This window comes from Xenopus laevis, chromosome 9_10S (assembly GCF_017654675.1).
Source record: "Xenopus laevis strain J_2021 chromosome 9_10S, Xenopus_laevis_v10.1, whole genome shotgun sequence".
Classification (NCBI taxonomy): Eukaryota; Metazoa; Chordata; class Amphibia; order Anura; family Pipidae; genus Xenopus; species Xenopus laevis.
The window spans coordinates 1,102,142-1,174,230 of record NC_054388.1 but is presented as its reverse complement, the minus strand read 5'-3'; the positions used below and the strand labels follow the sequence as shown (position 1 = coordinate 1,174,230).

Sequence of the window (72,089 nt, the reverse complement as noted above, 5' to 3'; positions counted from 1 at the left end):
CTATGCAAGGAATACCGAGGGTCTATTAACAGACCCATATATATTGGCTAAGCAACAAGTCCTCCCAGGCTTTAATGGTTCCAAGAATGGGCCCTTTTGTCTCCAGAGCAAGTGAATACAAGTACTGATGGCTGAGTTAAAATAAGTTTTCTGTTTGTACAACACTATTTACACTGAGCAAGTGCTTCTTTTCTGGGCACTTCATATAACGTACATGTAGGATGACATACGTTTGACCTCCTCCTAAAGCAAGCAAAGGTTTAAAGGTATCACTGTATTTGGTTTCTATATTTTTTCTTAAAAACATTGAATAGCTCAGAGGTTTGTCTTTGTCAGACAAAAAGCCAATTTTTCTAGCTCACTTTTAAAATACCCAACAGCATCAGGTTCTATATTTGACAGTAACAGGGAAACGGTAATGTTTAAAGGGATTCTGTCATGGGAAAAAATCTTTTTTTCAAAACACATCAGTTAATAGTGTTGCTCCAGCAGACTTCTGCACTGAACTACATTTTCTAAAAGAGCAAACAGATTTTGTTATATTTAATTTTGAAATTTGACATGGGGCTAGACATATTGTCAGTTTCCCAGGTGCCCCCAGTCATGTGACTTGTGCTCCAACAAACTTCAGTCACTCTTTACTGCTGTACTGCAAGTTGGAGTAATATCACCCCCTCCCTCCCCCAGCAGCCTAACAACAGAACAATGGGAAGGTAACCAGATAACAGCTCCCTAACACAAGATAACAATTGCCTGGTAGATCTAAGAACAACACTCAACAGTAAAATCCAGGTCCCACTGAGACACATTCAGTTACATTGAGAAGGAAAAACAGCAGCCTGCCAGAAAGCATTTCTCTCCTAAAGTGCTGGCTCTTTCTGAAATCACATGACCAGGCAAAATGAGCTGAGATGCACCTACACACCAATATTACAACTAAATACACTTGCTGCTTCAGGAAACCAAAATTCCATGACTGTCCCCTACCTACCAATGATGTTCCCTACCTAAAAGGCAGGTGGATGTTACAACACAAGTGCAGTTTGGATGCAAAGTACCACGTTCATTCAATTTACTTGGTAAAAATCTTGTGTGTCTATTGATGCCACTTGCTGCAGGAACCTTGAAGCGACTGTCAGTACCTCTTCTGATTAAACTGCCCATTGACATTGAAGAACCCTGGAGCTGCTGCCATCCTGAAACTGGCAGTAGCACTAAGGTTCCTGCAGCAGGTGCAATCAATAGACAGATATGATTTGCACCCAATAAATCAAATGAACATGGCAATTTGCATTCAAAATTGCACCGACTTGTGTTGTAAACCCCTCCTGTCCTCTAGGTGGTTGTTGGGTCTGGCTCAGTAGTCTATGCCCCGGGGAGGATCACTGGATTCTCATTGGGGAATCTTGGTTTTCCCACCAGAGTAAGCTCCTTCAAGCCTTTGCTTATGTAGATAGTAGCCATAGAGAAGCAGTGCCCTACAGAGTTTTGCTATAAACATGTATTTCTGGGTGTACAGGCCTTTGAATGAGAGAAGAAGGAATCAGATTGCAAGCCTTTATCACATTATTCTATAATTTGCCCCAGGGCACTGACAAGCATTCCTATGAGCACCTGCTACCTGCAGGCTTTGGAGCCGTCAGTAAGTAGCAACCAAACAAGATTTATGAGATTTGTATCATGATTTTGTTCTTTATTCCGTAATCCAGTGGTCAATCTGGTTTTTAGGTATGCCGTGTGTGTGGCACCTATTCATCCACCTGACAGTTAGCATTCTTGTAAACCTCCTCTCTTTACTCTCTCCACCAACTTATTCTTTGCTGGAATTAGTGTTTTGTGAACCTGCAAAGCATTGTCCAGCAGTGGGAACAAATCTGAGTTTGTGTCAATGCGACAGAGTTAAATTGTTGGTGCAAAGTCCACCTGCAATACAGTTGTTTTACCCAAAATGACAGCATCGTAGCATGCACCTCTTGGGTCATATACAGTATATATAGTTCTCACAATTCTTCATCTTGGATAAATCTGCATATATATATTTGAGGATTTTGCATCATTTAATTTTTGCATAACTTTTCAATATTGCTGTTTCTTTCACCTCCAGGGTCCATGCGGGTGGCAAATGCAGATGCGTTTCTTGTATAAGGTTGTGCCTCAATGGTGTAAGCCACAAGCATCATGTCTGCAGAGAGGAGGCTCCATGAGGAAGTACAGGAGTTTGTTTGGACACAAGTACTTTAATGAATTTGTCAATAGACCACAAGTGTGGGTGCATTTGTACACAACCCCTATTGTCTCACCTGCTGGTCAGAACTCTTCTTGTCACATTCCATAAGCCCCTATAACTTTGCAAGATCCCACCATAGAGTATGAATTTGGGGATAACTCAGAAATGGGCCAGAATGGAAAAGATTGGGGGGGACAGTGGCCTGTGCCAAGCAAAATCACTCTCCTCAGGTTAACATCCATTTGAAAGATAGTAAGATACCCTTCCCAATAGCTTTTCTAAGCCCCCCAATCATTCTCTGTTCCCCATGTCAGTCATTTCTTCTCTTGTGCACTTCTGTACTTATTCCTAGTCAGTCACTGATACCCCAATATCATTGCTTCCCCATGTGCATCCAGGTTCTCTCCCCATTACTTCCCCAATGTCTCTGCACTTTCTTCAACTCTTCATTGGTCACTTGTTGCCAGTCTGAAAATAAGCAGGTACCTATATTATTTCCATGTAGAAAACACCTCTCCCTTTTTTGTGTTGAAGAATCTGATTTTAAAGTGGAATTTTCCCATGTATTGTGTCTATAGGTGTATTCATTATCCAATACTCAGGTTGGAGGGAAAAGCGTTGAAAGGACTAAGGGCTCAGCTATTAATAAAAATAAGTTGTTTTAACATTTACCAAGTCTAATGTTCCTGAGCCCAGCGAGAAGGAGGGATTCAAAGCCTGAGGGGTTTCAAATGTCAAAAGAGATTGTTCCTGTAAATTTTTCAAAGGAAGGGTGGGGAACGCTGTCTCCTTGCTGTAGGGAAGAAGGGAGCAGAAATGCTTTGTAGCAAAAATAACCCATAATAATCTGTTAGAGACTCTTAAATCCTGCCGAGGTCTTATTTTATCATGTGAATGCACTAAATACTGACGCTTAATCCACTAAGTGCTTCTACTCTATAGCCCTGGAGATGCCGGGGAAGTGATCATCTTACTGGGGCCTCAAATGGAACCTTCCAAAGGTTGAGCCTTGTGTTCTATTAATGATCATTTTGGAGCACATAGACCTTGTCTTGTGAGGGCTAAATGACTTCTTCTGTATTTTCCAACACCTGTAACCTACACCACTGTAAGTATTGCCCTATATTAGGCAACATTCTACAGGAAAATAACAAATAAGAGAGGAGAGAACTCATCCCAGAACTTCTCTTCCCTCTCTGCCCCCTTCAGAGAAGAACATACAGCTCAGTGCATTAGTAGGGTGTGGGCCCTTCTCTACAGAGCTTACAATCTAAAATGCATTACAATTGCTTGCATAAATATAGAAATACAAGACTCCGAATAAAGAAGATTATTGTCCACAAGGAAGAAGGACGCTCCCTGTTCTAAACTAAAGGTGGTGACAGTTGGGTTAGTTTGTGGGCGGATGTGTCATTGTAAATAAAAGTAAAGGTAAATATTGGTACATGAAATATTCTTGGGTTTAATTGTATTTACACATAACACACGCAGCAATGTCAAAGCACCGCCATGAGCTCATGCCTGAAGGCAAAACTAGTCTTTATCTTTACATCTGTTTACTCTGGGTTTTCCTTTAAGGACAATAAAATGCCTTACAAACGGTGCCAGTATATAAGATTAGTTAGTAACAATCGCCAGCACGTATGGCTGTACGCCAGCGGGTATTTTTATTAAGTGCCAGGGAGGCGGGTCATATCATTTGGCCATTAATAAATATATTCAAAGGTCATCGACTGAAAAATGTGTCACCTGCTCTGACTTTTCAAAAATATCTTGCAGAAAAATAATCTCCATACGGTGACAGCATCTGACCGGCACTCCGGGCCCCACCATGGCTGCCGCCTCAGGGGTCCACACCCACTAAGAGGAACCATATTAAACAGCAGCGCAGGGGGGTTCATTGCAGGTTCCCTTTGCTTCATTGGGCCACGTTCTTTACAGCTTCCAGTCAACTGCACAAAGATCTCAGGGTGGGGACATTTTTTGTAACTCTGTTTGATAACTCCTATTACACATACTACCTCCTAGTGGTGTGAAGTAGCATGAAGTGTCTTTGCAGAAAAGTGTTACAATTAAAACATAAATAAGAATATTTACTATGTGCCGATCTGAAGCGCAAGCACATGTTGGATTATGAATGTGATTAATCCATAGAGCTCACAGTCTCATCTCCTTAGAACAATCAAACACACACATTAGGGTGAGCAGACCCAGCAGCTGTCAGGAGCAGGGACTATAGAGGCCCAAAAAGGTTTGACTTTGGGGCCCAGTAAGTTCTAGTTCCACCACTGTAATTAAAGGGTGAATATAATAATATGAATGACTTTTACAGGTTGCGCAACTGACTATATAGTTCGTGCTGCAGAATGTGAGTCGCAGCCTCAGGGGAGGGCGTGGGGACACCTTCACAACGACCAGCCCTGAAAACAGCTTATTTACAGTCAAAAACTCACTCAGGGGGGCACTGTTGCTTTGCATAACATACAGCTTGTAAATGCACCCAAAGACCTCCACGGCCACTTTTCTACTGCATGCTATGAAAGCAATGCTCATTAGGATAAGATCACTTGTTTTATTTAAAAGTTTTATTATAAAATAACACTGGTTGAATCAGGGACACTTGGGGGAATTGGGGGACACTTGGTTGAATCGGGGACACTTGGGGGAATTGGGGGCACTTGGTTGAATCGGGGACACTTATGGGAATCGTGGACACTTGGGGGTATCGGGGAAACTTGCTTGAATCGGGGACACTTGGTTGAATCGGGGACACTTGGGGGAATCGGGGACACTTGGGTAGCTTAGCATCAGAGCACTAGCACACAAAGCAATAATTGAATTACTGTGGATGAAAGTGCCTAATTGCTGTCATGACCAAAGGGCCCCAGTAAAGTCTCAGAAGCCCCTGGTCGTAGAGTTTGGAGTAGGACCTAGGAGGAGACTGGGTGGGAAAGCGGCAGGGGGAGGTTAAAGAAGAACACTTTATTGTGGCACAGGTAGGGTTAACAAAAGGTAGAGAGAGAGAAGGAGCAGCTACACTAGGGATAGTAATACCCCTCCCTGGGAACTGATTATTTGCCAGACAGGAGCAATTTCACATAATATTACAGAGAGTTTAGTGTCGGAGCTGCTGGGGAGGGGGGTCCCCACTTACTTGGCAGTTTCTTCAGAGCCTCCCTTTCCTTCCACACCCTAAACAGAGTGCGCTTTTCACACACAGTAACTTATCCACCCCTTTCTCTCACTCCCCTTTGCTTGCTTTATAAAAGTTGGGCCATAATGAGAGGTTCAGGTACCCAGGCCCCGCATTGCCCACCATGTCGCTGCCTCTGCTGCCAGACACAAACCCAAAACCATTTACACCTGGGTCCTTTCCCCCTGTCTCCACTGCTCTTGCTACTCGCCCAACCCAACCATTTCTTTGCACCCCTAGAGACCCCTAGATACTTAGTGCCAGAAGTGAATAATATAATAGACAAAATGGACCAATCTATAACCCAATAAGATTGACAGGCCCACTTTCTTCTGACAAGTACCTCAAAACCTCAATCACTTACTTGATCCTCAACTGGATCACAGATACTTACACCAAAATATCAGTTACTGTTCCATATAATATGTAATAGAACTTGTGTGATGTCACTGATCACATGATGCCCAGTGTTCCTCACTAGAAATAAAATGTATAATCCCCACAGACCCAAGATGTTACCCTTGAGTTCTACGACAAATGAAACACATAACTATGGCCTTGCTGGACCTCTTACTGGATCTCTTGGTGCCTGCGGGTGTCTGTTATGAGAGTGCGTTGAATTGGGAGATGACTTTGCTGATTTATGTCTCTCACTGGGGAGAGAACGAATTGCATTGCACTTTGGGCTGAATAGTTGCCAGAAGGTGGGTCTGGAAGACACGGGTAGGATTTACTACACATCACACTGGATCAGCACTAACAAATTCCTATTTCAGAATGTAGTGGAATATTCCCCTGGACCCATTGAAGAAATAAACACAGTAGTCTATGCACTGCCTCTTAAAGACACACATACACCACCAACCTCAGGATTAGTCCTTTACAGGCCATATAGTCCACCTTAGACACCCCCAGTTCAAACCAACTCCCAAACATTAGCACCCTTCTTTTATATATATATATATATATATATCTCAAACAAGGGAAAGTTGTGCTCACCACTAACCCACTAAACCTCTGCACTCAACCCATTATCAATATATTTAAGACAGAGACATTTTGTGCTACTGCTACTGAAAAATGCCTTACCCTTTAAACAAAACAGGGATTGTTTGTCCATATATTACAATATATTTAAGCTGGCCAACTACGTCAAAGTCATCCCATATCTGGCCATATCTTGTTTGTTATAGTTTATACAGGAGTAGTGACCAGCTCCATGTTGTAGCTCCCACCCTTCCCAGCTATAGTCACCCTCATCTTGGAATATTTTACATTTGTGTTGTGGCTAAATCTGGCCAAAGTCCATTCCCATAGTGTGGACAACTCCATCATATTATACACATTTAAACTGTTTGTGATGCACAGAAATGTTAATCTCTGAAAAACACCCTATTGTGTGAGGTATGAGGTTTTCTGGCAGAAATGTTAAGGCTTTCTAGGTTCTATCACACCTGTAGCAAGGTGATAAATTACCTGCCTCTAGCCACGCCTACAGTGATGCACCTACAGTTTGGGAACCTCTTTTTCCAAAGAGCAAACTGCAAAATTACAGTCAGTCACTGTTACCCTTAATTTTACCCTTAATACTTAAATCATTAAACAAACAGACAATATTATAGCGTTAAGATCTTTTATTGCTTTATAAGAAATTGTCATCATCATTTCTGCGTTGGCCTTGGGCAGCTTTTCAGGATCATAGAGAAAATTTCTGTTCATTTTTTTCATTTATTTCTCATCATGTTGGATTTACTGAATGGTTGACGAAACGACCTTCCCATCGACCACTTCCTCGACAATGGTCTTCACCATTCTGGTTCTAGTTGTTGTTGATGATGATGATTCTGGAATGAAATGTGAGTTTATAAGTAAAGTTGAAGAGGTTCATCTACCAACACCAGTGTTGATAACTGGAAACATTGAGTATTGAGTTCTACAAAAGCTATGAGGGTTCTAAGTAGATAGACATGTCATAGCATGGTCTGAAAGTAGACAATAGTTATCAGAGTACCAAAAGTGAAACAAAGTAACAGTGCACCCGCAAGTTAATTATAACAATTGTAGCAAACATATATATCTATTTGAGGAAATGCGAGGTACGATACATAATTACTTATGCCTCCCCCCTGCAAACCTCCAGTTAACTAGTTCAGGTGCTAAAGTGAAATAGTAAATTAAAACACAACTTTTATTAAACTCATTTAAAAGATCACGCTACAAAGACTCATCATTAGGGGATCCTCCCCAATGAAGCTGGACCATGTCCATAAAAATACATATAACTTAAAAACACATAGGATGGATCAGTGGGGAAATAGTGCACTGATATCCAATCAGCCGCTATCACTATAAATATAGTCAAAAAGATAAATATATAGTCAGTAATGGGGTATATAAGTTGTTCCCCTGCTCTTATCTGTATACATAAACAGGTAATGAGACACCCAGTGTTGATTCTGGTAATTAGTAATTCATTCAAATAAACCACGAAAAGATGGCACTTCCTTCTAATCATAGAACAATTGTATATTTAAGTAGCCAAAAAAAAAAAAAAAAAAAAAAAGTTTTGCTCCAAAAGCTGGTCAGAAGTCTAGCCAGCCCTCCCAGACCACCCTTCCATTTGTTACCCAGAGTGATTCTACCTAGCTACGTAGGGAGCAAATGGGAGCTGGTCCCCCACTGTCCACCTATGCCACCCAACGCGTTTCACCGATAAATCGGCTTCTTCAGGGGCATAAGTCTGAAAGTACTAAGAGAATACTGAAACCCTCTAGGGATGCCAATCATTTTACAAGAAAACTAAAAATGAAATAGGGATGGGGTTTTGGAGGTGTGAAAAGCATCCCTACTGGGCAGTTTCAGAGCTTCCATATTATACAGAGAAATGTGGAGGCAAATACATCTTGGGCCTATTTTCAGAACCTGAAGAACAAGTAGCATAACTGTTATTGATATTATATCAGTGTGATAGCATTTTCACCCCTGCCACTGTAAAAGCTGGTTGGAGAGAGAAATACTAAGGTTAGAAAGGAGCAAAGCTCAAAATGTGCATGACCAACTCCATATAGGAGGTTCCACTGGTCATTGAGCCACAAGTAGAGTTGGGTTGTTTTGTAAATTAGTTATGGTTTTCTTTTTTCATTTTATTGATTTAACAGTGTTCTCTTAAGGAATTATCAATAAGTGAAGTTTTCACAATTACCTGTTTTGGCCTCCACTGAACTTGCCTTTGACACTGTGGTCACCTGTCTGTAGAAACAAGACAAACAGAATAAATTTATTAGGACATAAATGGGGAGAACGTTCTTCTGTTTTTCTAAAAGACAAGTTTCTTGAAAAGTGAGGGTTACTGTTTAACAAAGAGCATGGATAGACCCATAAAATGCTCTATCGTAAAATGTTTTTTTTGACTACTGCTGTTGAGAATCCATCTCAAATTGAGAACCATACAATGGGGTCGTGTGCTTATTAACGTATGGATATCAAAGTGATCCAAGTGAATTTATACTTTTTTTTTTTTTATGAACTTACCCCAGTTCTCCATCCAGCAGGCGCCTGTATGTCTCAATCTCCATTTCCAGCCGGGTCTTAATGTCAAGGAGGAGCTTGTACTCAGTGTTCTGATGTTCCATGTCAGACCTAATCTGGAGAAGCTGTTCCTCCAGGCTGCTGATGGCGTTCTGAATCTGTTGAAGTTGTGCTGAATAGAAGCCTTGTAGCTCATTCAGGTTTCCTTCAACTGATTGTTTCTGGGGAGGAGAGGAAGAAAAATGGTTGTTTATTGACTGATTCTTAAATGACTCACACAATCTATATTTTAATTTTGAAATGTTAATATTTTGACTTACCATTGCCATCTGGGATTGCAGCTCAATTTCCAAGCTCTGAAGGGACCGTCTTAGCTCAGTGATTTCGCTCTTGCTGGCCTGCACTTGTTCAACGCCAACAGAAATCTCTTTCTTCAGCTCACCACTCTGCAATGATAGACCTTATTAGAGCTAAAAGGAATCCACTGAAGCATTCTCCAAAATAAATAATACTCTTATGCATACTCACTGCATCTGTACATAAAGACCAGTATCTATATGAAGATACCAGAAAGTGAATAATGGGACCCTGCTGTATAAGGATACTTGATCATCAGTGGTATGTGCAGAAAGACTATACTTGAATACCTGGACCTTATGTTGGTCTAAATTATTAAGAGACTACAAACTCCATGATGTACTGTAATTCCCTCACTCACAGGCGCATGGCAGTAGTAACTAGAACAGATCCTGTACTCCCTACATATAGTCTACAATAAAATGTTAATTTCTTTAATTCATTCCTTTAATTGCTTGATTTATAATAAATACCTTCTGGTTGAACCACAACTCTGCATCCCTGCGGTTCTTCTCAGCCAATACTTCATAGTCAGCTCTCATGTTATTGAGAATGTTGGTGAGATCCACACCTGGAGCAGCGTCCATTTCAACGCTCACTTTGCCGGCACTCTGGCTCTTTGCATGGCTCATCTCCTGGTCAACCAAATCACAGCATGTATTGGAATATGTTAGTTTCTTAACATACATCTTAGAAAAATGGAATTTAGTATCAAATAGCACTACTCAACTGAAGGTTTTATTATTGGGAAGTGACCATGTATGTGTCCTACCACTCACCTCTTCATGGTTCTTCTTGAGGTAGGCCAGCTCTTCAGTCAAGCTCTCAATCTGCATCTCAAGATCACCTCTAGCGAGGTTCAACTCATCCAGGACTTTACGCAGGCCATTGATATCAACCTCCACACTCTGGCGAAGAGTCAGCTCATTCTCAAACCTTAAAGAGGGGGAAAAAAGTTATAAAAATCCCAATTGTCAGTTTGGTGGGGCAGTAGAACTTACTATATGTGTGTGGTTTTCCCCAGGTGCACCAGTTTAAACAGTTCACAACATTTTTGACCATGGTCTTGACTATGTGCATCGATTCTGCTTTAATTGGAGATTCACCGATATTTGAAAAGTCAATAGTTTACAACTTACTTAAGTCTGAAGTCATCAGCAGCCAGTCTAGCGTTGTCGATTTGCAGAGTCACTGTAGCGTTATCAATAGTTGCAATGCGAATCTAGAAAGATATGAATAAAAATATTTGAGACTTTTTATCTTCTGGAAGTACGAATTCTGTATATTTTTTGGTACATGTTATTGGGATCAATGAGTACAAAAGGCTGAATCCCTACTCCTGCTTTATGCAAGTAACGGTTTTCATTCTGGGTGTGTCTAACTAACTGTTTAAGTGGGGTGGAAGATTGACATACATTATCACCCAGACGTTACAGCTCCATTCACTTAATGTAATTATTGAGCTTAATAAACTTATTTTAAAAAAATGCTTAGAAGAAAACCGTGGTGGTAAATTGTATTTTAAAAACAAGAAAGTTAGACCTCACTTTTCTAGTCGTAGCTAAGCATTCCTAACATACCCTCAAATGGCATGCTTAATTGAGAATTCTTCAGCTAATGTTTACAAATATTAAGAATAATTACAAAAAAAGACAGTTATACCTTGTTCCTCAGCTCAGCGATGATTTCAAAATATTTGCTGTAATCTTTAGACCCAGCGCCAAGGCCATCACCAGGTTGCTTATCATACCAGGTGCGGATCTTCACTTCCAGCTCAGCATTGGCGGCTTCCAGGGCTCTCACTTTCTCCAGGTAGGTAGCAAGACGATCGTTGAGGTTCTGCATGGCATGCTTTTCATTTCCACCAAAGTTGCTTAAGCCGGAACTGGCTGCTGCTGCCATCGCAAAGTTACCTCCAGAGGAAGAAAAGCTAGAGCCTGCACCGCTGCTAAAGCCTCCTCCATAGCTGCTGCCTCCTGCTCCATAGTTGCTGCCTCCTGCTCCAAAGTTGCTGCCTCCAAAGCCACCTTTGCCAGATGAGCTTGAATAGTGAGAAGCAGCGCTGGATCTATAGGAAGTCATGATGACTGATTATTGGTAGATATTCTCTGACAAGTCAGCTAGGACAAAGCAGAATGCAAAGATGCAATGTTTGCTTCCAGTCCATGCATATATATACACATTCTGCGGTGGGTGGTCTTTTTCCAAACCTGACGTCCTCCTATAAGGAAAATTCCTTTTTTTTTGGCCAGGTCACCACAATGCACTAATGCAATTATCCATCTCTGTATCAGTTATGTAGCCCCGGGGTGTTTGTTCAACACAAACTTGGTTACAAACTGGTTGGGGTGAATTCTTGGAAGAGTTTCACTTGAGGTTGCAGCACCACTCTCACCTTGCTCCAGGCTTCTTTCTACCAGATCCGCAGCTTCTTCTTCTCTGATAATTCACTGCAATTAGAAAACTAAATGAGAGAGAAAAGTCAATTTTTCATTTGGACCCAAAAACATTTTCAATGTTGTCCAATATGTAATAAAACTGCAAATGCATGAAAAAACACGTTGACTGAATCTTCAGCAATTCTAGTAATGTCACAGAGGTCAACTTTAGCTAGAGATGAGATAGAGGAGTGCAAGGGCTGACAGGTGAGGTCTGAATATCTATTTAGGGACCAGTACAGTATAAGCTGTGCTCATGTTATAATAAACATTTATAGATGCCACCCAGTCAACCAACGTTAAAAAATTGAGGCGTTACATTTACCAGAACATTTCCCTTTGTACTGTAAGATAAAACAGGTTGACCATAGTCCGAACCTTAGACAGTAATCTCCACTGGGACAGAGACCAATATGAATGATGGTCAAAGATGACAGCTATATTTTTAAATGTTCTATATTACACTCCTTTGGACTGGAGATCCAGTGTCGTATGGTCAGGAGGAACCATTGAATGCAAATAAATAACCCCTACTTATATGATAGCAGCTCAAAGCTGCACTTTGGGTGCCACCTTAACTTTTAGGGTTTTCTAAAAGATTCCTCAAAATTAACATGCAAAACGAAATAAAATATGCTAGATTATGATGTTTCTTGGTTTGGGGAGCCAAAAATGTTGTTGAGCTGCACATTTGGAACCTTCAGTGATGTTGCTTTTCTCCAACACTTTGAGAAGATCGGCCATGGTTTTAGGTCCACAAAGGGGATTAACTCCCACCTGCCATAACAAATATATCACTACTTGATTGGCTCACTCATTTGTGAAGAGGTTTATTGCTTTCAAATAAACAGAAGTGACTATCACTAATCATTTTACGGTACAATGAAATAAATGGCAGTTAATTAATGGCAATTACAGTAATGATGTTCATTTATGTGGAGGAGGCCAGGCTGCTGCAGAACTTGCTGCTGTTGGACAGGTTGATCCAGGGCTGGGGGGTCACTAAGTGAAAAGAGAAAAGGAGCAGCATTCCTCTTCCAAAATTGCAAGTTGTTTGTAAAGAATGTGAGTGTCGGCTGCAGCCGCCATTAAGAATTAGTGATGTCAATCAAGCTTGCCATTTTGGCCAGGAGAGTTCCAGCACAAGCTCAGATCTGATAGGCTTGTTGCATTGTGTTTTTGGAGCTGAAGCATTTCTAGATCATATTTATATTATCTGCTATTATTTGTATAAAATATGGAAATGGCATTTGTTGGGCAAAGTTCTGGTCTTTGGGCAAAGTGCAAGTCAAAAGGCTTATACTGGAATATTTGCCCCAGCTATTGCTCTTTATATTTGTTTTATTCTGGGTCACTTTTGTTCTGCTGCTCTGGAATTGAAACTGTTGTTTGGTTTGTTCTCTGGTCACCTAGAAACCAGCCGATGGTTTGACTGACAGACTGGGAGATAAAGAGACACTGAACAGAAATCCAAGGAACAGCCTCGGGGGGAATGTGTTTTGTGCTTCACGAGATCAGTGAGACGACAAACTGACATCCAAATAGCACAAAATAAAAAAAAATTGCCTGAGAAAATATCACTTTGTGCATAATAATAACCTCATAATAATAACCGCATAATAATAACCACATTATAATAACCGCATAATAATAACCGCATAATAATAACCACATTATAATAACCGCATAATAATAACCACATTATAATAACCGCATAATAATAACCGCATTAGTGAACTGGCGATGTCCCTGTGGATTGGATTTCTGGCGGTTTTCAGTAGTAACTGCTACTTCGCCCTTTAGTAAATCTGCCCCTATGGCTTTGTTGTATTGCAGAGCTTTCTGTATAATGGGTTTCCACATAATAGATCCAATACTTGCCATATACTGGGCTAAAGAACCAAAATGATTAGGGGGCTTATTAAAGAACCAAATATTTGCACAAATCAGCAGGTTTTGAGACTTTTTGTAGCATTTGTAGCATTGCTGATTGTGGCGGCACAAACCTGGCGCTGATGTGATTGTGCCGGAGAACGTGGTGTCAGTAATGGTGTTTGTGAGCCATTGGCACAAGCCGAGATGTCTATTGGCACAACACAATAAGGGACAATGTGGGTCCCACATGCTCGGGGCAAGTGCTAAATCCAGGGCTCCCTTGCACCCTATTGCACCCTATTGCACTCTATTGCAACCTATTGCAACCTATTGCACCCTATCACACTCTATCACACCCTATCGCACCCTATCGCACTCTATCGCACTCCATCGCACCCTTTCGCACTCTCTCGCACCCTATCGCACTCTATCGCACCCTGTTGCACTCTAACACACCCTATCGCACTCTATCGCACCCTATTGCACTCTATCGCACCCTATTGCACTGTATCACACCCTTTTGCACCCTATTGCACCCTATCGCACCCTATTGCACTCTATCGCACCCTATTGCACTCTAACACACCCTATCGCACTCTATCGCACCCTATTGCACTCTAACACACCCTATCGCACTCTATCGCACCCTATTGCACTGTATCACACCCTATTGCACCCTATTGCACCCTATCGCACCCTATTGCACTCTATCGCACCCTATTGCACTCTAACACACCCTATCGCACTCTATCACACCCTATTGCACTGTATCACACCCTATTGCACCCTATTGCACCCTATCGCACCCTATCGCACCCTATTGCACCCTATTGCACTCTATTGCACCCTATCGCACTCTATCGTACTCTATCGCACCCTATTGCACCCTATTGCACCCTATTGCACTCTATCGCACCCTGTTGCACTCTATCGCACCCTATTGCACTCTATCGCACCCTATTGCACTCTATCGCACCCTATTGCACTCTAATGCACCCTATCACACTCTATCGCACCCTATTGCACCCTATTGCACCCTGTTGCACTCTATCGCATCCTATTTCACTCTATCACACCCTATCGCACTCTATCACACTATGCTCAATTTAAACTTTGATACAGAGCAGATGAGATTTCTGGCCGGTAACAGAAGGGATAAGTCAATACAATTAGAACCTTCAGCTCCATCGCACAGAAAAGCCCCAAAAATTGCCAACGTGCTACCCTGTTGCACTCTATCGCACCCTATTGCACTCTAACACACCCTATTGCACTCTATCGCACCCTATTGCACTCTATCACACCCTATTGCACTGTATCGCACCCTATTGCACCCTATTGCACCCTATCGCACCCTATTGCACCCTATTGCACTCTATTGCACCCTATTGCACTCTATCGCACCCTATTGCACTCTATCGCACCCTGTTGCACTCTATCGCACCCTATTGCACTCTATCGCACCCTATCGCACTCTAATGCACCCTATTGCACTCTATCACACCCTATTGCACTGTATCGCACCCTATCGCACCCTATTGCACCCTATTGCACTCTATTGCACCCTATTGCACTCTATCGCACCCTGTTGCACTCTATCGCACCCTATTGCACTCTATCGCACCCTATCGCACTCTAATGCACCCTATCGCACCCTATTGCACTCTAATGCACCCTATCGCACTCTATCACACCCTATGGCACCCTATCGTACTCTATTGCATCCTATTTCACTCTATCACACCCTATCGCACTCTATCACACTATGCTCAATTTAAACTTTGATACAGAGCAGATGAGATTTCTGGCCGGTACCAGAAGGGATAAGTCAAAACAATTAGAACCTTCAGCTCCATCGCACAGAAAAGCCCCAAAAATTGCCAAAGTGCTACCCTGTTGCACTCTATCGCACCCTATTGCACTCTATCGCACCCTATTGCACTCTAACACACCCTATTGCACTCTATCACACCCTATTGCACTGTATCACACCCTATTGCACCCTATCGCACCCTATTGCACCCTATTGCACTCTATTGCACCCTATCGCACTCTATCGTACTCTATCGCACCCTATTGCACCCTATTGCACTCTATTGCACCCTATTGCACTCTATCGCACCCTGTTGCACTCTATCGCACCCTATGGCACCCTATCGTACTCTATCGCATCCTATTTCACTCTATCACACCCTATCACACTCTATCACACTATGCTCAATTTAAACTTTGATACAGAGCAGATGAGATTTCTGGCCGGTACCAGAAGGGATAAGTCAATACAATTAGAACCTTCAGCTCCATCGCACAGAAAAGCCCCAAAAACTGCCAAAGTTCCTACAAGTGGGCTGCAGAACAGGTTGCCCACGAGGTAAATGCACAGCCACATAGTTGACCCCAGGACAAAGGTCAGATGGCGTATCAGGTAAGGACTGGCCCAAAGAGCCCCAGGCACTGGGGAAAGAGACAGGTGAGATTTACCTGCAGGTCCCGGGGCAGTCGGACTGGTCTGGGGGGGGGGAGGAGACCTTTTATTAACTAATTAACTGCCTTCAGCTAAATTCTACCTCTATTCTAATGTCTACATATAACCCTTACACATCCAGCTTGTAACTCTACAGCCCTCTAATCAGCATATAAATGTATGGGATCTGTTATCCAGAAACCTGTTATCCAGAAAGCTCCGAATTACAGAAAGGCCATCTCCCATAGACTCAATTTTATCCAAATAATCCACATTTTTCAAAATGGTTTCCTTTTTCTGTGTAATAATAAAAGTCGTTTGTACTTGATCCCAACTAAGATATAATTAATCCTTATTGGAGGCAAAACCAGCCTATTGGCTTTATTTCATGTTTATATGATTCTTTAGTAGAGTTAAGTTATGGAGATCCAAATTACAGAAAGATCTCTTATCTGGAAAACCCCAACATTCTGTATATGAGGTCCCCAGCAGTGGAAAGTATGAAGGATTAAGTACAATTCCATTGTAACTGACTGGGAGACCTACAGACAAATAGGAGGGTAATGGGACAGTGACAATGGTTAGGGGATTAGTTCATAGGAGCCGTAAATAAGGGATTTTATCTTCTTTTTGAGATATTTCTTATTCATTTTCTTGTTTTCTCTCCTAAAGCAGTGATTCCCCCAGGTCAATTCCAAACTGGTCAGGGCTGTCAGAGACTAATAACTAGTGGGGGGTTATGTCGGGTTCCCCAGCCACAAACTCTAGGGAAAGACAATGTGATTCTAAGAAACAGTCCAATATACATTCATTGGGAATTTGCAGTGGCTTATTTGTAAGTGTTGTGGCTGCCGCTTCCCAGTCTGATCCTGCTGCAGGAGTCAGAACCAGCAGTGCAGAGAAGCAAACACACAGATGCAATAACAATTGATTTTAACAGCAGTGCAAATGTGTAATGAATTTATATTGGAAAGTTCTTTCATTATACTGGGGGGGGGGGTCCCCTTTACACGGGGGGTGTTACAGGACTTGGCAGGTTCTGGAAACTGTTCCATGTAGTGAATTTGTAAATAGTGAATAATGGACCCACTAGTGTAATATAGAAGGGTATGATGTCAGCAGGACGATATAAAGGCACAATTATTAGGTGACTAACCCGAATATCCTTATACTGTACAGCAGGGGGTGCAATATAATTGTATGACAGAGGAGACTGAATGTCTGACCTGCTATTGTTTCTCCCCTGGGGCAGTGAATGGGAGGGGTCGGCAGGTCAGGGCTAAACTGGTCGGGCAAGTCAGGGCCTAATGACTCGTGTGGCTGCCGGGGGACTGGCCACGTAGCCGGAATATTACACAAACAGGTCCCACTCATGTTGCCTTATCATTAGGAACGAACATGATATTTACTGGCAAAGCTGCTCCAGCCAATGCCCTTCTTATAGGAGCACTGGGAACCCAATCTGAGCCTAGAAATAATGTCATAATGTAATAATATATACGTAATAATATATATAATAATATATACATAATAATATAATACATGTAATAATATAATAATAGAATTATATACGTAATAATATACATAATAATATAATACATGTAATAATATAATAATAGAATTATATACGTAATAATATATATAATATACATCAAAATATACATAATAATACAATCATATACGTAATAATATAATACTACATGTAATAATGTAATAATATAATAATATACATAATAATATAATAATATATATAATAATGTAATTATACAAATAATAATATAATAATGTATAACTCACACACAGATACATGTTTTATCCACTGGGTTTGCTGGGAACCAACTGTTTTTCCCTTGAGCAGTGATGGAAATAGAGAGGCTCCCAGGACCTGTAGTGCTGTAAGGGGGTCCCCAATACCCCCTCCCCCCAAAATCACACTGCAATTTCCATGCAGCTCCAATTGGCCTCCCATTAAACCACATGAGTGTATATATAAAATATATAATATATGTGTCACTTCTCCTGGGTCACATTGGCAAAAGTAAAGGTGTCTGGGTTACTGCTTAAAGAGGTTGTTCCCCTTTAAATTAACTGTTAGTATGATGTAGAGAGGGATATTCTGAGACAATTTGCAATTGGTTTTCATTTTTTATTATTTGTCGTTTTTGACTTATCTAACTTTTTATTCAGCAGCTCTGTAAATTTCAGCCATCTGGTTGCTAAGGCCCAAATTCCCCTAGCAACCATGCACTGATTTGAATAAGAGACTGGAGAGACTGGAATATGAATAGGAGAGGTCTGAATAGAAAGATGAAAGATTTCAGCAGGTATCTGGTTGCTAAGGCCCAAATTCCCCTAGCAACCATGCACTGATATGAATTAGAGACTGGAATATGAATAGGAGAGGCCTGAATAGAAAGATGAAAGATTTCAGCAGGTATCTGGTTGCTAAGGTCCAAATTCCCCTAGCAACCATGCACTGATTCCAGAGACTGGAATATGAATAGGAGAGGCCTGAATAGAAAGATGAGGAATACTTACAGAGTATTTGTTTTTATAGATGGGGTTAGTGACCCCCCATTTAAAATCTGTACAGAGTCAGAAGAAGGTAAATAATTCACAAACTATAAAAAATAAGACCAATTGAAAATTGGCTTAGAATCAGTTACTGTCACAGTAGTGCTATAAGAATTTATACTACAAGTATGGGACCTGTTATGCAGAATACTTTAGACCTGGGGGTTTCTGGATAATGGATCTTTACGTAATTTGGATCTTCATACCTTAAATCTAGTAGAAAATCATATAAGCCTTAAATAAACCCAATAGTCTGGTTTTGCTTCCAATAAGGATTAATTATATCTTAGTTGGGATCAAATACAAGGTACAGGTATGGGACCTGTTATCCAGACGGCTTTTATGGATAACAAATCTTTCTGTAATTTGGATCTCCATACCTCCAATCTACTAGAAAATCATATAAACATCAAATAAACCCAATAGGCTGGTTTTGCTTCCAATAAGGATTAATTATATCTTAGTTGGGATCAAGTACAAGCTACTGTTTTACAGGTATGGGACCTGTTATCCAGAATGGTCGGGGCCTGGAGTTTTCCAGATATACATTATTTGGGTCTTCATATTTTAAGTCTACTAGAAAATCATATAAACATGAAATAAAGCCAATAGGCTGGTTTTGCTTCCAATAAGGATTAATTATATCTTAGTTGGGATCAAGTACAAGGTACAGGTATGGGACTTTTTATCTAGAATGCTCAGGACCTGGTATTTTCCGGATCAAGGATCTTTCCATAATGTGGATCTTCATACCTTAAGTCTACTAGAAAATCATATAAACATTAAATAAACCCAATAGGCTGGTTTTGCCTCCAATAAGGATTAATTATATCTTAGTTGGGATCAAGTACAAGCTACTGTTTTATTATTACAGATATGGGACCTGTTATCCAGAATACTCAGGACCTGTGGTTTTCCAGATAATGGATCTTTCCGTAATTTGGATCTTCATGCAGTAAGTCTACTAGAAAATCATTAAAGGAAAACTATACCCCCAAAATGAATACTTAAGCAACAGATAGTTTATATCAAATTGAATGACATATTAAAGAATCTTACCAAACTGGAATCTATATTTACATAAATATTGCCCTTTTACATCTCTTGCCTTGAACCACCATTTCGTGACTCTATCTGTGCTGCCTCAGAGATCACCTGACCAGAAATACTACAACACTAACTATAACAGGAAGAAGTGAGGAAGCAAAAGGCAAAACTCTGTCTGTTAATTGGCTCATGTGACCTTACATGTGGTTTGTATGTGTGCCCAGTGAATCTTACGATCTCAGGGGGCGGCCCTTATTTTTTAAAATGGCAATTTTCTATTTATGATTACCCAATGGCACATACTACTAAAAAAGTATATTATTATGATAATGGTTCATTTACATGAAGCAGGGTTTTACACATGAGCTGTTTTACTCAGTATCTTTTAATAGAGACCTACATTGTTTGGGGGGTATAGTTTTCCTTTAAATGAACCCAATAGGCTGGTTTTGCCTCCAATAAGGATTAATTATATCTTAGTTGGGATCAAATACAAGTGACTGTTTTATTATTATACAAATAAAGGAAATTCTTTTTATAAATTTGGATCATTTGATTATAATGGAGTCTATGGCAGATGGCCTTTTCTGTAATTCTGAGCTTTCTGGTTAACAGATCCCATGCTGATATCATAACCCAGTGCCTAATAACTGCGCTTTTCTTTTGTTTGCCTGGCACGACCCCTGCTGGTTAGTACTAGAAGTGCACGACCCCTGCTGGTCAGTATTAGAAGAGCATGACCCCTGCTGGTTAGTACTAGAAGTGCACGACCCCTGCTGGTTAGTACTAGAAGAGCATGACCCCTGCTGGTTAGTACTAGAAGTGCACGACCCCTGCTGGTCAGTATTAGAAGAGCACGACCCCTGCTGGTTAGTACTAGAAGTGCACGACCCCTGCTGGTTAGTACTAGAAGAGCATGACCCCTGCTGGTTAGTACTAGAAGTGCACGACCCCTGCTGGTTAGTACTAGAAGAGCATGACCCCTGCTGGTCAGTACTAGAAGAGCATGACCCCTGCTGGTTAGTACTAGAAGTGTACGACCTCTGCTGGTTAGTACTAGAAGTGCACGACCCCTTCTGGTTAGTACAAGAAGAGCACGACCCCTGCTGGTTAGTACTAGAAGCGCACAACCCCTGCTGGTTAGTACTAGAAGTGCACGACCACTTCTGGTTAGTACTAGAGGAGCACGACCCCTGCTGGTTAGTACTAGAAGTGCACGGCCCCTGCTGGTTAGTACTAGAAGAGCACGACCCCTGCTAGTTAGTACTAGAAGCGCACGACCCCTGCTGGTTAGTACTAGAAGTGCACGACCCCTGCTGGTCAGTACTAGGAGCGCACGACCCCTGCTGGTCAGTACTAAAAACGCACGACCCCTGCTGGTTAGTACTAGAAGTGCACGACCCCTGCTGGTCAGTACTAGGAGCGCACGACCCCTGCTGGTCAGTACTAGAAGCGCACGACCCCTGCTGGTTAGTACAAGAAGTGCACGACCCCTGCTGGTTAGTACTAGAAGTGCGCGCCACAATTTTCTATTCAATAAATGTAATTCAGAAATACGGGGCTACACAGGGGGACCCCACATTTGTACAAACCGGATCAAAATAGCTCAACGCTACGGCACCTGGAAATGTAAAGGTGAGAAGAGGCAACTGTAGGGCTCAGGGGGCTACATGGGGGGCTGTCTGACGGAGAATAAAACTTTCATATTTTCCGTGTCCTCTTTTTCATTTTCACAATAATTGGCAATTTTAGTGTCAAATAAGATCTAATGCTCATGAAAAGCACAAGTGCTAATTCACAACTTTATTTTAGGAGTCTGTTCTTTGGCCCAAAGTAACATCCCTATTGCTCCCCATTATTTGCCCAATAATTTAAATTAACCACCTAAATAAAAAGGTCTAAACCCCACCCAGAAACACCCCTAACACAGGCAGCACCGGCAGCAATTAAAGCCGGAACCTTTGGGACGACCCAGTGCCCACGACAATAGCAGCACCCACACTTATAACGGGGCTCCATTAACTCCATTGAACAGACCATAGACTTATGGAACAGCCTGTAGAGTAAAAGCCCAATCATGTTGTTTGGACACAAGGTGGCGCTGCTGCACTGCTAAACCAATGGCAACTCATTCATGAAACAATATATTATTATTACAATAACAATTGTATAGAGTGAGCAAAGGAATAAAAGTCAGCTCTTGGCTGGACCAAGTACCATGGCATTTATCAAGGGCATTTTATTTAAAAAATAAAATTCATGAACCATTTTCATTCTAGGATCCTGACTTTCCAAGACACAAAGGGTGGCAGACTTTGCCTTTAGGAGCATAGAGTTAATGTTAAATATACGTTTCTGTCACCAGGTGGCACTGTTGCATTTGGGGTCTAAAGCCTTTAGGTTATTCAGGTGATATTCCAGTTGGAAGATGCGATCACATTGACTCATACAGAACACCTACCTCTGGAACTGTCCCATCACCTGCCCATATACACAAATGCTAAATAGAGAAATTATTACAGGTATGGGACCTGTTATCCAGAATGCTTAGGACATCGGGTTTTCTGGATAAGGGATCTTTCCATAATGTGGATCTTCATACCTTAAGTCTACTAGAAAATCATATAAACCTGAAATAAAGCCAATAGACTGGTTTTGCCTCCAATCAGGATTAATTATATCTTAGTTGGGATCAAGTTCAAGCGACTGTTTTATTATTACAGGTATGGGACCTGTTATCCAGAATGCTCTGGACCTGGGGTTTTCTGGATAATGGATCTTTCCATAATTTGGATCTTCATACCTTAAGTCTACTAGAAAATCATAGAAACTTGAAATAAATCCAATAGGCTGGTTTTGCCTCCAATAAGGATTAATTATATCTTAGTTGGGATCAAGTACAAGCGACTGTTTTATTATTTCAGGTATGGGACCTGTTATCCACAATCCTCGGGACCTGTTTTTTTTTTCCAGATAAGAGATCTTTCCATAATTTGGATCTCCATACCTTAAGTCTACTAGAAAATCATATAAACATGAAATAAAGCCAATAGGCTGGTTTTGCTTCCAATAAGGATTAATTATATCTTAGTTGGGATCAAGTACAAGCGACTGTTTTATTATTACACAGAAAAGGGAAATATATATACAGATCTGGGACCTGTTATCCAGAATGCTTGGGACCAGGGGCTTTCCAGATAAGGGATCTTTCCATAATATGGATCTAAATACCTTTAGTCTACTATAAATCATATAAACATTAAATAAAGCCAATAGGCTGGTTTTGCCTCCAATAAGGATTAATTATATCTTAGTTGGGATCAAGTACAAGCGACTGTTTTATTATTACACAGAAAAAGGAAATTGTTTTTAAACATTTGGATTATTCGATTATAATGGAATCTATGTGAGACAACCTGTGCTTTCTGGATAACAGGTTTCCGGATAACGGATCCCGTACCTGTATTATTATAATGCATTGAGTTACATATAAATTCTCATGCAATAAAAAAAAAACTTTTGTATCTTTTTGTTGAATTACATCCTACGATATTCTCCTTATAAAGCTGATCTATAGTCAGAACAGATCGCACTGATTTGGATCAGAACCAGCCGGCCTATAAAAATGACTGGTTACATCACAGAGTTCCATAACCAATTGCCCATATAAATGAATGATTAATTAGAACTTTGGCTTTAAAGGCCACACGGGCCAATCACACATATTAGAAAGACAATGAGCACCTTGCACGAAAGTATCGAGCGTCTCAGGTTCTCGGCAAGAAAAGGTTTCATGAATAAGAAATAATTGAGCTATTCTTTCATCTGAATCGGGTTTCCTACTCTGGAAATGAAATGGAACACCGGTCGTTCAAGCTTAAACAGAATTCCCAGCGTATCCTACACCAATATAATTACTACTGTTCTTTCCCTTAAGTACCATGTGACAATACGACAAAATGACTTAGGGCTACAAAGGTACATGAGATGAGTAGGACAATATCTACAAGGCCACGTTTTTGACACCTTTTCTGGAAGAGCAGAGCAGCTTTCCTGTCTTTTGTCCGGGTTCTACAGCCCTGCCTTTTATTCCGGATCCATCTTTTGTAGTCATTCCACACTGTATACCCTGGTGTCCATTTCTGTCTCTCTACTCTTGCCTGCAGTACATCATACTGAATTCTGCTCGAGCAGTCTACAACCTTTACCAGTTTATTTTTTGGTCTGCCATCCTCAGTTTCTATAAATTAAGATGTTAACGTTCTAATCATGTATGCTTCAATCTTTACATCCTCCGCAATTTCTTGATATATTCCATAAGTTGGAAAATGTTTGATCCATATCCACCCTAACCCATGCATGGGCCAAGGTTGAGAAGGGACTTAAAGACCCAAACATGAGTTGGACATTCTTCAGCCAACATTTACCCATATGTATGCATGGCCAAAGGTTGAGAAGGGACTTAAATACCCAAACATGAGTTGGACATTCTTCAGCCAACATCTACCCATATGTATGCATGGCCAAAGGTTGAGAAGGGACTTAAAGACCCAAACATGAGTTGGATATTCTTCAACCAACATCTACCCATATGTATGCAATAAAGCACTGCGTATCTTTACAGCGCTATATACTGTAAATAAATGATAATGATAAATGATGATGATGCAAGGCCAAAAGTTGAGAAGGGATTTAAAGACCCAAACATGAGTTGGATATTTTTCTTCCAACCTCTCTCCATATGTATGCAAAAGGGACATAAAGACTCAATCCCAACCTGCCCACCCAGTTGACATCAGAGGGGGCAGACAAAGTTAGGGAACACTATTCCAGCAACAACATTGATATGGAGCCCACCCTAAACACACATATGAAAAGTTCTGTGTGCTGTGGTGGGAAAAGGAAACCTGTATCCAACTCTTACTCAAAGTGGTTGCCCATTTTTTGGCCTGGACCCACCAGACTGCACATCCTACTGTGGAGAACTACTGTATCGTGGAAGAAAATGAATCAATACAACCAGTGCTCCTACAACACCAATAGACAACACAGTGAGCAAAAAGGTTTCCTACTCCGTTGTAATATTACCAAAGTTTTCAATTCCACACACAAAACAAACAGTTTAGACCACTGGTTGTCGAACCTTTACAGTTCAAGCCTATTTTGGAGTTCCAATCTTTGGTCAGGGACCTTCTAGCCCTGACTTTGATCCCTTCCTGTAGTTGTTTGAATTCATGCCCTGATTTAAATAACTATAATAGACATGGTCAAAGAGCATGGCCAAAAGTTGTTTTAGTGCATTCCAATTCATGTTCAGTGATAGGCAGTGAGGCTTGAAGTCACCGTTTGCCCAATTAATGTCACGGCATCTGCATAGGGAAAAGATTGCATTGTGAAAATAATGGATTAGAAAATGAAAGTAGCATTTTTTAAGTACATTATGCAAATCATAATGTTCTATGTCCAATTTAAATTCATGTTGGTGCCAAGTTAGAATTTGGCCAAAATAACTTGTCAATGGAGCTTTCATGTGTTCTCCTCCAGTTTGTTGTGTTCTAGGCCCATTATGTTCTGCTCTATGGCCTACGTCCTACTCTTGGTTCCTCAAAACCAAAAGTGAGGATCTAATTCTCATCTTATACTTGGGTAATGAGTTGCAGAGGGTTCCAGGCCAGGAGTGCTTGCGTATAGAGCTTTAGCAGCTGCCTCTGTCCTCAACCTGCACGGCTGTCTTCCTTAAATAGAACATATTGTATCACTTTTCAACAGTCTAATCCCAAAGCAAAACCCACTTATCACCAGCTGTCCATTTTATCCATTTGTAGTACCAACATGAGAAATAAGAAAGAGTGCTAATATTTATATCCCATTACTGAGAAACCTGAGTCAAAGGATATAAATGGTAGTTTGTGGGAAAACCTCAAGTCAAATATGTACAAAGTGATTTTTGGAAAATAGGAAAATAGTCTGGTGTTTTGTGAATTGCTAATATTTTGCTCCATGTATATTCTTTCTAAGGGCCTGTACCCCAGTGCTTTTCTGCTCATGATTGTGCTTCATACAAGAAATCATCTATATTTGTATTTAGTGTATAAAATAATGAATACCTTTTATTGTCTCCTCTTGGAAAACATAAAGGGTTTCTAAACCTGGAAGGAAGAGTAAGAATGATTGAAAAAGGATCCACCATTAAGTCAAAGCAGAGTAGGAAATAGTAAGAGAGAACCTTAGATGAACAGGAGCAAGTATCAGTTCCGTGTGATAATTCTCAGTTACCATAATGGAAGCAAAGTTCTCAAGTCAATAGACTTATGACTGTTGCAGCCGCAGCCCTGTCTGTAATAAGTCACCCTAATGTGTATCTTTGTTATCAAAGCAAATCATAGATCTGTCTGGAAAGCAGAATATAATATTCAGATTCCATCGTTATCCTGTAGTTAGTCTGTGAGATGTCACACTATCAGCCCCAACAAGCACCTGTCCCACAGCAGCATCACCTGCCCATGAACCTGATCATCACGATGATCTTTCCACCTGTGGATCCTGATTTAGGGTCATAATGGAACCTTTATAAAGATTTTTATAAAAGTACAAGGTTAAATAGATTGCAAGCCTTTAAGTCAATGATTAAATCACATGATGCTAGGACATGTGAATCTTTTTGCCACTGAAAAGCAGTCAAAGTTTTTGACATGAACGTTGCTAATTTTTTTCCCAAGAGCTCCTGTGTCCTATTGAATTGTGACATGAGATACCTTCAGCTTTTCAAGCACATTCCTTATATATTGTACCGTTGTTTTGTGTCCGGTGCCCCTTTCATACAGAGATAATAGTTTACACAAGATAAGTACTGGGCAAAGTTCAAGTTTCTCTGCAGCCAGGAAAAGGCTGTTCCGCCATGTGAAGCTAAAGGCATCTACACCTTGAAGCACATTACTTACACCCAATTAAGCCACTATAGAATTCAGCCGATCTGTCATACTCTATTGTGGAAAGGCACTTCTATTGGCCTTGGAGGACACAACGAGAGTTGGTAGCACCAAAATATATGTTTACTGTTGGTACCACTTAAACTTAGTATTTCTTACCTTCCAAACCTCTAAGGGCACCACTGGGGATTGTGTTCCCATTATGCCTGCTAGTGTCCTGTCCCTGGGCTGGGATATCTATGTGGATAGTCCATTAGGACAATGGACAACTCATGAGTCAACTTTTATACATACATCTGACCTGTACCATGAAGATGGAATGGAAACTCAATCTGTTGCTCTGCTTGAAGCCTAGAAGTATAAAAGAGAGTTGGGTGACTTGAGCAGTATTGATATATATGTGTAAACCAGATCTTCCTTATGGGGTGAGGGCCTAAAAAAAGGTTTTTCCTGTGGGCCCCAGAACTTCCGTCAGGCTATGTTGTTGTTTAAATGGTTTGCTGTGGTCTATAACGGCTTCAAAAAAGTTCTTTTGGCAGAGAAGGAGAAATGGTTGACTGCCAAGTAAAACAACCTTTGTTCTCCTGACGCCAACTGATTTACACGTATGCATGTGCCAATGATGAATGAAATATGTAATGCTTCATTTATTCTGTGCCTACCTGCCATATGCTTTGTCCTCTTCATTTAAAACCCCAATGTTTATGTATCTCTGTGTGCAACACATTTCGCCCCAAGTAATAGCTTTTTGGTGTTTATAATGTTACAGGCCAACGGCAGAAATAAACCTGGTTCTCTTTGGTTCTGTACCTGACAAAACATTGCTTTATAGAGCTCACATGATGACATAGGGCAGCAAGACTGGGTAACATTTCACTGGACCCCATCTTTTGCGCTACTGTTTGAAATATCCTACACCTATTCCGTTCTGCATTGGCTACTGTTTTATACCATAGTGGTGTGTTCTGCTTATAAAAATGCATTCTTCTCTCAGAAGGGATGGATGGGCCATAAAGTGATCAGCCACTGCAAACCATTTGTAAACACTGAAAAGTGTCTACTGCTTCCTAGTTATATAGCAGTTAGAGATAAATACACGATTTACCCGGAATAAAGTATCTACTGGGTAAGTGAATAGAAATAGGGGCGGTATGGAGAATATCATTTTTAATGGTGAATCCTAAATAAGACATTGCAACTTAGAGAGTTTTTCTGAGAACAAGATGCTACTGACCTTGAACTAAGGTAAATTCCTTGCACGGACAGTTCTTATCCAAGCAAATGATGGACACAGCTCCTTGGAATAAGGATTGCTCAAGGGTGAAGGCAGATGGATCCAATGTCTCAATGGAGTGAATGGATGACACTTGTTGCAAGGTTGTTCTTGGTTATTAGCTGCTCTGTTGACATTACTCAGGCACTTCAGGCAAAGTAAAATGTGAAGTTATAATTTTGGGTTGGAAATCCCCTATTAAATAGGGCAATTCATATGAGCGCAAGAAATGAATTAGCTCGTAGGCATGTGCATAGTAGAAGTAATGTGTCAATGAATGTTCTTTTATAAATCATTTATAAAAAAAAAAAAGACTTACAGTATATTGGCTTGGTTTGAGAAAGTCATTGGGGATATTTCAGAGAGAAGATTGTGGAAGGAGAACACAAATCTACAAAGGAAGTGTAGACACATTTCTGTCTGGGAATTAAAAACGTATTGTTTCATGGTGACGTATTTGAAAGTTACCAGGATCCCTTATAGATCTTAGTTGGTTGGTTTGATAAGTGGTTACTAAACAGAATGTCCACCAAAGAGTCCATATTTTCTCTGACTCATCCATTTCTATGTCTAAAATCACCCTTCCCTTACATTAAGGGGCCCATTTACTTAGCTCGAGTGAAGGAATAAAAGAAAAAATACTTCGAATTTCGAATGGCTACTTCGACCATCGAATTGGCTACTTCGACCTTCGACTACGACTTCGACTTCGAATCGAACAATTTGAATTAAAAATCATTTGACTATTCGACCATTCGATGGTCGAAGTACTGTCTCTTTAAAAAATACTTCGACCTCCTAGTTCGCCACCTAAAACCTACCGAGGCCAATGTTAGCCTATGGGGAAGGTCCCCATAGGCTTCCTAACAATTTTCTGATCTAAGGAATATCCTTCGAACGATGGATTAAAATCCTTCGAATCATTCGATTCGAAGGATTTAATCATTCGATCGAACGATTATTCCTTCGATCGTTCGATCGTAGGAATATCGGTAAATCCTTCGACTTCGATATTCGAAGTCGAAGGATTTACATTCGGCAGTCGAATATCGAGGGTCAATTAACCCTTGATATTCGATCCTATGTAAATCTGCCCCTTATTGTTATGCTGGGTTGGCAAGAATACAGAGTTTATAACCAATCCTACATCCTGAGGCTTTTTAGCCCAAAACCCTCGTATATATTGGTGTTATCACCTTCTCTGACTCATTGAGCATAGGTTACTGGTAAAGTTGTTGGACTTTAGAACTGCAGAACTTGGCTGAGGGTTTCTTCTTGGCTCTGCTGATCCGATTATTTGCAGTTGGTCATTTAATTTCATGTACCTTAACATTGGATACCCCTTTTGTCATTGGTTTCCATGGCTATCAATGCAAGTTAAAAGGCAGTTTATTTTCTCTCCACACACAACAAAATCACTTCCCTACACACCAGCGAATCACTCAGCATTTGTGTAATGTCCTCACTTGTTCCTAAACACAAAATCCTTCATGCCTATTAATTGGATATGAAAAATCAAGCTTATAAAAAGTAGGTAGCGCTGAGAAGCTTAAAAGGTAAAAATGAGTTTAGAATAGACATGAACAAACACTAACTTATATGATACACTAAAACAGACATTTTACTACAGGACCTTAATCCAAAGTGAGTGAGCAAACCATACAAAGGTGTTTTTTCAGCAATCTTTACCTTTCAGCTTTATCAGGTTCTGATACGGGTAGAGCCATGTCTTAATGGACTGGGAGGAGCTGCTAATCTTGACTGTGTGTGTGTGTATATAAATATAGCTCCACAGATCCCAATTGTGCCCAGGTTTGCTTAGCCTCACAAGTGTTCGAATTTGCTACTAAGATACAGTCCACCATGGCGAACATGTACAGGACAATTTCCGTAGAGAGAGGAACCTCATCGGCAGGTGGAAACTACAGCAGACTCCACTCACCAAGGCATACTGGAAGCGTCTATGCCGGAGCTGGAGGCTATGGTACTAAAATTTCAAAAAGCTCAACCTATGGTGGTGGCTATGGTGGAGGTTACAGTGGTGGCTATGGTGGTGGTAGCAGCAGCTTGTTGATCAATACCAACAGTGATATCTTGCTCAATGGCAATGAGAAACACACCATGCAGAACTTGAATGATCGTTTGGCCACCTACCTGGACAAAGTACGCTCCTTGGAGAAGGCCAATTCTCAGATAGAACTACAGATCAAGGATTGGTACGGCAAGAATTCTGGTGTGGGGCAGAAGGATTATCAAGACTACTACAAGACCATTGAGGATCTAAAAACTGAGGTGAGACATTTGAAGCTCGAAATTGTTAGAAACGACTAAGTTTTTGGTAGAGTATTGGTCTTTTTGTATTTCATTTATTGTTTTCAACAAAATTAAAATACATGTGTGCCTCTCCCCATCCACCTTTCATGATTACAGCACTGTTGAGTACAAGTAGTGCTGTATTGATGGGGTGACCATGGGTCTCTGCACTCCAGAGTGTGTCCCTTTGTGCTCATTTCCTAATCATCGCTGGTCACTGTACTCTGCACTGTGCGCTGGATGGAAAATTTGGTGCTCAGTGAAGACCACAGCCTTAGGGCAGGCGGTAATGATAGGGCCCCAATGCTGACAGCATGTCACCAGTATCACACACCCCATGAAAACTGCAGTTATCAGAAACAAATATTTAGTGAAACTGAATATCTGAAGGTTGCGTCATCTCTAGCTGTAGGAAGAGATAATGCCATTTGCCATTGCCACAACTGAACTTTGCTATATGACACAACTGCAGAAGAATGAACACTAAAACAATATCTAAAAATAAGGACAAGAACACCCTTTGTAAACCTAGGAGAAGTAATAAATTGATAAATGACCAACAACGAGGTGTTGCACGGAGAAGACGCTAAAACAACAAGAAACAAGGCAACAGTTGTCAAGCCAAATACAACTCTTTATGGTTTCAAATAGTAATAGATCAGCAGACTCGAGATAAATTCATTGATTGCATCAATTACTATTGATAATTAAATTCCCTTTGCTGTCATTATCTTTTGAAGTGTTTGCAGGTATACGAGGTATAACTCTTAAAACATATAAAACCAAATATTCTGTCTAATTGTTATGAGTTTTATTAAAATATGAAACACTTAAGCTTAAAACCCTACTAGATATCAATTTCATACTACAAATCTAATTGGCATTTCTGACCAGCAGTTCCCAAAGACATGTCTTGGGTGGTTTCTCTGGGCTAATGCTGAATATTGAAGACCTGAGGGGGTCATTTACAAATGTCCCTCATGCAAGAGAACTTAGATGATCAAAATTACACCCCTTAGTGCTAAGCAGCATATGTATAGGGTAACTGTTGAATTTGTCAAAACATTTTATGGAGGATTTTCACAACTTTGATCTCTCCTGGTGATAATGGCTAAAGTATCTTACCTTTTCAGATTTTGAACAGAACCATGGTCAATGCTGAAATCCTGCTGAATATAGACAATGCTAAGCTGGCTGCAGCGGACTTCAGACTCAAGTAGGCATTATCACCTTTGCCATGATATCTGCTTTGCAATTAGATCAAGGGCTCAGATAAGGGTCGCTAACCTATGTAAAATATTTCACTAAGAGAAAGATACCAAGCTGTACCTCAAAAGTAAAACATCTTTAGATCTTGGTGCTCATCCTTCTGAAGAAGTCCTTTGACCTCCTTTGCTGAGGCAAAGGTTAACGTATCCATCTCCATCTCTTGGGCATATTGGGTTTTGATTAGTTGGACTTTGTTGACCATATTGGTTGGAGAACACGTATTTTCCATTCACCTCAGCACTGATTTGAGATAAGCATCACCAGCAGTGATCAGTGACTAGCAGGGATCAGACAAGGGCAAAGGAATTGAAGTCAATGTGTTCACCAGAGAGTGTAAATATACAGTAGTTAATATAGACTTATAGCTAGAGACAAATGTGAAATACAGTTGAAAACAGCTTTTTTATTATTAACAAGTTCAGCTGATCTTAGCTGTAGGTAGAAAATGTGCATGACTAAATTGCCATAAAGGTGGACAATCCATTTGAAAGACAAAATGTTGTTTCAACATTTTTTGGGGTATTCTGCATTACATAAAAAACAACATATTTGTTAGGCGTGCCAAGGGACCAGAATTTTTGCTCACTGCTGATCCATCATTGGAGTGTGTGTCGTAGCGCAAGTCTTGATCAAAGTTTTTGTCATTTCCTTGTCTTTGGCACCCTATTTGTACTTCATTTCTGTCTTATGGTCATCAGACCTTGCTCAAGCATGATGATTGTCCTTTACTGACTCTTCTGGTCATTGACCTGTCTCTTCTTCACTTTGATTCTTGCTGTCTGCCCTAACTTTTTGCCTGTCCACAGTTATGTTTCGCCAGTGTTGGTCTCTCCTCATTAATACTTCCAATTCTATGATTATATTCCTTTGCCTTTTTGTAGGTTTGAGAGTGAGCAGTCCCTCAGAATTGGTGTGGAAAAAGACATTGTTGGGCTGCGTAAACTGATAGATGACCTCAATATTGAAAGGATTGACCTGGAACACCAGTATGAATTCCTACAGGAGAACCTAGCTTACCTCAAGAAGAGCCACGAGGAGGTGAGTAACACTGGATCTGACATCCCAAAGTAAAACTTCATTTGCTCTTAAACCCACAAACCCTACACTTTCTTGTGTTTAATAGATAACCTGCCAATTAAATGTGCAGACGAAACAGGCTTTTGTTGAACATTATGGCCTGGTAGAATGCTCACTGGAACACCATTCACTTCACTGGACTATCTATTTAGTTAGCTATTACCTCTTCATTCAACAAATTCACGGTCTTATCATAAAATTATACGACTGTGTTTATTCCTGATAAAGGGGCTTACTCACGGTCCGAAAGGATGACCCTATCTTACCTGGAAAAAAAAACCCATTGAGAATTCATTGTACTCTTAAGTATACCAAGTCTTTCTTTATGATTTACTTCCTCCATCCCTTTATTTGGTTTTATGGTTTTATTGCCTTGAGCTATTTCAAGGTCCATATTTTATCCATGATATGATATTGGATTCAAAGTTCCCACACCTTTATAACTGTGTAATACTTGGTTATTTTCTTAATGATTCAAAACAGAATGCTCGAAGGAGACCAAACCTTTATCAAAAAAGTAAGTTAGAAATGCTGTTCAATACATTTGGGGTTCTGTACCAGCCCAAGATACCCACAGCCCTTGTAGCATCAGCTTTCATGACAGATGAACCTCATTTCCTTGATGATTTGCAAAGACCCCTAACCTGAGCTTCTCAACAGCTCCCAAGCCACACTGAGCATGTGCAGTATCCCTGACGCTCTTAACAAAATCCAAGATGGTGACCTCCTGCGCACAAATTTGAAGGCCTAAATTGTTACTTTTATAGAGATGTGCGATTTTTGTATCTGCCGGTAGTAAATGAGGCCAGGGTCTCTGTAATCTTAAAATTCAAGCTACAACCACTTCTCAGTAAACAGGACAATGGCACTTCAAAACACTCTTTTCTCTTGTTCTTCCCAGGAAGCCGGGGTGCTCCGCAACCAAATAACAGGCAAAGTCACTGTAGAGATGGATGCAGCTCCCTCTGTGGATCTGGCAAAAGTACTGGCTGATATGAGGACACAATGTGAAGAAGTAGTAGGAAAGATCAAACAAGATGCCAAGCAACAGTTTGAGACTCAGGTGTGTTATTACATTCTACATCATACACTAGAGTTTCATGGATTTTTTCTAACAGTTCCCATTTCCTTCTGCACCTGATGGTTATCTGCATTTACAGTTGTTCTTGAGGTGCAAAGGGCAAGTTAGAAATCCAAAGGCCATAGCCGAGATACAATTAGCTGTAAATGAAATAATGGAAGAAGGAAAAGGGATAAAAAATACATCTCATAGTGTAAAGGTGTAAACAAAAACCAAGGCAGTGTGTTCATTATCAAAGAATTCAGGAATAGACTATAAATGTGCAAAGAAATCACAGGAAAATTATAGGAGGAAATTCGAGTTGAGTTATTGGGAAACAAAAAATGGTGTCCAGGGACACCAGAAAATACCTGATATCATAGGGTTTTAATAGAAACATGGTAAGCTATTAAAGAGCAAAGAGACAAACAAGTAAATAATAGCCTGATTGTGGTAAAGCTATTTCTAAAGCCAATATATATGTATATTTCCAAGCTAAATTGTGCTATTTCACCATTTTATTAGGGTATCAAACATTGCAGTTATAACACTTTTGGCTGGCCATATCCTCAATAAAAAGAGCCTTAAGGTTGGCTGTGAGCCAACAACTACGCTGGTAAAAACAAAATTTCAGGTATTTAATAGAACGCAGGGTAAAATAAAATTGTAATTAGACAAATACTCAGGGAGAAAAAGGCTTACCTATCAATATTAATGCCCTGTTATCAATACGGTGTGTATTTAATGTGTATTTCATCCTTCATTCTGCAGATAGAAGAAGTAAATGTACAGATTGGTGGCAATGTTGCTGAATTGGAAAAGCACAGGTCCTCTGTTAACGAAATTAAACGTCACATCCAAAGCCTGGATATAGAGCTTCAGTCTGAGTTGAGTAAGGTAAATGATTCACGAGAATTATTAGTTCACTTTTTCTTTCCAAACATAAAGTTCTCCCTTCTTCTTTAGCTTAAACTCCACATTTGACCATAGAAAGTCTTCAAAGATGTATGGGAAAATATATAGTATGCTTTGACCTGTAGCCAACGGAGCTCTTCATAAATGTTTGTCTTCTAGAAAGATGCCCTGAGTGCCACTCTAGACAATATCAATGCCCAGTATGCCTCACAGCTGCTCCAAATACAAAATGCAATTAAAAATATTGAGGAGCAGCTGATACAGATTCGAAGTGACATGAGTCGACAGTCTCAAGAGTACGAAATTCTTCTGAACATCAAGATCCGTCTTGAACGCGAGATTGAAACTTATCGGCGACTTCTGGAGGGAGATGATATAAAGTGAGTGGCTTTAACAATTTGTATGTCCCCCAGCTGTCCCAGTTTAGGCAGGGAGGGGTAGCTAAATTGTCCCCATAGTATGTCATCTTTCAGTTCTACTTATGTTGTCAAATAAACTACAAAATAAAATACAATTCATTTAAAACTGCCCTGATGCAAGTTTACGAATGCTAGAGGGTTCAACCACATACCCCTTAGTGCTAACTGCCAGTTAGGCAGGTCAAAAAAAGAGTTAAAAGGTTGAACTTGATGGACATGTCTTTTTTTTCAACCAAACTTACTATGTTACTACGTTATTCACATTTGATTTGCGGCTGTGATCCACTCAGGGATTGCCCATTTCGTATGTTGTAAATTACCACTTATGAATTTTAGTGCAACATTTTAGATGGTTTTGTTGTGATTATCTATTATTCAGTTTTAATTTAGTATCATATTTTACTTTTCAGCAAAATAACTGAAGAAGAGAAATTAAGAGGTAAGCAACTATGCAATAAGTAAGAATATGTAGTTCTGTTTTGGTCTCTGAGGAACATTAACTCTGGTGCCTTATTCCTCGGCGGTTGGGTTCAGAGGACTTGAGGGCAACCTCTGAGATTAGAAGAAAGGAGATTTATCTTTAGGTTCTAAAACAGCAAAATCTGTTGAAGTCTCTCCATGTGGCAGTTGTCTACTGGCAGATACATTGGAGAGCTTCAAGAGAGGGTTGGATGCATTTAGTAAGTGAGAAAATAAGAATTGCTTCCCCTTCAGAATGAAACTATATGAAGACCTCTTCAGAACCTCATCTTAATCTGAAAACAGGTCTCTTTATTTTGATCAAATTGATTCTAGACACAAATCAAACATTTTGGAGCTGTTACAAATTAAAGTATCTTTATTTATTGAGCAGTTTTAGTGGCTCTGTGTCATTATAAAATATTTTAATTTTGTTATTCCACCATGCGAGGTTTGGTTTTTTGTTGATCGGGTTATTTAATAAGACTTTATGGGTTTACTGGCTCATTAACTTTAGATATTATAATTATCTTGCTCATCTTTATATAATTATGATATACTTTCAAAGTGTAAGTTGTATGACCTAGGCATATATGTCATCTTATTGTAAATTGTAAATCTTTTATGCTTTGTAAAACCCAATAAAAATGATGAAAAGGAAAGACCTCTCCAGATGGCAGTTTCTTTGCTCTCCTAAAGGACAATCTAGACTTAAGGCTTGACTTTCTTGAAGAAAAGATTGAACTTGGACATGTCTTAGCTTGACGTCTGTTAATAAAGCATCAGTCACAAGTATAATTGTGACCATGTAGAGTATTCACAGACACATAATCAACAAGGTATAAGATATTCACATCAGAACTGTGTTGTTCCTAAAGAAGAAGCACCAGGTAACTTGCGGTTACACGAGATAACACCGACTATGAATATTTCATAACATAACGTATAGTAATTGAGTTCCAAAGTGATCCTGCATTATGTCATGTCGTGTAAAGACCTGCTCATTCTTCCTCTTGTTTCTTTATTTCAGAAATGAGCAGAAGTCGTAAGATTAAGACGATTGTAGAAGAAGTGGTTGATGGGAAAGTTATTTCTTCGCAGGTTAAAGAAACTGAAGAGCAGTTACCTAATGTGAAACAGTTACACTGATAACCAACTCACCAAACTGAATTCTGTTTTTCAGAAACTCACAAGTAACCAGAAGGGTGTGTTGAAAAAAATAAAATATCGATATGGAAGAAACAATTGTCTCTAATTATTTGTTAATTGGTGATCATATAAGAAAAAGGTGGGGTTTCCCCGATTTGTTACTAACCTACAAAGCAAAAAAGTGCAGGGCTTGAATGTTTTTTATTTTCTGTCTTTGTGCAATGGATGTGGGGCAATTAGTGACTTAGGTCCAACGCACCATCTTTCTTTTTGGTGGTCCTTCTAGCAGAGGGTTTAGAGTATCTCAGTGTTTTATGAGCACATCTCCTGCAGGTGAGAATTGAGTCCTTAGTAAGAGATCAATGTATACTAGGTATCAAAGGCCATCTTCACTGATGGATCTGGGCTCAAAGAGGTCTGTTAGGGGCAAAGGGTTACAACTTGGGATGCACCTAATGCAGGATTCACTTCAAGCTTTGGTTGAACCTCGGCAGAATTTGGATCAGGGGCGTAACTACAGATGAAGCAGGGGGGCCCAGGAGGTATAGGGGCCCCATGAGGGCCTAGTTCATAGAAGTTCAGAAGTTAAATAAATAATGGTAAAACACGTCAACCTCTAGACATTTTGGGGGCCTGAAAAAGAATTTGCTGTGGGGCCCATTAATATCTAGTTACGCCACTGATTTGGATTCCATTTGTTGGAAGCCTCATAATTACTTTTGCCAAAGTTTGGAACGACTGACCACAACAATGTTCGGGTCATGCATCATTTTTACTTCATCTCAGTTGTAATCTATTCGCTTTCGGTTTGGTATTCAGCCCCATTTTAAGATTATGGAATTGGTGGATCACTAGCTAAGACCCACACTTTTTGTATTTTCCTGACAATGCAGTGTCCAAAATTACAGAGTAAGAATGGGCACCCAGGATTGCCAGTTCTACTTTCATTACCATCTGATTCATTAGGAATTTTTGAGACATGGCCATGGCATATTGCTCTTCAGTTATATTCAAGCTGCACAACTACATCAGTCATGCCTAGTCTGACGTATCTCAAAGTCCTTTTATGAATGAGTTTAGAGCATTTATTTGCACTTTGTGCTGCCAGAAGAACACATCACTGACACTCCTATTATAAGTACCTTGTATGATCTAATTACTTTCTACTAAAACATTAAGTAGTCCCTGAGCACCTCTTCAGTTTTGTTGCAGGTTCCAGTACGTCGATGGATTTTCATTTCGAGCCTGTATACAAATATAGATTCAAATCCCGATCTCCTTCACAGGATCTGTCCTCAGATGCCCAGTATATTCCTATTTGAATAAGTGTAATAGAATTCTGATAGGGAGTACCTATGAAAATTACCTTTCAGCCTGTACCACCAAAATATATTGTGTTTGGGAAGGATATACAAAACGAAGTAATGTTCTTATTTATACAGCTTTATTTGATTCTAGAATCATTTTTGTCATATAAAGATGTTAAATGCTAAAATATTAACCATGTATTCTGACTACTGAGCAACCTGATTGTCATACACACGGACATTGTAACACCATAGTTACACACTGTAGGTAAGTTGGGTTGGAAATAGTCCATCAAATCCAATCCCTCTATATATATATATGTATATGCCAATACCTATGCTAAACTTTAATAGAATGGGGAATTATTTATAGATGTACGTTAATTGGCTGGGGCTAAAAATCTCATTGCTTTTTTACTAAAAAACCATGGTCTTATTACTAAGTCACATTGTCTACTGGGGGACTTGATTTTAAATGCACTACAACTAATAGTGTAGGAAAGTAACTATTCACAGATGTATGTTTGTCTCCCGTTCAATGAGGGGCCTTGATGTGGCACGTGAGCTTACATATTTTGGCGGTACTAACACCACATTTTTGGCTTTTTATCGTTCATAGCAGCTGGTCAACTCCAGAATGTGGGTTAGACTGAGCACTACTGGCACAATGGTGTTTATAGCTAACTCATGTAGTGGTCAACGCCACAGCATTAGTTAGATCCAGCGCTGGCGATTTCTTTCTGTGTTTCGTGTTAATAGAATGTGGCATCACAACATCAGTGCATTCCCCCACCTCAATGTCTTCTCCATGAAGAACCAACTATGCTGATTTAACTGAAAGCTCTGACAAAGCTTAGTCTCTTATACTTGAAGGTGCATTTTCTGATTAATACCAGCCAATTTTATGGTTAGAATGTTTTTCTCTAACCCTAACCCCATCCAATATTACATGTGCCGATGAGGAACAAGATTTTTACTTCTCCGTTTCATCAATGGAGATGCAGATTCATCATCATACCATAATCCATATTTTATCTTAGTTATGTTTTTTGGGGTTTCAAATGATGCCCTATGGCTTCACTTCATATCCTAGGGTTAGTTCTATCTGGAACCAATTATCCTTTGGCTTTACTTTGGATCACTGATGGAAACAGGAACATCTGAACGAATCTTATACAAAGATTATGAGAGAATTCAAACTCTAGTTACAGATTGCCGCAAGTGACTAAAACAGAGTAAACATGTTCCTCCTTCAATATAGTTAAAGTTTATTTAAAAAAAAAAAACACTCATACGCACACATAGATCTGACTCGTAAAATGCTTTAATGATTTTTTTAAAAACACAGGGAAACATGTTTTACACCTTATTCTTTTTATACCCAATCCACCTTATATTGATTCTTTTTGGTTTAGTCTTGAACATACTTGCAATTCCAACAGATATGAAAACTTCATTTAATCCAGTAATGCAGGTAGATTACTGTGTATTCAAGTTCTGCTGCTGGAATGGTTTAGAGCCTTTATTACATGGTGTGTTACATCATTTTTTACATTGCCTTCCCTCATGTTCTACCAGTTATATTTAATTGAGTTTCTCTTCTACTTCTTGAACGCTGGAAGAAACGACTTTCCCATCAACGACTTCTTCAACAATTGTCTTGACTTTTCTTGTTTTGGTTGGATCTAAAAAAAACAATGTTTTAAACAGTTTAGCTTTGACAAAATACAAAAAAGTGCCAAAATGTACAGTATTTTCCGTATAGGAAAGACAAGGGTGGTACTGTACTCTATTAGTCCTATCTCCTCTCGTTGTAGTTATTTGAGCTAAGCAGTTTGGAAAGGTTTGACATTATTTTGAATATTTTAGGAGTTGGTGGAATAAATAGACCACTATTTGCCTTCAATTTGCAATATTACATGAATGAGTAGCAAACAAGTGCTGCATAGGATTATAGGCTTTAAAAAACAGGGGAGGGAGAAGCATAGTTTATTGTGAAGGGAGTTGTGAATGTCTTGGTTCTCCATAAAAGAGAACTTTGGCAATAAAAATATCACGTGTCTGGGGTTTTGTATTAGTAGTAGGTATTTGTAGCATTTGTAGCAGATGTAGACTTCTTTACATTCTAAGGAGATTTCATTTGAGTAAGAAATGTGTCCACTGTGCCAAATTTTCTTCATTACGTATTCAGTCCAATCACTGTAATCCTTTTATTCCTAAACTCCTTGTCGAGGAAAAGCTTGCCTTTCTATAACCTACTTTTATCATTCCTTCCACCATAACCATGTCCACTATACGAGTTATTTCCCCTGTCATCTGTTCTTTCTGTATGATGTAAAATGTATTTATTCAGTACTTACCTCTTTTAACCTCCACCACCTGCTCCACTTTCTCCACTTTCACTACACTGTAAACGGAAAGGAAAAAAAGTGTATAAGAAATCCCAATTGGATCACAACAGTAGTAGCATTTCAATTGAGAATGTTTTAATTTTTCACTTGCAATACATGATTACAATCTTGGATCCTATTGTTATAAAAGCCCCTGCTGCCATTTAAAATGTTTGCAGAAAACAAAAAATTATGGTCTAATCCTTGTTATGACCTTAACTCCAGAGCCCCAAACCACAATGTTAACTCCAGGGTTCCAAGCAGACAATCTACAAAATACTATCCATTAGTAAAAGTTTAATTTGGAAAATATTAATGTTTTTATAACATTTATTATAGTCTATAATTTTATTTTATATGCATAGTGTGCATGTTATTTATTACACTACATTCAAACTATCTCCATCCTTACTTAAGCTCTCCCTCAAGTAAAATCCTGTAGGTCTCAATTTCTCTCTCCAGTCTGGTCTTGACATCAAGGAGCCGCAGATAATCTTCATTCTGCCTTGACATATCCATTCTGATCTGTTGAAGCTGTTCTTCAAGGCTGCCGATGCGCATCTGGATTTGGCTTAAGCTTACGCAGTAACGGCTTTCGGTTTCGGACAGGGTTCCTTCAAGAGAGCTTTTCTAGAAGATATAAGATAAGCAAGACATTAAAGGTCTTCTCTAAAGACCACTACACGTTTAGTTACTTTTAAAAACAGATAACTAATCAAGACATAGAAGTCTTAAATAGTCTATTACTGGCACATATTAAATAGCCAAACAATTTAATAATAGATGGTGTATATCTTATTATGATGTTGCTATTCATTCTTGAGATGAAAGGGTTTTTTTTTGTTCATGTAAAGCTTCTGCAAAATTGAATAATCTCATATTATACTAAAAGAAATGATAATGGCAGCCCTTTCACATACCATAGACAACAAAGATTGCAATTCTATTTCCAATGTCTGCAGAGAGCGCTTCAGTTCTGAAACTTCACTGTGGCTCGACTGGACTTCTTGCGCCTCAATAAGAATCTCCTGTTTCAGTGCCATACTCTGTAATACATAAGGGAGATGGTAAAAATCAAGAATCTCAGCAAATTAAATGAAGATCCATGGAAGAAATTCCTCAATGCAAAGCTTCTATGAGGACCACCCTACCTTCTTAATGAACCACTCTTCAGCCTCCTTACGGTTCTTCTCTGCTAAAACTTCATAATCGGCTCTCATATTATTCAGAAGTACAGTCAGGTCAACAGCCGGAGCTGCATCCATCTCAACAGTAACTTGGCCAGAGCCCCCTTTAATTGAGTTCATTTCCTGCGGTAGAAAAAAGGAAGGAAAAATGAATATGGTAAGTATAAGGTGAAAAGTTATGATTTCAGGACATGTGTAGCATAAACATAGTATTTAAATTTAGAAAGCTTCTTTCTAATGTTCTGTAAATATATTTTACATGTATAATTAAGGGGTAAATGGATATTGCTTCAAAACTCCATTGAGCACAGTGTTGAGGCAACCTTGCTTAATTACACTCCTGACCAACTAATGGTTTCCATTATGTTTTTTATGAAGATTTCAGAATGGGAAATATTGAGATTTTTTTTTTACCTCCTGGTGATTCTTCTTGAGGAAAGCCAACTCTTCATTCAGACCCTCCAACTGCAACTCAAGATCGGACCTTGCCAGGGAGAGTTCATCTAGGACCCGGCGTAGGCCATTGACATCGGACTCTACACTCTGGCGCAGGGCCAACTCATTCTCATACCTGCCATTGAATTGAAATCAGTTGCCGTGAGATTTTCTCATATCTCAGCATCCACCAATCACTGATTTATGTGCATTTAAAGTCAAGAAAGCAAAGCTTAAGCCTATTTAATAATAACTAAATCTACTGTTAATGACATTAATAGTTTATGATCAATTCTGGTAATGTCCTTAAAAAATAGAAAAACACGCTACAGCCTTTTGGCAATAGACTAGGGGGATTTAAATAAATCGAAGCATCATTAATAACAGATCATTTTAGATCAAAAGAAAGGGGAAAAAACAAAATAAAGGGGGTTACTTATTCCTAAAAGATATGGTATACTCACTTCATTCTGAAGTCATCAGCTGCCAGTTTGGCATTGTCAATCTGCAGCAAGATTCTGGCATTGTCTGGGGTGCCAATATTAATCTGAAAAAAATAAGAAAAAATGTAAATTGAGTTTAAGAATAAACACTTACAATTACAAAAATGCCAAAAAAAATCCAAAAATATTTTCAGTCTTTTTCTATTGATGCAAATTATGAAAATCAAATCTGAAGAAATATCCTTCAATCCTATCTATCCTTTCCTATATGATTGTATCTTACCTATTTTGTTTGAAGAAGTTCGGTGATTGAAAGTGTTACTATAGGAGGCTCATAAAGACTCAACATGGAAACAGGATCTTTATAGAGAATAACAATAGGTTATTGCAAAGCTTCCGTTGTTTTGTTGAGTACCAGTGTATGTGTTCATTGCCGGTGAATAAAAGAATGAACTAGACATTTGCTACTTTCCATCTACTTTAAAGTGCCTACCCACATCATCAATGAGTTGTGTTTTTCCTGGAACACTGACTTATGTATTATGTTTCAACGGAAAACTCTACAAAGGAAGGTTGTTCAGCTAGTTTAGGTTATGTTCATAAACTTCTGAATATCCTACACACACCCTCACTTTTCTATAGAGGCTAAGTCAGGGTACACCAGTTATTGTCCAAGGACAACCCCAAGCGAACACCAAAAGCTATTTGGCAGCACTGCCAATAGAGCCAGGGATTCCATTTTAAGCTCCTGTTGGGTTTTAAGGAAGAATTTATCTATTCATAATTCTGTTTTGTTGGATATCTGCTTTTAAAGCTCCAACCTTTTCGAAAGAACAACCTTTTGTCATGCAGAATATGTGATGTACGGCACACCTTCCCAAACGAAATCTTATTTCTACGGGCACACTGGGCTACAATGGAAGATTCCATATCAGGAGCACTAAAGGTAAACATAATGGATTATATATTTAAAAAGTTGTGTTTGATGTTCAGTTGCATTTGACATGCATGCAAGGTTTTTGTTTTTTTAATACATAGTGACACCTAAATGAAGTTTTTTTTACACGTATATTATAATCTTTCCCTTGTGGCAACTACATTGCAGTTTTTTAGAAGAGAAATGGTCTTCAAGATGAATATCAAGCAAATAACAAAAACACAAAGGCAAGTTGTCTCCCCCCTTTTACTCAACCAAAAGATGGACTATAGAAGGCAATAATGCTGGTTAAATAATATGACAAATTGATTATGCGTAATTGCTGATGTGAAACAATCATTTAATTTTAAATTAGGGAACTTTAACAAAATTCTATGGAAGGGAAATTTTAGAACGATGGGAGGTATCCGTTTCAAAAAGGCAGATGTCCATGATATTATATTACCCTATTCATGGACAACAAAATACATTCATGAACTATTATTCACTATTCATTATTTCCAGTTGGATTATTACATTTACAAATGTTCTATATAGTTAGTGGTCATGAGGTCTATCTATTGTTTTGCCTCCGTTTAGGGCAGTCTGGGTTCTATGGGAGATTTGATATTTGAAAATCCAAGGACAATCATCACGAATCTCACATTATGTACTGCTGTATAAAAGAACAGACGATACACATAATATATAATATATAATTATAGATAAACATTAGCAGTGTTGCCTTGTAGATATTTTTTCAAAATATATAAATCAGTGATCAATTTTGTGCATACATAGGATGGTTAACTGGCAGATGTTCCTTTTAATTCTTCTCCTGTATTACATGTTTCTGTTTGCCCCCCTACCTTTCAGTAGCTTACCTTTTTCCGCAGTTCCTCAATGATGACCATGTATTTGCTGTAGTCTTTGCGTTCATTGAGACTATGCATATTCTTTTCATACCATTCCTTGATTTGAACTTCCAGTTGGTGGTTGGCTGTCTCCAAAGCCCGCACCTTGTTAAGGTAGGCTGCCAATCGGTCGTTGAGGTTTTGCATGGTGTGCTTTTCCCATCCAGACAGTAGAAGGTCACTGCCACCGAAACTATTGTTAAGGCTTAGGCTGGAACTTTGGGTTGAAGAGCTTCCACCAAAGCCTATGCCTGACAACGAGGCACTGCTGAAACCTCCATAACTGGAAGTACGGGTTGCTTTCGCCTTATTGCTGCTGACTATGGTCTGATAGCTGCTGCTGGAGGACATGGTGAAGGACCAGTAAGTTGGATGTCAAGAAGCTGTAGAGTAACCTTGATACTTTGAGGATGCAAGAGACTCTAGCTGAGCACCTTGCGCTGTCACTTTATATACTGGTGAAGTGGGAGGGTCTGTGCTGTTTTTTTTTCATTGTGCAAATTCCATCTTTCCTTCTTAAGTATTTTTGTCTGGTCTGTATACCTGCTTTGCTTGTTGCGCCCACATGCAATGATAACAACAGATGTAACATACATCCTAATACCTGACCGCCTCGGGCAATTTTGGTACAGCACAATAGGGAGGGGTGGAGGGAGAGCTGCCTTTTATGAGACGTCTTTCCCTGTAACACTTGTGATCATGACTAGTGTCTGTGTTTTCCCCTTTTTTCTTTTGATTTATTGCTTCCCTTTGTACCTCGGGGCAGAGAAGAAGAGCGCCTTGCCTTTTTGCTCTAATTTATAATATATCATAATTCTAGCAATTCCAGAGAAACAGGAATATCACTGTTATATAGAAGAGTCTAGCTTTTGGCTATCTCAAAGTTCCCATAGTTACATCTGTTTTTTAAGTCCTATAATTCAAATGCACAATTGTTGCTTTCCCCAGCATTATGGGGGTGCAGGGGCAGTGGTAGATATAGTCCTAGACAACACAGTCGCTTCTTACTTGCGCAATGCTCAGGACATAGGGTTCCAAATTCACATCACCAGTTGCAGTATCGTAGCAGGACATGGAAATTGTAGTTCAGCAACAATTGCATGAAAAAAAGGACAGGTATCTGTCCTGAGCTAACACTAAGCAGGTCCCATCATGCCTCGTGCTTTAAATATATACTCCAGGGATAATATTATCTGAAAATATTCAAGATGGATCAATGTTGTCTGTACTCATTTTTATAATGTTGGCTCTGTAATATTAGGAGGCCTTTTAATACAGATACAATGAGTACAGTATCCTGCACTTTGCTGCAAAAACCGATATTACAACAATTAGGGGCCGATTCACCAAGGGTCGAATATCGAGGGTTAATTAACCCTCGATATTCGACTGGGAATTAAAATCGAATATCGAAGTCGAAGGATTTAGCACAGATAGTACGATCGAACGATCGAAGGATTATTCCTTCGATCAAACGATTAAATCCTTCGAATCGCTCGATTCGAAGGATTTAAATCCAACGATCGAAGGAATATCCTTCGATCAAAAAAACTGAGGAAAGCCTATGGGGACCTTCCCCAAAGGCTAACATTGAGTTCGGTAGGTTTTAGGTGGCGAACTAGGGGGTCGAAGTTTTTTTTAAAGAGACAGTACTTCGACTATCGAATGGTCGAATAGTCGACCGATTTTTAGTTCGAATCCTTCGATTCGTAGTCGAAGGTCGAAGTAGCCCATTCGATGGTCGAAGTAGCCCAAAAACCACTTCGAAATTCGAAGTTTTTTTTACTTCGAATCCTTCACTCGAAGTTAGTGAATCGGCCCCTAAGTGTGGCCCTTCCCGTACAGCTACAGTAATGGCTGCTCTGCAAAGGACTTCATTCACACTAATCTACAGAATAAGCATTTTAATTGCCCATTTAGTCCATTCATTGGCACAACACGTTGTAATTTAAGATTCTTTCAACAGTTGGGAGCTCCAGTGTTACGTGTTGAGCCACAATGTGCCGTTAAAGCCAAACCCCAATGCAAGGAGCAGCCACTTGGCACTTCCTTTAGTAAACAGTGTTTTGCATGTGTATTTGTGTATTTGTGTATTTGTGTATTTCATGGTCCTCGGCCTTTGTATTACATCTGCTAGAGCTTCATTGCATCTCTGTGGGCGAGCCCCGTCTGTCCATTTTCAATTCTTTATTTATCCTGAAAATAATATTTGTCATCCCTTTGTTCATGTTCACTCAATCCACTAATAATGTGAATTTGTCCGGCTGGTATTCAGTTCCGCACTCTCCCACGGAACATAACATTGCTTCTTCTCTTACAGGGAGAGCTAATGATTATTGTCTTGCTTGGGTGTGGGAGTCAGAGCAGAACAATTTATTCTCATGGTATGTAAATGCTCAGTGCACCCATGAGGGACAACATATCACCACGAGGGGTGAGGCTCAGTTTTATTCTAGTCTTCATATGAGCTCTCAGAAAACCTGTTTTGAACTTGACAAAATAATCCCCTATTCAAGGGCAACCAACCTTCAAAATATGGCTACATTGTCATTGCGTGTCTGCAGCTATTATACTGTCTGCACTTTTTTTTTTTGTTTTAATTGATGATACTTTAAAAATGTCAAATTCTTAATTGTCACAAAACAAATGCATTACAACAGATGAGGATTTTAGGTTTTTTTACATTGAAACCCTGTGGGGCTCATTTATCAACACTGGGCAAATTTGCCCATGGGCAGTTACCTACAGCAACCAATCGGTGATTAGCTTTTTAAAGCCAGCTGCAAGTACAACAATGAAAGCAGCAATCTGATTGGTTGCCATGGGTTACTGCCCATGGGCAAATTTGCCCAGTGTTGATAAATGACCCTCTGTATGTCTAGGTACAGAAGGGCAATGAAATGAAGAGAAAGAGTTGGGTCAAAAAGGATACATTGGGGGAGAGAGCCAAATAGAAAAGGAGAGAAAGAAAGGAAAAGTGTGAAGGTCAGAGAAAGAGAGAAGTGTGGAGAGGAGGAGGTATGGATTGTGGACTGGGGGTTTGTAAAATGGGAATAGACGAACAAGAGAAGAAGGACAAAAGCTGTAGAGAACAGAGTTGGACTATCTATCTAAACAGATAACATTTAATAAGATGCTTTTGAAGGGCTTTCCTATTTTTACTATATTCCCCCTCTACACATTATGTAATAACAATGTATTGTCTGTGCTTTTCCGTTGGTGTTCTTTCTTTTGTATTTGTTGTACAAAGTAAATATTGGCATCATAGCCTTCACTGACAAGCTAACAATGTGCATGCCAAGCCCTATCCTTTTAGTCATTATCCAGTGTGGTCTAATACTGCCAAATTACTTCCCACTGTCTCATTTTTATATCACTGTGGTTCAGACTTTTTGAGTCAGAAGCTTTTGGTCCATAAATGGGGCCTTCCCGATGGCCTCACAACTTTTATCTGTCCAATTGCACAGTAATATTTTGGGCTGGTTAGAAAACTTTATTGGTTTATGACTGAATTGGTACATTGATGCCACCCTCTGTTTTCCCGAGGCCTGCAGTATCATCGAATTGTTAGCCTAGGGGCCAAATGGCCGGATTGACCTGATTTTGCCCAACAAGCAGATCTACCCATGGCTACTTTTACTTTTAGCTACATTCAGGTCTGAGCTGACTCACAATCTATTTCTACTTGTACTAATTTCGTTTGCACTGAAATAGTTGCTGGACCAAGATTGTATATAAGAATGGAAGGTCCAAATGTCTTCTGTATCTCTGCAATGAGACAATGTCTTCCTGAAGCTCTCATTTAGTGTTGCACCAATCCCAGGCCAGGGTGTTGACTATGAAAAGAAGGCACTTCTTTCTCATCTACATTTTTTATACAATAAGACCTGCAATCAAAGAGTCCAGCCAAATGCAAAGAAAATCAAATATTCATAATGGAACAAAACTGTCCTGTATGTTTATTGGTTTCAAAAAGTTTGTTTGGCCCTATTAAAAATAATATACCATGATCAACAAGTTGTTAGGGCAAAATGGCTTTAATATATATGGCCAAATTTGTTATATTGTTTCCAACATAAATAAACAATATCTAGTGAAGTAGACTTAGTACTTTAATGTGAATTTATTGCAATTGACGTGCACCTACCTGCATTTTTGTGTGAGATTAAAAGATATCAGCCGCAGCGGGAAAATGACAAGATGGCAAACAATGTGGTGCTTTCCGTGTCTCATCACTGCTTAAATATTTGTTTTTGAATAAATACGACAGAAATGACATATCCCAGGTCTGCCGCGGGGTTATCTATTCACAAAAACAGAGTTTCACAGAATCAGCCCCCACATTATAAATATAATTGCAGCCGGAGAACAATTCATTTGAAATATTTTTGGATTTAAATAGTGTCTGTGTTACATGTAAATAGTTCTACCCTAAAAGCTTTGCAAGTGTTAGAGACAGAAAATCATGTTGAAGAAAATGTCTTTTGGAAATGTTCCATTATTATATTTTTGATCCCAATGAACAACTAAAGAATGAGGAATGTGGATCTTCTCGATGAAGTGTTGCGGCTCATTACCTCTGGGTTAGGCCATGTTCACACCCTTTGGCTTTGGTCTCTTCTCTTTTTCACTTGACTGCATCTTGTGTTTTTGCAGGGAGGTTACTACATTATCGGAAACCAAGACAATGAAGATCCATGCCACCAATCTTCATTCTTAGAGACCAAATCTTTGGTGTTATCTTTATATGTCCTCTCTGAGGTGGATGGATGACATACTGAAAGTGCTTGAACACTGTCCATCTCATGCCCACTAATGTCGCCGGTGATATTTGTATCGAATGGTCTCTTGGTGAACTAATTCTGTTTCATTGAAAGTGCTTGGACCACTGGAACTCATGAAGAGTCCTGTTCAATTGGCTCTGCCTTCTGTCTACTGGAGAATTACTGTATATAATGTATTCAAGAATCTTGACAGCAAAAGACATAGGCAGAACATCATTGCACTCATTGTTTCTAATAGTACTTTAGTGTCTATTGAGGGTGCAGCTACTGTACTACTGAGTTCTTCTACTTCCTTTCCATCCCATTTGTCCTAAAGAGAGAGTTTTTCTAAAATGTCCTATTCTTTCAAATGTATTTTATTATTAATCTATTTATTGCCATGGTTCAGAGAAGCCATGCTCGTGTTCTTCAGTCTACTCCCATGCCATAAAAACATAATCAGTCTCTAGCAGTCAGGAAGGGCAAAGTACGGTAAAATCCAGAATCTGAATATGGATTTTTTGGCCCTAAGTCTCACAATCAATCCATTATAAGGACTTGACTTGGAAGGCAGCACTAAATAGTGATGTACAGTTTGATTGAGTATGAACCAATAAAAAATAATGATCCCAAGGCTTTTGTCATAAAATGATATTACATATTATACAGAAGTACCAAATTGTTAAAACTGGGATTTCCACCTTCTGTTGTTCCCCACTTCAGTAACATTTGTTTTAAACGTATGCTTAACAAAAGCTGCTATTGACTTTTGCTCTTAATGGCATAAAACTGCCAGTGGGTCAAGTACAGGCACATTAATGTGGATTTTGATGTTTCTGAACAAATGCACAAAGTGCATTTTTTCGATTCCACCAGTTCTTAGACATAAAGTCAGACATAAAGTCAGACAGGGTCATTGTCTGCATATTTACCACCTACTAAACTTGAGAGGTTTACGACTTTTACAGTGTGAGTGTTCCTCTCAACGACACATTCTTACTATCGAGCTGAAAGGAGGAAAATGGCTTGTGCCTGTATATCAGTGATATGGAATGATAGGGCCAGGTTAAATATCATACATCGAGGTAACAGGGTTAGGAGAAGTTTTCACGTGGGCAGTGGAGTTCTCTCAACCAGTCCATACACTGAAAATGAGACTATAATGACAATGTACAGGCAGTAATTTCCATGACAATGTTGATCTATATCCCTATCCTAAGCCATCTAGCCCGGGCTGCTGTAATAAATAGGCAAAAGGTTTTGTCCACCGGTGGCCCACTCTTAGACTTTTCATTTGCTAGAACCTTTAACTGAACTACCCCCATTGTAATAAACAGGAAGAGATACAGAAACATATCCTTTTTTTACTTTAACTTTGTTTCTAAGGAATATTCTAATAAAAGCTGGAATCTATAGTGGAGACATTTTTCTTGTGGTTTATCTAATTTCTATGACTGTAGACTTGGGTCTACTTCCATAAGCAAAGAACCTTTTAAGCTCCCATACACTGAGTGCTTCTGAAGTAAGACAAAAACCCCTATGTCACAATTTTCACAATTGGTCCCATGAATTGCTGAGGATGGCTTGTTAGTGGCTGGGTATAACAAATGTCATGCACAGACCTTTCGTGGTAGAGACACATCTTCTTGATGTTTTTATTGCAGTTGAATGTGTGAATTTTTCATCTTGGAGCAATTACATTGTTTTTCTTGGCTACAGTTCAGGTCTCCGCTGGTATGCATGGATTGTTTCTTGATCATCTTTAACCTCACCCACATTAACATTACTTCTGCACAGATACACAGAGCAACGTGGAGATGATACAAGATATTTCAGTGAATAGTACAATGCAGTTGGGTAAAGTTGACTTAATTAGCCTCCCTACAGAAAGTTGTTCCAAAACTTAAAGGCCTAAACAAAGCTGAAAAACGCAGCCCCATCATGTGCTACGGATGAATTGTATAAAAGTCTCACACAGACTTTGGTTGACACAGAGACACATTTCACATGTTATTACAACTGATTTGTGCAATTCAGAACATTCCTATGTTTTCGTTGGCTACAGTTCAATCTAGTCTTGTGACTGCTGTTAAACATCAATTGTGTCTTGATCATCTCTAGCCTCACCCACATCACAATTAGTTACACAACGACGCACAGAGCAAGGTGGACATTTTACTGAAATTAAAGTGAAGGATCCTGTCCTTGTGCATTTGGAGTGGATTTGGGCAATTGGGTTACATTGGAATGCAGTGAAAGTGATTGGGTCTATTGAAAATAGCCTGGAAATCACATGTACATCCATATTTCATATTCTTAGTTATATGTGGTTTTCTATTTAACCTTTAGATACTGGATCAAAAGAATCCCCTACATTTCATGGACCAGATTTCCATAATGCTAACAAATGGAAGGTGGAATTGAAACACTATCTGTTAGAGTAGAGTGGCCAAGGAAATGTTTAAAAAGGTGTGTTTTACCATTAATTTCTCCCCAATAGGAGATGAAAGCTGGAAGGGAGATGTTACTAAACAGAGAATGGTTTCCGTCTGGCCCTGGAAGCTATTGTCTTCTGGAAGGAACAAGTGAACCAGATAATCCTTTCCAGTGATCCAGTTTGTATGTTGGAGTTCACTTTCCACATCAAGGCTGTAGTGTTGAAAGGTATTTAATCATAGTTGAATGTCAGGAAGGTGTCTTTGAGCAGGGCACATAATAACAAGGTTACCTGTCAGCGTTAGGAACTCCCAGAGGGGCTGGGGGTGCAAGGAGCAGAGGTAGACATGACCAGGTGATTGAGTCTAAAGTGATTGAGAAGGTGATCGAGCCAGAGGCTAGTATTTTTTTTTTATCCCTGAAGGCAAGAGTCAGCAGGGCTTAGTGAGAAGCCACACGTTAATCAGTCCCTCAACCCTCAACAGACCCAAAACATTTGATCCTCACTGTTCTTCCCAAAAACAAGTATAAAAAGAATCAGCCGCAGTATATATTTTATGCACTAGACTGATAGAAATTGTTCTTTCCAAACCTCCAATGAAGCAATAGGAGTGTCCTGCTGTGACGCCTTTCTTACACACGAGTCCTTATGTCACCCGCTTTTACTCACTTATTTCTAATTATGTTGTCTCTTTTATTGAGAAGATGCTTTAAAATGGAATAAATCCCACTTGGCAGGCAATCGTTTTCTTGCCTAAATCTCGGATCTTAAATCTTCAAATCTTTGCTAATCTCGGCTTCTATGGCAATATCGCCAGTGTAAACAAGACACCTCACCAAGAGTACAGTTTATATGTAAATCATTATTAAAATGCTGTTAATTTCCTTAACCGAAGGAATTAAAGAGAATTGCCTGTCCCTTTAGGATAAGATTACATTACAAACCAGCAAGTATTTGCTCCTTTGTTACACTGAAATGTCATCTGCCGTGTTTTATGAGGGAAGATAGAGATTAAAATTCCGTCTGGGGCAAAATCCATCATGTATATTAAAGGGAAATGGTAGACCAATTGCAGTTGGCTATGAACTGTTTATAGTTTAGGTGCCAACTGGCAGGAGACTTTGTCTACATGGAAACTAGGGTTGGGAAGAACATATTCAGCCCAGATTACCACTTGACATTTCCATTTTGAGATTTAGATATTTGTTTGAAAACTCGGATAAAACAGCAAAAGGTAGATGTTCTCATTTTTCTTTCCTTTTTCTGAGAAGAAATAACATTACATGTAGCAGGCTGATTATTTCTCATACAGCAGGTTTAAGGGTGAAAATGATTGTGGCATACAGTCAAGTCTAAGAAGCCTTTGGGCAGTCTTCTGGTCATAAGAATCCTCCCGGCCTGTGGGGTTTAAATTGGACACTAGAGAGGTACCCAAACTGCAGCAGACCCAGCCTGAAGGGTAAGATGTTGAATGAACAACGACTGTTTAAGATATTCTGAAACAGCCCAACCCTAAAGTCCCCAAAATGAAGTCTGGGCATTTTGTTTATTTTATAAATGATGAGAACCTGAGCATCACTCCAGCTGAAACAGTTGTGCCTATGTCTTTATTTGTGACAGTTGCAATCAATGAGCAGTTGCCATTCAACTCTCTACCACAAGAAAATGAAAACAAAGATACAATTGGCCTAATAGAATCGTCTAACCATCGTCGTCAGCAGATTCCTTAGCCTCAGGGACACAATTTTGCTCACCTCATGGGTTACCTGTTATTTTACCCCCCCCCCCAAAGTCATACCCCTGAATTTAACACCTATGTTCATGGTTCAGACCCTCCTGATTGCTGTGTGCCCCTTGATTAGCTAATGGCACCTCTTATCTTCTAACCTGTTTCCACCTAATCCCTGCGCCGTTTTACTGCCCCAGACAGGAGTTAAAGGGTTTAGTCTCTACAGATTCAGCTAAAAGCAAAGATGAGCAGTGGAACATGCCAAAATGTATGAAAAATAAACACACCACATCAAGTAAAGCCCAAAATAGTGTGAGGTTCCTAATCAAAGAAAAAATTATTAGGCACAAAATGCATTAGGCCATTCCTAATAAATTTATTTGACTCTGAACTACCTTCTGTTTGATCGTTTGTGAACCTCACACTTTTTGTCTATGTTTGAGCTTTATAGATTCAGCCCTTAGTCCATCGGAAGCCAGTAATGTAAGTAGGGTTGCACAGAATAGGGATGCAGAATTCTTCTGGCCCTCTGGACTGGACCCCTGCACCATCTGGAGAGCTCCCTTCCACCCACCAGATGGGTGAATAATGCCCTGACCTGACTTTTAACACACCTGTTGTGTAAATTGTGTTTTTCAGAAGAGAAGCTCATTTTACATTTCCAATCCAGGTGGCCCAACATTTACCAAAAATACCATAACAATGACATCTATATGACTTAAAAGTCTGGAGAGCGTCTATAAAACCATTAGCTCTATCAAATGTGCATTCTTTATGACAGGTCCCGCCCTGTATGGAATGTTTTATTGCTTGATGGGACACTTGATTGGCAGCTCATTGCTCAGTCATGTCTTCATGAAGATTGGCTCTTTTCCAGCTCCCCATTAATTGACAATACCAAGCAAAACAAGGAATTATTTTGTCAAACGTGTAATGAGAATAATTGCGAAATAGCACTTCAGCCTATGGATTTATTGACGTCAGTTTAAGGTAATTTTTATTAGACAAAAACAATTATATTGTGTGTGTGTATTTTGCCAAAGTCAATTTCCTAATTAAAAATGACATGAATTATTGTTCTACACAGTGATGGCCGTGTATAAAGTAATAACTCCAGCCAAGCTCTTAGCTCTTAGCAAATAGAGGCAATATCAATTAGCAGGCATGTAATGCTCATACTATTGGCAAACCCAGCACAGAGCATAGAAAGCTCTCGCAATTAGTAAATGCATGGACTATATGAATATATATATACCATTATCCAGAAAGCTCCGAACAGGTTTGGACTGGGCCATCAAGACACTGAAAAAAACCTGGAGGGCTGGCGCAGACCCCCTCCTTGTACAATGACCCCCTCCTTGTACAATGACCCTGCTGGTGCACCAAACTCAATCGGCATTTTTTTCTTATGGCAACTTTTTTGTCTCGGTCTCTGTGACTTTTTTTTTCAAGGCAAAATTTTAGGTGCCAGATTTTCGTCAGTTTCGTGAAGAAATTTGCAGGTGGCGAAGTGCAGAATTTTGCGGCTAATCCACGCCTGGCGAAAAAAAATTGCTCATTACTACCCATAGTTTTTATTTTAGTCAAGTCCTTCAAAATTGTAAAAATGATTTCCTTTTTCTGTGTAATAATAAAACAGTCGCTTGTACTTGATCCCAACTAAGATATAATTAATCCTTATTGGAGGCAAAACCAGCCTATTGGCTTTATTTCATGTAACGTATTACAGACAGCCCCTTTATCCAGTCCTGAACATTCTGGATAACAGGTCCCATACTTCATCACCCAGGACAATTAACTGCAAAACCTACAGCATTCAGCATATCAGGTTCATAAGCCAACACTACAGATGAGCAAACTTTTTGCCTCCAAAGTATTTCGCAGTTTCACCCACAACAAAAGTTTTCATTGTTTCATGTTTGGAGCATTCCGGATCCGAGATATCAAATAAAAGATCACATAGCTGTGCTCCCAGTTGTCTGAAATCTCATAAACTTAGTATCTCACCAGTCCCCAATATATAATCTGATGAGTTCCAAAAGACATACTTTTATGGAATGGTGACCTAGGGTGCACAAGTTGATGGGGTGCACAAGTTGATGCTGCCCAAATGGCAAAGAACAAATGTTGCATTGGTGGACAGTTCAGACTCTGTATAAAAGCTGGAAATGCTGCAATATTAAGCAGACAGGACACACCAGATGAAGACAGAACCAAGAAGCTCCTGTAGCCTGAAGAACTAAGTGACCACCCAGCAACATGGTTTTTCATTTTGTGTAGGACATTGTTTGCACAGAACAAGAGCTGAATTACGTGAGACACCACAAATTCTCGGGTTCTCTGGTGCCTTATCTTCTGGACACTTGCACAAGCCTGTGGGACAATTTAGCTTTGTGCTCAGGGAGATTAAGAATGTTGAAGTCAAATAAGGGAATAGTAATCAAAATTGATGATACTCAGGCTTCCAAATAACGTTAAAATATCACAAACCCATGTTTTTACCTTTGATGTAACGTGTTTGCACTTATGCCGGTCCTTGTCGTTTTATGACTTACTAACAAGTAACTTTGTAAGAAGAGACTTCACTGGAATAAGACTTAGCAATTGGCTTGAGGCTGCTTAAAGGAGAAGGAAAGGTTAAAACTAAGTAAGCCTTATCAGAAAGGTCCATCTAAATATACCAGTAAACCCCCAAAGTAATGTTGCTCTGAGTCCCCTGTCATAAGAAACATTGCATTTCTTTCCTTCTATTGTGTACTCATGGGCTTCTGTATCAGACTTCCTGTTTTCAGCTTAAATCTCATTGCCCTGGGCATGAGCATGCTCAGTTTGCTCCTCTTCCCCTCCCCCTCCCTTCTCTACTGTAATCTGAGCCCAGAGCAGGGAGAGACTCAGGCAGGAAGTGATGTCACACCACATTAATACTGCAGCTCCTATTCTAAACAAACAGAGAGTTTCTAGAGCTTTTTACTCAGGTATGGTAAAACATTCTGCAGAATAAATATAGCATTCTAGCTTGCACTATTGCAGCTAATCTATTGGCAATAAAATGCCTCCGTAGCTTTCCTTCTCCTTTAAAAGACAAACCATTATATGGGTGTAATCACCTGCTTACTGAGAATACCTTAAATTGTAACTTTTCGCTGGAAATGAGTCTGTGCTCGAGGGGATCAACAGAAACTGAGTCCTATTTTTTTTAAGCACTTTGCATATTGTGAGTGACCCCTTTAAATGTTTCTGTAGAACTGCAGGTCTCACCGGGTATTCATTTCTGGGAGTAAATATTGCATTAAAGTAGAGAATTATTAGGTTTGAAAGAAACTTCCTAAATAGGTTCTTTATATTTATGCAAAACTAACTGTTATTTTTACAATGGGCCATAACCTCTTATTTGCATGTTGCTGCCAGAGCAAAAATAATGAAGAAACAATACAATTTGTGCAGAACAGTGTGTAATGGCATGTTTGTATCACTCTAATGTGCAAGTGCCATTATGGACAGCCTTGTTACGCCAAGGAGAAGAAAAGGATAAATCACTTAGGGTGCCATATGCAAAGCACCCTCTAATGATTACAATCACTATTCTCATACCCCAGGCCAGAGAACTGCAACAGCCAGGAGTACTTCTGTGCAAGCAACATGGAGCAGCCTTGTTCATTGGCCCAAGTAATACATGTGCAGTAGAGTGAAAAAGTTGGCCTTTTGCTTAAAGTTTCGCTTCCACTCAACTGTACCTGCACCTCCAGTAGGAAGAAGATTGCTCTGTGTTGCTCAAGCAGAAGTACCCCAGGCCGTTAAAGTTTTCTGCTAAGAGGAGCACCAACCTAGGGTATCAGGTAAGTGATTATAATCACTTACCTAATCACCGGGGATTGCCTACCATTTTGCACCCTCTATTGATTTAACATACATTCAAATGCTCATTCTGCATTGGGGTGGTTGGATGGCAGCTATGGAATTTCCTAGAGGTCTTCAATGGCCATTGATATTTGGAGTATTCATTGTAGCAGTTGATGCAGGGACTGGTCTGACTTCAACTTTGAGGCAAAGAATGTTTCCCACGAAGACAAATGGGAGATCACTTGAGGTTGGTGTTTCCCTCTTTCCTTTGGATCAGCTTTATATGCTCAGTTATTTGGCCGCAAGCTTGAACTTGATGCTGCCGTGAAAACGCCACCATTTATATTTTCATGAAAAATTAATATGAAGCTACTGGAAGCCATGTCTATACTGCTGCTCGAACTGCAATAAAAAGTGTTGTAGTCACTGAATGTGATCCAACTCGGAAACCCACAAATATAGAAGTAACGTGTGGAGATTCTACAGTCAAAGGCATGTAAAAAAGTTATTCAATTAATGTCATTGTAACTCTTAGAATTCCATGTATTACATCATACTAAAAGTGAATTTTATAATAAACTACGTTTAGCAAGCACAGAACTGTTTGGATCCCCAGCGTCATTGTTTGTAATGTGTTTGTGGGCTTTGTGGAACGTTTTGTGCTTCATCCATTGGTGTGTTAACTTGAGTATAAAGAGCGTTAATCTAATCAAGTATTTAGTTAAAATTAAAGAATGGAAAAATAATCAAAAATGACTTGAAAAGGCCTCTAAATACTTTTAAACAAATGTGCCGATGTTTGTCTTGGTTCTGTATTTAGTTGATACAAGAAGGGAAATAAGATAAATATTTCACTGGAATCAGGCTAAGAAATGTGCTTGAGGCTGCTCTATGCAGAGTGTGAATTTTCAGAAAAATCATTAGGTGAGAAAAAAAAAACTAGAATTGATTTGGTGCTTAGGGCAATAGAGTTGAATGGCAGTCACTTGCATTCAGCTGTCAGCAATAAAGAAATAATCTGACTCAGGTAGAACCTTGTATAATGATATGCTTGCAGCCTTGTCTGGACTGAGATTCACATTGGGCCAAACCTGACCAATACAAAGCATCTTCCGTGGCAGCATTTGCCAGAGTTTCTAGATGGCCAATCGGGACCAGGTTGTGTCTGGGTCATCTGCAAGTTCAGCATTAGAACATGACATGCCCATCCATTGTGGGTAACCCTTGTTATTCCCAATGCTACACTCATACTCCAAACATGTCAAACAACTCATGTTCTTGCAAAATATTTCAGGAATCCTAGCAATATCTCTTCTGGCTTGGCATTCCAACCCCTCAATACCAAGTTTTCTTACCGCTTGACCCTCCAATAGTCAACAGCCACTAAGACTAAGTAAAAAAGTCAGAAAGGGACATTTACTTTCTATGTGTAGTTTTCAAATGCAACTCGCCATGTTTTTCCTCCCACAATGCAGCATTTTTCCCAGGGTCCCAGAGAAGCACCCAAGTTGCATCTGCCACAATTGTTGTGGTCAATATTCTGAGTGGAAATTACATTCTTATCATTTTGCCACATCTGATTGATGTAGGGTGGGAACCATGGAACGACAGTAGGGTGGCAGTATCTCCAGGGCTTACCTGTGGCAATATTTGCACTTGTTCATAATTCTTCAGAAGAGGCAATCATGCTAGAAGGGTCTATGTCATTCACTGTAGCCGCCAAATGGAAAACACCTGTTATTCCTACTTTAAATGCAATCTCCATGTCTTTCCCCCACAATGCCCCAGGGTCCCCTGGTTAAATAGGCAGTGCCCAATTCAGAATGGAAGCCAGAAAGGAGTTTATTATAAGTATATTAAAGACTCGACAGATAAAATATGGAGTTCTTCAGACCATAATGTTGCCCTGCCGCCTACGCCATTAATAGACCATCAGAATTGCACACATAAAGGGATTGTGAATATTTGATATTTTGACTCAGAGGAGAAGCTTTGGCATTTCAGAGGCTGCACAGGTGATGGTTATTACTAGACGTGCTTTAGGCTTCAAATACCAAAACATATATAAAGGTAAAAGTGCAGAGTATAGTCGCTTTACTAAAGTATACAATGACTTATTCACATGGATTTTTAACTGCAACACTAAGAAAATAGAAAAGAATGACAAGTAACAAAGTATGAGGAGCTACACCCATGTCATTGCATATGTTGCACTTTGTATTGTGACTCAGAGCAACACAATTTGAGTGTAGGCAATTTCGGTGTATTCCCCCAAAAATGCAAAGAAAGCTGTTTTACTAATGAGCCCTACCAGCTTATAAAGTAATGACATGCCATTCATAGACAGACATGCTGACATAGTTACACGCAAGCACACATGGCAAGATGGATTTAGCCACTGAAATGTTTTTTTATATATAAAGACGATGAAGTAACTAACACCTGTATACAATGATACATGCAGTATTACAATCACACAAATCCTAATCCCTTTCATCGGGCCCATTGACCTCAAACATGAGCAGAGACTTTTTAAAAAATGTTACTCTGTTAAAGATGCAACACGTGGATTATGCATTGTTTTACTACGGTTTGATGTCCTGTTATTGGGCGTCATATTAAGATGTATCCAGAGAGGTTTAGACCTTCTCTTTTCATGTAACATTTGGTCAGTGTCAGGCTCTGCTGGGGTTTGATCCTGGGTCCTCCAGGTTACTTGTTGCTCACTCCTAACCACCAGGCCAGGAGAGCAGCCAGCAGGTTCTTGTTTGCTCTTCTGGTGGGTCTCAGAGTTAGCCATTTCACCCTAGCATCATTATTGGAGGGTTGGGGTCAGCCAATCATGTCTAACCTTGCCCTATATAAGGCCAGCCCTCCTCATCACCAGTGTCTGAGCATTGGCCTAACTTGAGCACTGTGGCACTGTCCCTGGCTCTTGTTCCCTGCTCTCACCTGTCTGTGTCTTGCCTTCTCTAGTTTCTATCATGATCCAGCCCTGTCCTGCTCTTTTCTGTCCTGTTCCAGTCCTGTCTCTACACCTGTCCTGTTCCAGTCTTTTCTATATGCCATCACCATTCTGACCTGCTCTGCCTGCTCCAATCCTGGCTCTATGCCCTCATCACCCTGTTCCTGTCCTATCCAGCCCCTGCCTTAAAGACTCACCTTTCCTACCTCTACCTCCTTAGTGCCCCATACCTATCCCCGATAGTCAGTCCCTAAAGAACCCAATCACCAAGGCCCAGTCTGACAATACTTAGGCAGTGAGTGTTAAATGTTATAGGTGTTATACTGACATATTCTAGTAATAGGAAATAAAACTGTCATAGGGTTGGGCCTGAAAGGTCCTTGGGGCAAGAGAAGATCATGGAAAGATGCTCTGGGTCTATTAACAGCAAGTCGGACCCTGAAGCAGAAGAATATATTGGGTTCTCCCAGATGACTAAATGTCAGAATACAACATATAAGCACTAATATCCCCCTCACTTAGAGACATGGTAGGTCTTTGCATGTGTCCAGGCAGCTGCACCCTTGAGTTGCTCAATATTTCAGTCATTTTCTGTCACACCCGCGACTCACACTATCTGGCTTAGGTGTTGACTGACTATTACCTAAACAATGGAAAGTTACTTGTTTTAGAATTAAGACCAAAGTGCTTCTAAAGTCAGTTGAAGCCACTTCCAGAGAGATTGTCTGACACATGAGGACAGTGCAAGGGTTTGATACACAATAACAGTTGTCACTCCATTCTCCAGTGAAGAATTCAGATTGGTCAATAATCGGACTGGGTCCCCAACTCTCACAAGCCGGGCCAAGGACGACTTTATTAACCTCGACTATCTCGCAATATCCCTCTCTACTTCTTATTAATTCATTTATAATGTAAAGGTGAACAACCCCTTTAAATCCACTTGATTGTTTTAGAATAAATTCTGGTATAACACTGGCCGGCACTTTAATAACAAGCAAATATACAGAATATACACAAGATGGGAAACCATCATCGCTTTTATCAATAGGGCCGAGTTAAACGGAGCTGCATTTAGAAGCTGTACTTTGTGTAGAACTATAGCATGGATGGTTGGCTGTGTAGAAACTGAACTGTATTTCCAGGAACAATGATGAAACTTGTAATAATATAACACTAATATACTGTATATAGGCACATGGCAATGCACACTCAGCACTGGGGTAAATGCATGAATAATAATGCAATGCTAAAATGTTAGTACACAATTGAAGACATAGGCTTGCATTCTTACCCATGGCCATGCTCTCTATGAGCTCTGCTTTCTGGTGTTTGAGAAGCATAAAGTTTCCAACACTGAGACCAAGTATCAACGTTTCCCATTGCAATAGTTAAGACATTGGGCATAGGTGCAATTTAACCATTTAAAATACAAATGTCGAAGCATGATGTCAGTACAAATAGTCGGCAGTTAGAACTCACCCTTACCCGGCCTTTGAGCCTGTATCTCTTCCCTGCAGCCACCACCATTACATTTTAATTCTATCAGTGACTTGTGCGTTTTTATTGGCTGCCTGATCTGCGGCCAATCATTAACATGCACTGCTGGGGCAACAGCCGGAATAAGAGGGATCCACAGCATTGAATGAAGTTCTGCCTATTAGATTTCCCTGGGACAATTGAGAAATAGAAATGTCCCTTTGAGAGGCAATGGAAAGTGTCTACTGTGTAAATGTTGTTAGAATAGTGTAACAGCTGTAAGAGGTGAACGCCGCACTTAATGGCATCCAAGTGATCCTTTTCATGAATGATTTGAGGGCAAAGGAGTTATTCTTTGGGCATCTTGGCAATTTAAAGCTGATAGTTTTCCCTTTAATCAGCCACATTGTCTGAGGGAGAGTCACTGGGTTGCTTTGGCCTTTAGCCGTCTGGGTAACCTGCCTCCAGCGGTGCAGCTTCTGACACTTTGTCTGAGTTACTGCCTTTCCGGTTTCTCTGTTATGAGTCCAAGACAGATTTATGGGGCATTTCCTATATAACACCTGCTTGGCAGGGAAAGGCAACCTTTCAGGCTTCCACAAGAATCTAAACTGACATCACATTTCCTTCCGTAGTTCTTGTTGCATCTTCTGTTTTTAAACTGGTGGTTGTGAGAATAATCGTTTATTACCGTAACAAGACTCTATGGTGGGCAACGTAATCAGCATTGTAACGTGTTTAACGGCTTTATTAACCTGTACCAATCAGCAGCTGCCATTTACTGCCCCACTGTCTCAAAGCAGCAGCTAATCTGGTTACCATGGGTTACTAGACCGGTGACAAGGTTTTCTTTAAAATCTTTGTTTCCATGTTGTGCCAGTTGCACTATAAGCTCATTTGGGCAGGGCCCTGTTATTTATTATCAGATCTATGCAAATCCGTTCATTGTATTCCCCTTTTATTTTATGTTAAAAATAATAATAATAATAATAATAATAATGTAATGCGTTTGGCACTGTTTTCAACAATGAACAATTGGTTTGGAGCTAAAAGAGTGCCACCTAGTGTCCAGCTGACCTGTATGTGTTTTACTTAAAGCTCTAGTTCATGATTAACGTTTAGGGGCCAATTCATTAACTTCGAGTGAAGGATTCAAAGTAAAAAAACTTCGAATTTCGAAGCGTTTTTTTGGCTACTTCAACCATCGAATGGGTTACTTCGATCTTCGACTACGACTTCGAATCGAATGATTCGAACTAGAAATCATTCGACTATTCGACCATTCGATAGTCGAAGTACTGTCTCTTTAAGAAAAAACTTCGACCCCCTAGTTCGCCATCTAAAAGCTACCGAACCCAATGTTATGGGGAAGGTCCCCATAGGCTTGGCTAAGTTTTTTTGGTCAAAGGATAATCCTTCGATCGCTGGATTGAATCGAATCGAACGATTCAAAGGATTTAATAGTTCGATCGAACGATTATTCCTTCGATCGTGCGATCGCAGTATTTATGCAAAATCCTTCGACTTCGATATTCGAAGTCGAAGGATTTTCATTCCCAGTCGAATATCGAGGGTTAATTATCCCTCGATATTCGACCCTTGATGAATTTGCCCCTACGTGTGATGTCGACAGCTGTAACTGATTGATACACCAGATGACAACTCCGAAAAACCGTAACGGTTTTCCGATGTCAAATTTGAAAATGTTTCGGTATTAAGATTTTTTTCACGATTTTACAAGAAATTTTCAGGAAAATGTATCGATAAATAAGGTGAAAAAAATCGGTGCAGATTTGCCCGGAGTAGTTTTCAGAAAATTCTGATAAATTTTCGGATTTTGGTATTAAACCCCCGAAATAAACCCTAAAATGACTGCCCTGCCACCCATGTGGATTTATACACCTGAGATACCATCAAGCACCTGATTACAGGGGGGAAAAGGAAAATCCTTAAAAAATGTTTTTTTGATAACAGACCTCATACCTGTGTATTAATGTACAGGTATGGGATCTGTTATACGGAAACCCGTTATGTGGAAAGCTCCAAGTAACAGAAAGGCCATCTCCCATGGGCTCAATTTTATCCAAATATTCCAAATAATCCAAATTTCAAAAAATGATTTCCTTTTTTTAAAACAGTTGCTTGTACTTGATCCCAACTAAGATATAATTAATCCTTATTGGAGGCAAAACCAAACTATTATCTTTATTTCATGTTTATATGATTTTTTAGCTGTGAAGATCCAAATTACAGAAAGATCCATGATCCAGAAAACCCCAGGCCCTTAGCATTTTTGGTAACAGAGAGAGTACCTAATGTGCAACACTGTGGGGCAAATTTACTTGATATTCGACTGTCGAAGTTAAATCCTTCGACTTCGAATATCAAAATCAAAGGATTTACCGCAATTCGTTCGATCGAAAGATAAAACAAAAAATCGATCGATTCGAAGGATTTTAATCCATCGATCGAATGATTTTTCTACGACCAAAAAAAGATTGCAAAGCCTATGGGGACCTTCTCCATAGACTAACATTGACTTCAGTAGGTTTTAGGTGGCGAACTAGGGGGTCGAAGGTTTTTTTTAAAGAGACAGTACTTCGACTATCGAATGGTCGAATAGTCGAGCGATTTTTAGTTCGAATAGTTCGATTCAAAGTCGTAGTCGAAGGTCAAAGTAGCCAATTCGATGGTCGAAGTAGCCAAAAAAAAATTCCATCACTCGAGCTAAGTCAATGGGCCCCTGTGTATTGGATTTGTTGCTAAAAGACACATTTACACAAAGTGAAATGTTACCCTCCAAGTTTCTTAGTGGCCATGCCACAAGGTGGCGCCAAACAGCAGAGAATTCAAATGAACATTTTACGCTGTTTTGCCAGTTCAGGTAAGACGTCCATATGATAGAGCCAGACATATTCTGATTTTCCAGAAAAATATTCAAATTAAAAAAGAGCAGATCACTTCCCAACTTGTGTGTTTTAATGATGTTAGGGGTCGGTGGGGGAGGTAGGGAGGAGGGTCCTGACTTGCCAACCCCTAATGAATAGAGAGCTGCTAATAGTGGGCAGTTGTCTTCTTGGGGGAATGGAGTTTCCATTGTGGAACACGAGGCATTGATGGCACAGCAGGGTACAAACTGTCACTAGTGCACTTACCTGTCCAGTTGTCATTCTCCATGTTGCAAAATCTCCCTCAGCCAATAAAAACTGTTTCACTGACCAATCAGCTTTAGACAATGTCACATTCCCCCCCCCCATAGTACTGCCTGTGGGACTGGATGCCTTCCCTGAAAATGATTTATTGTCTCTTTCCTTGCTCCTTTATTCTCTTTACTCCCGGGCTTCTGTATAAAGAGATCTATTTAATGGAGACTTGGAGACACTCACAATCTAATAATTAGAGCGCATCATTATTACTGACGTTCCTCAGATGCAGCTCAAGTGCCATCTCGTGCAACTCCCTGCAACTAGTTCAGGTGACCGCCGGATGCTGAGAACTGTAGGATCCAATGGGGAAGCAAACGATGGGCAATCTCTACTTTTTATATTAAAATGCCATAAAAATATACAGAAGGAAAGTTTAGAACTAACCCACCAGAAACAAAGCACTATTTATGCAAATGATAATGATAAAATGTGTTTCAAATGAACAAAATTACATAAAATATTTTAAAATGATATATACAAAAAAACAAGCAAAGAAATTGAGCTTAAAAAAGACACAACAGTTGAATGGCCTCAGGGCTCAATGACCTGCACAATACAAGGTGCTAAGTGCACTTTCTGAGCCAGGAGTTTGTAGGGGCGCAAGTATCCTGAATTGTGTTGGTAGGTCCTGCATCAGGTAGGGTACCCGCGGAATACATGCAAAGAGGTGGGTTTCCGTCAGAAAATCCTGATTCCTGGGTACCCTGCTAAGGTGTGGATCTTGGTCCTCCAACTGAAGAGAAAATTTTAGTCCCTTTCCTGCCAAATAGGCGCTGGAGTGATGTCACTTCCTGTCTACGGTAACGTCTCTTCCTATTTTGAGGTCCCAGGGTCGGAAGGTGTAGGGTCTGGGCTGGGTAGCGGCTCTGGTAGGGGAATGTATTGAAAGGGCAGTTAGGGTTGCCACAAGGCAGGTGAAAATTATGGTTGATCCCAATGTTACTAATAGGGAAAAATGATAAATATATAGGAAGGCCGGTATTTTATTCCAGAAAAGGTGGCGACCCTAATGGCAGGTAGGGGTCAGCGGATCCAGGCGGTCACGGGTCCTTCTGATTGGACCCGTGCAGGACTCTATTGCTAGGTAAATAACTTTGTGTCCATTTTTGCAGGTCACACTTGCACTCATGAATAAGTCCATAGATCTCTTATAGTAGATGTTACAATTAGTATATTTGTTTCCAGTTGACTGGTGGAATATCAGTGGTCATATCAGTGGATTCTCTTCTTCAGTAACTTCTGAAGCACAGCCAGACCCCTACTGTACTTATCAATAACCTCTACCAGATGAACGGTGATTTGCTGATGACAGACATGGCCTCTGAAACCAAAAACAAGTGCATTGTAAATCTCAGTGACGCAACCGTAATGTCGGCTGGAAGATCAGACATAGATTTATCTCATTGTGGTACAGTTTGTGGGTTTACAAGATGGAAGGACTTTGATATTCAATGGGACATCAGGGAAAGTGGCAGTGAAGTAATGTGCAGATTTATCTAGGAACATTTTTTATATTTATATAAAATATACTCCTTCACTTCTCTATCCACTTTGTACTGTACTTGTAATAAACTCACTTTGCTTTGATTTTGAAGTTCTTAGAGGTCCATTAGAGGCGTCACACATCACATCTTCCAACCTTTAGAGACAAAAAGACAGTTAGGAAATGTAACATCCATGGCCAGTAATGACCTTCATCCTGATCAAAAACTTTATAGATCACTTTCTACTATTCAGCATTACCCAGTGGTAGCAACAATATGAATCAACAGCTTTCAAACGCTTCTATAAAATGTTTTCAAATCAGATGAAGGGGCTTCAATCCCAAATGTTTGGGATTGAGGTTCTGCTTTCTATCAGTTGGAAGGATATTGTCCTAAAAAGAATGGACAGCTGTTCTTCCTACCTTATTGACATGTATTGACTCATGCGTGCCTTGAACATCCCTGTCTTACATTTCCAAGAGTCTCCAACCCCTAGACTTATGTTGTATTGCTTCCGTGGTGGTTACAAGATTAGTTTAGTTATCAGTTTTTAGTTGTTAATCTGTATTTTGATTAAATTAATGCATCCTTAAACTTCCTACTTAAACCTCTTCACCTACTTGATCTCTTCCTCATCCATGAGGTGCCCATATTTGTTTATTTCCATCTCCAGAAGGTCCTTGAGGTAATGCAATATCCCACCATCAGCAGACATTTGCTGAAAATCTGTCCTCGTCTTTGCAAGTTCATCTTCTCTCCTCGATATGATGCATTGGATTCTCCGTAGCTGACTTGCATAGTGTTCCTCAGTCTCAACGAGAGTTGCTGTTCGAGAAGCTTTCTGCCAAGACAGAGCAGAGTGGGTAAAAAAGTAATTCAAATTCATTCCAGAAAGCATTAACTGACATTATATCTCTTTCCAAAGTTCCAGATTTACCCAAAGGAAAAATACTTGGAGCAAAATAGGAAGTTTTATCTCCCAACTATCTCAAATCAAGGTTTTTTTTTATTTTTTTGTTATTTTTGAAGCCACTCCATTTTAATCCTTAGCATTGGGTCCTGCTGTTTGGTAGAAAGAATGGATAATTGTTTATCTATTATTCAGAAAGCTCCTAATTATGGAAAGCCCATCTCCCACAGACTACATTTTATCCAAATAAGCCACATTTTTAAAAATGATTTCCTTTTTATCTGTAATAATAAAACCCAACTAAGATATAATTAACCCTAATTGGAAGAAAAACCAGCCTATTGAGTTTATTTAATGTTTATCTGATTTTCTAGTAGACATATGGCATGGAGATCCAAACTAGGAAAATATCAGTTATCTGGAAACCCCCCAACAGGATAACAGGTTCCATACCTGTATATGCATTTATATGAATTAAAGGTACTGTAAGAATGTTACATCATCTATTACTATTACTCTTCTCCTTACCAGTTTATGTACGTTTTCCAGCTCAGCTTCCAGGTTCTGTATGTTCCTTCTCAGTAGAGTCACTTTCCTCACCTGGCCTTGCAGAGGTTCAAGGTTTATTGTATTTTGATAATTGCATTGTCTGACCTAGAGAATATATTAAAATTTCAGTTAAGTTATTAGCAGTTAGTATTCTCGTTCACAAATGTATAATTACAAGACTAGAGCATTTTTAGAAAGTAGGACAGGTTATCAACCAATAACTGTAACTGATTCTGAAGGCTTTTGGTGGCAGGTAATGCATTTGTTTTATTATAGGCTCTACTGAACACAATAAAGTGGCAGTATGTTTAAAGAGATACAACAGGCAAAATATGGCAATGAAAACAAACTAAAAAATTGGTTCTGCTTGAATGAAAATGAAAATAATAAGTACCGTATATACTCGAGTATAAGCCGTCCCGAGTATAAGCCGAGGTACCTAATTTTACCTCCAAAAACTGGGAAAGCTTATTGACTCGAGTATAAGCCTATGCAGCAGCTTCTGGTAAGTTTCAATCAAAAATTGAGGGTTTCTGCTCCCATTGGAGGTGCCGGCGTCTCGTTTTTGGATGCCGGCGACCATTCTTGGACACCGGCAAATATTCTTGGAGACTATTCTTGGACGCCGGCGACCGTTTTTGCGCTTGACCCGAGTATAAGCCGAGGTAGCGTTTTTTAGCATATTTTGGGGCTGAAAAACTCGGCTTATACTCGAGTATATACGGTATGTTGATTTTTAATGAATAGTTTCTGATGTCTTTGTATTAATGGACCTTAAGCCAAACTGTATACCTTAGAAACAAGCCACGGTTCTGTTTTCTTGTAAGAATCACATACAATCGCTTTGTAACGCTCTCTCATCTTCTCCAGTGCTTTCGTGAGGTCATTTGCTGGTTGACTGTTGACTGCCACTTTCACCTGACATTTAGACTGGTCCTCTTGGAGTTTCACTAAATCCTACAAAGAATTAGTTGATTATTTTTAAGGAATACAGTAGAATGATATTCATCCCAGTTGTTTCACTGGCAACAGGACTAATATTGGCAGCAATATTGGTTCAACTAGAGAACACAGACCTTAGAGAGCTACCATCTGTTGTAAATATTAACGTAAAAATGAAAGTATCCTAAACGATATCCATATTGGTGAGTATTGTCATCTGCTCAAGTACTACCCAGACTTTTTTTTAAAGATCCTGAATGGCGTGTTTCTGCTCTGAAAGAACCTTTGTTCTCAATCATCATCTTTATGAAAATGTAGTAGTGCAACCATTTAATGAGGAACTTGCTTCCATCAACTATTTTCCATTTAATTAAAGATAAAAAAATCTGCATACACACTGAGAATTAGATGTGGGAGTTCATTATGGAGGCTTTTGGGTTGGTGGCATTTATTCATTGATACATTACCTCCTGGTGGTCTTTCTTAAGGGAACTTAACTCTTCAGTTAGCATCTGTAACTCCACCTTAAGGCAATCTGTCTCTATCCGTAGATGACTGCCAGTTGCCTTCACTTCCTTCATATCGGCAGTTATTAACTGATGCAAGGAGAGTTCTGTTTCATACCTGAGAAGGTATAAGCAACGTGATATCATATGGTCAAGGTTATGTCAAAAGAAGGTTAGAACATTTTAAAAGAGACAATACGTTTGATAGGATCAATACTGCTGCCAGTAGATGTAGTGGAAGTTACTTGGCCACAAAGCAAAATCATTTTAGGTCCTCCCTAAAATTTGTGAATAAGTTTATTTCTTTAACTTAATGTAAGTTTATTTAAAAAAAACTAGAAAACTGGTTCCTTAAAAACATGTAAAAACATGAATGCAACACAATCGTATTCTACTCATAATTTTTAAATTTTTTACTAGTTTGGCCATTAAAGCATAAGAAATACATTGTGGTAGTGCATTCTGGGAGCTTCCTCAAACAGAACCTTGTCTGTAGGACACTGAAGAGCGTAAGTGACCTTTCTTAAAAAAAACCCACCCCTCCAATATAAGATACTCACTTAGATTTGAAGTTGTCTGCAGTCAGTTTGGTATTTTCAACCTCCAAAGAAAGTTCAGCATTTTCAGTTTTTAGCTTGTTTATCTGTATAGAGAATGGGGGAGAGAGATATTTGTTATAAAACATTTGTTTGATGAGTCTTAAGCAACATCATATAATGGCCATTGACCACTTTACTTGCATTTTGAGTTTGACAACACATTGGCCCCAAACAGGTGTTTTTTTATGATCTCTAGCCTGAAATGTTGAAACTATTACAACATGAAGACAAAATCAGATCTGTCCATCAGCCTTTCCTTGAATCCAACCGGGTTGTGGTTAAATGTGTTGGCAAATGTAAATCAGTTCACTCTTTTTTACATCTGTGTTGGCCCCTTAAATATTGGACAGTTGATTGATGTAGGAAATACACGGCTATCCTTTACTTCTGAAGGTGATATTGTCTCTTTTTACATGCATGTAGAAGAAAACCAGAGATATTTGACCTTGAAGGAGGGCACTTATTGGTATATTTTAGTAAGGCCTGCTGTTTTTGTTTAGGGAGCACTGGCAATCCAGGCAACATAATGTGGGCAAAAAAGTGGTTTCATCATTGTGGTGGAACTGGAGTGATTTAAAAACAATAAATTGCAGGTGACATCAAAGACGTCTAACCAAGAACTGTTTCAGCACCTCACTAAACCTCTGACTTCAAAGTTGATGATTTGTTGTTGTTGGTGGAACTGCAAGGGACGCCATTGATGTCTTTTTTAATCTTCACGCTTCATAGGAATCATCAAACACTTTAAAAAAAAAATTCCCACAACACCTGCCAGAATTTCCAATCAGCTGTTATCATTTAGCAAAATGTGAATGAACAAACCTGCAGACCCGACTGAAAGGAAGCTACAGTAATTTGACCAAAGGGTTATTACTATATGAGGAGTAGGACTGCCAACCTCTACTGGGACTAAGATACAGTTCTGCCCCTACATGCTGCCCATTGTTGTATTCATGGAGCAAACAAAGGTCTCTGTACTCTAGGGTGACAATACATTGTTTATTCTTCCTAGAATTCTAGAACCATTGCTGGTGAAATGGGGCAATTTAGTTAGAGAATTGGGGACTATTCTTCAAAATAAGCGTAATTAAGCGTGTGCTTCATCACAGTTGCGCCAAATATAAGTCTGTCTGGTGTCACTTCCAGTGTTCGCTGTATGTGAAGTCTGAGCCCAGTTCTTTAGGAGCCAGTGTGCTGCACCTACTGATGCAGGTGAGAAGGGAAACCTGGACCTACTGCCTGGAATTTGGCTTTAGCTCCATGGTTCCTCCGCATCAGTACAAGCAATATCGCCTGATCGGAACTGGAAAAACTATACAGAAGTCCGAAGAGTGCATTTTGACACATTTTGACACGTTTAGCATGTTGCACACGGTGCTTTCAGATATATTTGAGCCATTATGTGCTGCACCATCTGTTCTACCTGTGAGGCAGGGCCAAAAGTGAAAAAACAAACCATGAATGTTTCCTCTTGTTTTTGCACTTTGCACCCTGTCCTGCAAGTAGTAAATAACCCCTTGTGATTTTTAATCTTCTTATGCCTACAGTTTTATGTTATTGTGCTTTTGTCTCTCACCTGGGTCTCCATCTCGGCGATGACCTTCTTATACCGACTTGTATCATGACTGGCGTTTGCCCTTTTCTCACCGAGACCTTGAATCTTGAGCTCAAAATCTCGATTGGACTCCTCCAGCAGGCTCACCCTCTCCAGATAAGCAGCCAGGCGATGATTCAGATCTTTCAAGGTCTCCTTGTGGCTCAGAGGGAACAGGTCGGTGCTCTGGCGTTTGTTCAAGCTCCGACTGCTCCCCGTGACACGACACCTGGATTTTTTGAGATCGAAACCACTAAACGACATGATAAGAGACAGAAGAGAAAAAGCGGAGAGAAATCTCAAAGATTTGCAAAGCTACTAGTTTGTGATTAAACAGCTCCCATAGTGACTGAACATAAGGAAGCCTTTATTCTTATTAACCTGAGTTCAGCATGACTTGCTCCGCTAGTGAAACCTTTCAATCGGCTCACATTTCACTCACCTTGGGCTCAGCTTCATTTCTCTGTTCCCTGTTACACTGTATGTTTGCCTTGTCAAGCCTTTAGGGATTGGCCAGTGTGGCTCTTTGATTACTTTGGCTTGGACTGGAGAGCCTGGCTGAAGGTGTCGAGCATTCTTAGCATGCCAGCAACAACCACTGCTTTGTGTACAAGGCCAATAATACGTGTCATAAACACACAAGAGTTCATGTGATAAATGGTGCTCATTGGACGGCAGAGAGCGACATGGAGTTTGGTTTATTCTGCACGCCCTCTGAGCACATTCTGTTGACGTTGGACAATAGACGACAGAATGAATCATTATCCATGATATTATTGTGTATCTATAATATACTCATATACGTGATATATGAATTCATTTGCATCTGCTGTTCATATACTGGGACAAGAGGCAAAACAGCAATTCCTGGGAGACTTTGCAGACGTGATTAAAATTCACAGCACGACCCGACCTGCGGAATTCTTTT

General features: G+C 39.7%; 4 protein-coding genes across 4 annotated transcripts; 1 reads left to right on the top strand and 3 right to left on the bottom strand.

Moving 5' to 3' along the window:
• Window positions 1–7,039: 7,039 nt before the first annotated feature.
• Window positions 7,040–11,441, bottom strand: krt12.4.S (Keratin 12, gene 4 S homeolog). Its single transcript, NM_001085987.1, is given in 8 exon segments — window positions 7,040–7,264; window positions 8,623–8,669; window positions 8,952–9,169; window positions 9,269–9,394; window positions 9,779–9,940; window positions 10,085–10,241; window positions 10,445–10,527; window positions 10,968–11,441. Coding segments are annotated over 8 exon segments (1,128 nt in total). The 5' UTR covers window positions 11,208–11,441; the 3' UTR covers window positions 7,040–7,169.
• An 18,272-nt stretch (window positions 11,442–29,713) lies between these two features.
• krt20.S (keratin 20 S homeolog) lies at window positions 29,714–36,662 on the top strand. The gene is made up of 8 exons (XM_018237948.2): window positions 29,714–30,197; window positions 31,352–31,434; window positions 32,369–32,525; window positions 33,466–33,627; window positions 34,396–34,521; window positions 34,699–34,919; window positions 35,369–35,397; window positions 36,448–36,662. Exons 1-8 carry the CDS (start codon window positions 29,769–29,771, stop codon window positions 36,564–36,566), a joined length of 1,326 nt encoding a protein of 441 aa, XP_018093437.1. The 5' UTR covers window positions 29,714–29,768; the 3' UTR covers window positions 36,567–36,662.
• A 2,513-nt stretch (window positions 36,663–39,175) lies between these two features.
• On the bottom strand, window positions 39,176–44,553 carry krt12.2.S (keratin 12, gene 2 S homeolog). The gene is given in 8 exon segments (NM_001093439.1): window positions 39,176–39,558; window positions 40,234–40,280; window positions 40,676–40,893; window positions 41,184–41,309; window positions 41,415–41,573; window positions 41,865–42,021; window positions 42,350–42,432; window positions 44,129–44,553. Coding segments are annotated over 8 exon segments (1,272 nt in total). The 5' UTR covers window positions 44,510–44,553; the 3' UTR covers window positions 39,176–39,457.
• Window positions 44,554–64,922: 20,369 nt separating this feature from the next.
• Window positions 64,923–71,797, bottom strand: krt58.S (keratin 58 S homeolog). The gene is made up of 9 exons (XM_018237681.2): window positions 71,604–71,797; window positions 71,144–71,414; window positions 69,529–69,611; window positions 68,930–69,086; window positions 68,313–68,477; window positions 67,500–67,625; window positions 66,682–66,902; window positions 66,155–66,216; window positions 64,923–65,898 (listed from the first exon to the last, which is right to left on the bottom strand). The coding sequence occupies exons 1-9, from the start codon at window positions 71,618–71,620 to the stop codon at window positions 65,858–65,860; spliced, it is 1,143 nt and encodes a 380-aa protein (XP_018093170.2). The 5' UTR covers window positions 71,621–71,797; the 3' UTR covers window positions 64,923–65,857.
• Between the last annotated feature and the right edge of the window lie 292 nt (window positions 71,798–72,089).

What these genes read in the sequence shown, in the direction of transcription:
- krt20.S (XM_018237948.2), top strand. Translation starts at nt 29,769, where the DNA reads ATGGCGAACATGTACAGGACAATTTCCGTAGAGAGAGGAACCTCATCG. An exon ending in AGCAACAGTTTGAGACTCAG is followed by an intron (nt 33,628 to 34,395) that starts GTGTGTTATTAC and finishes TTCATTCTGCAG; the next exon opens with ATAGAAGAAGTAAATGTACA. An exon ending in TGAAGAAGAGAAATTAAGAG is followed by an intron (nt 35,398 to 36,447) that starts GTAAGCAACTAT and finishes TCTTTATTTCAG; the next exon opens with AAATGAGCAGAAGTCGTAAG.
- krt58.S (XM_018237681.2), bottom strand. An exon ending in ATGGATGAGGAAGAGATCAA is followed by an intron (nt 66,217 to 66,681) that starts GTAGGTGAAGAG and finishes TTGTCTCTAAAG; the next exon opens with GTTGGAAGATGTGATGTGTG. An exon ending in AACTTCAAAATCAAAGCAAA is followed by an intron (nt 65,899 to 66,154) that starts GTGAGTTTATTA and finishes TTTTGGTTTCAG; the next exon opens with AGGCCATGTCTGTCATCAGC.